Source organism: Lygodium microphyllum, chromosome 16, assembly GCF_053477565.2.
Source record: "Lygodium microphyllum isolate KBCC chromosome 16, Lygodium_microphyllum_v1.1.10, whole genome shotgun sequence".
In the NCBI taxonomy this organism is placed as follows: Eukaryota; Viridiplantae; Streptophyta; class Polypodiopsida; order Schizaeales; family Lygodiaceae; genus Lygodium; species Lygodium microphyllum.
The window spans coordinates 103029559-103101647 of record NC_141150.1 but is presented as its reverse complement, the minus strand read 5'-3'; the positions used below and the strand labels follow the sequence as shown (position 1 = coordinate 103101647).

The 72089-nt window shown below is 41.3% G+C and overlaps 1 protein-coding gene and 1 pseudogene across 3 annotated transcripts; both read right to left on the bottom strand.

Moving 5' to 3' along the window:
- Window positions 1-23366: 23366 nt before the first annotated feature.
- LOC148023178 (uncharacterized) lies at window positions 23367-55397 on the bottom strand (annotated as a pseudogene). Its single transcript, XR_015693618.1, has 2 exons — window positions 54663-55397; window positions 23367-23855 (listed from the first exon to the last, which is right to left on the bottom strand). The product of XR_015693618.1 is annotated as an uncharacterized LOC148023178 (transcript).
- Window positions 55106-58984, bottom strand: LOC148023177 (pentatricopeptide repeat-containing protein At1g11290, chloroplastic-like). 2 transcript variants are annotated; one of them, XM_087696152.1, is made up of 4 exons: window positions 58738-58984; window positions 55739-58416; window positions 55405-55598; window positions 55106-55242 (listed from the first exon to the last, which is right to left on the bottom strand). In XM_087696152.1, the coding sequence occupies exons 1-2, from the start codon at window positions 58800-58802 to the stop codon at window positions 56517-56519; spliced, it is 1965 nt and encodes a 654-aa protein (XP_087552278.1). In that variant the 5' UTR covers window positions 58803-58984; the 3' UTR covers window positions 55106-55242; window positions 55405-55598; window positions 55739-56516. The 2 variants fall into 2 exon arrangements, with proteins under 2 accessions (XP_087552278.1, XP_087552276.1); XM_087696150.1 differs by having other exon boundaries at window positions 55739-58984.
- Between the last annotated feature and the right edge of the window lie 13105 nt (window positions 58985-72089).

Here is a 72089-nt window from a genome sequence, read left to right as displayed (position 1 = left end):
CCCTCCAAAATTGAGGTAAATGTAACAAAAAAAAAAAAAAGATATTGGAATAATGAACCGTGATAGTTCCATGCTTAATGTCTCCCCCTTTCGCCAACTGCTTCTCTAACAACGAGGCTAGGGCACAATCATCATTGTACTATCCATTTTCTGAGCCTTCGAAGCTTGACATTTTCCAACCCATTGAAAGGCTGATAGCCTCAACATATTGTAATGGTTGTACTCAGGCAAGCCAAAAAAAAAAAAGGAGAAAAGAAAAGAAAAGAATGAAAAGAAAAGAAAAGAAAAGAAAAGAAAAGAAAAAGAAATGAATGGAAAAATAAGAAGCACCCACGATCACAGCACAGCACCTAGCGGTCCTCAAATTAGACACGTCTGGTGACCTTAATTGACTGGCTTCGCCCCTAGTCCCCTAGCCCCTTACAATCGCCCACAATTGTTCAGGCCACATCAAGGGCAAGACATACCTGGGGAGCTTGTCTCGCCTCGGGTTAGACCTGTCACCCTGTCCCACTTGCACACTTCTCTCTTGCGCTCTGCCTTAGTACCATTGCAATCAGTGGTGATAAGCACTGCACGATTGGCCATGAAATGTACACCATCCTCATCAAGCAAGTCCAATAGCTTCCAGCTACCGAAAGTGCGGTGTCCCTGTATTCAATTATGCTCCATCGTGTAGTCACAATGCAAGAGATGTCTCATATACCTTCACGTGTACTTATTCTCAATATGGACAACTTTGCTTCATCCACACATTGTTACGAGAAACTAGCCCATGGTCTTCTAACTACGTAATATCTAAGTATGCACGAGCACTCACCTAATATCTGCACCAAAGTATATACGCAGTTTGGGTCCTCAAGTGCAGGACAATACTCTCAGCTTGCTTAGAGTTCGACCTGTCTCCCAGACTAATCAAATATGTCTTGTGCACGATAAGAAGACTAGCACTACCCCTTAGGGAGAGACCACACGAGAGGTTTTCAAATTGCAGGTGTTGAAGACTCCACAGAAAGTGTCGTTCGATCTTCATCAACACCCAACTCTGAATGCTTATCCCTTACTATCCGACAAGCCCGCAAGGGATCATCATGTGCAGAATCCCCAACAAACCAACACTTGTGCTGGCCACCAATGCAATCCCCAACACAAAATAGCCCTACCACCAACTCCAACAACCTTCCACCAGCCACCTTGGCCACCAATAGGCCCCCAGGACCTTCTACCACACCACCACCAACACTCCTCCACGGAAACCACCGGCGTCCTTGTCACCCACGTCTTCGGTGCATGCTACAGCCTGCTACCTACGACGGTGAGTGCCATGGGACTGGCACTCGTCTAGGAGGGGGTAATGTTAACCCTCAAACGAATGAAGGTGGAAAATCCGAAAAAGCTAAATAAGAAGACAAAGACAGAGGCCAAGGCAAAGAGAAATGGAAGACAAAGATGCACAAGGAGAAGAGTCCTAAATAAGGGAGAAAGGCGCACAAGGAAAAGCGCAAGTCAAAACTTTTGTAAAAGAGCGCAAGCACATCATGGTTTAATTTAAGGAGCACCCATGCAATTTGTAAATGTAGATGGGCAGTGGAAAGGAAGCTAGGAAGATAGAAGGACAATGGGAAAAAGGGCCTAGGCTACGGCCGGCCATGTAAAAAGGGGAAAAGGGGACGACTGCCCAAAAGGGATTTAGGGTTTGGTATATAAAGTTGAAAATTGAATGAGAAGCTCATTCTTGTGTGTGGCCAAAAGTAGCTCTCTTCTTCTTCTTCTTCTTCTTCTTCTTCTTGCTTGCTTGAGCTTGTGCTTGAGAGAGGGAGTGTGAGAGTGTGAGGGTGAGGGACCGAGGAGGAGAAGCTCTCCATCTTCTCCTCTCTTCTTCTCTTCTCTTCTCTTGCTTGAAGCTTGCACTTGGATCATGGAGCTACCGGAGTGCGCGGGAGAGGAGGTAACTCGAACGGCACGGAGGTAAGCTCACTACACCCATAGATATGGATGGCGTGTCGGTTATGTGAGAGGTAGCCATTAGTGCTCGGCTTGGAATGCTTGAAACAATAAGCGGTCCGTGGGTCTTGGCGGTTGAGTGAAAGCTCCCACACTTCGACAAGGGCAGGAACTGTGGCACTGTCACAGTGAGGAAAGGGGAGCAGGAAAGAAGAATTGAAGTGCCCCTCAATGCGGCAATTGTAGAGAAGGCCTTGGGGCTCGTACCCAAGAAAGACGGCTGAGAAGGGATGTTTACGCCATGCTGGGGGTAAAGAAAAAAGAGGTGCACACCGTGGATGGAATCAGCTTGGCTGACATCCCGGATCCAGCAGTGAAATTGCAAGCGAAGATGATCCACACACTCTTCTCGCGCCAAAGGTACAATGCATTGATGAACAGGATCAGGGTCTCGTTGTTAGAAAGCATCGCAGCGGGAGTCCCTGAGGAGGTAGACTGGAATGGGTTCGTGCAGAAAACCATTCAAATCTCAGCTGCCCTTCTCACTCCAGCGGAAGCACCAGCAGGAGGAGAATCCCCTGCCTCAACCGCACGCTCCACAAGGAAGAAACCTGCCTCAAAGGCAGCCACAATTAGATATGGTGGTGTTTTGACAGCCATCATAGATGAAGCGATGAAGGATGCTGGAGTCAGGGAAGAGCAAGTTGCACATCAAAGCCCACTGCATCAAAGCCCACCTCACCGCGAGGGAGAAGAATCAAGTGAAAGAATGATAAGTGACAAGGGAGAACAGGAGGTGGCGCCCACACAAGCAAGTAAACCAGAAGAACAAAAGAAAGGGGACAGGAGACAGAAGGAAAGGAAAGAGAAATTAAGCAAAGAAGAATGAGCTGAAATCAAGAGGGCTCAAAGAGAGTCTAGGAGGGCTAAGGGAGAAAGAAGGAGGAAAGAGGAGGAGGAGCTTGCAAAGATAAGAGAAGAGTCAAAGAAGGCAGAAGAGGACAGGAAAAGAAGGGTGGAAGAAGAAGCTGAAGAGCAGAGACTGAAGGAGCTCGCCGAGTTGGCAGAGGCTACACGAAGATCTGTGGAAGAGACCCACAGGGGTGGAGAGCTCGAACCTGTGAGCCCCTGTCATAAAGCCAAAGCTAGTTCAAGAGTGGAAGCAGCTCCAATGTGGCTATAGGCAAGGGCAAGTCCCTACTACATCCACTTCCTTCCTCTTTTGTGTCTGCAATGGCTGAAACCACGATTGCAACCACCACACAACCCACACCTCCCCTCGATACGGCACAGCTAATGAACATGGTACAAATGCTAGTGAGCAAAGTGGTCGAGATCGTGCCAAAAACCAGATTGAAAAGGCCCACTGCCGCCGCAGATGCAGAGTCACGACAAGACCCTAAAAGACAAAGGCTGGAGGCATCAACCACCACACCCCATACTCCCATGCGGGCCGACACTGACTATGACGCATATGTGGCTGAGCTACTGGCACAACTAGACAAGGCAAAAAAAGAGAAGAAAGTGACATTGCTAGAGCTAGAAAAAGAAAAAGAAACGTCAGCTGCCCTTAGGCTAGAAGTCTCAAGGCAGGGAGCCGACCGACAAAGAGAAATAAAGGCCCTGCAGGACCAACTAGTAGCAAAAACAAAGGAAGCCCAGGACAACGAAAGCCACCTTAGACAAAGGCTGGAAGACGAAGAGCAGAACCTGGTGGCAGAGCAAAGGAGTCTAAAGCTACTAGTGCAGCAATACAATGATCTACAGCAAAAGGTCGCTCAAGTGGAAATGTTAAAACAGGAGGTTCAGGAAGGCGAAGCCAGTATACCACAAGAACATACCACGGAGCTCCGGTTGTGGCAGGAGCTAGAAGAACAAAACAGATTAATAAGTGAAATCGAGTTTTTGAAGAGTGAAGGGCTAGGAGTCTCAGCAACAGAAGCAAAATGGCTACAAGATGAAGTGCAAAGATTACAAGATGCGCTGGAGACCTCCCAGGAAGATGTAGAGGCCCTGATGGCCATGGCTTTCAATCAAAAAAGGCTATTTCTCTCGCTGAAATCCAAAGCCAAGAGCAGCTGGTGCAGGAAAAATCAAAAGTACTGGCCGAGGTGCACCAAAGGCTCAGCATTGTAGATCAAGCCAAAGGGATTGCTGAAGAGTAGCTGGCTCAGAAGTTAAGAGAAAGGAACCAGTTATGGTTTTTAACAAATGAGCAGCAACAAGTAGTAACCACCCTGGCGAGCCAACTGGAGGAAGAGAGAAAAAGGATGGAGGAAAGAGCTATGGATTGGGAAAGGAAAAATTTTGACAAGGTGAGGGACTTGACCGAACACTTGGCAGTGGCAGAATGCGAAAGAATGCTTGCAGAAGCCAGGGTTGAAGCTGCCGAAATAACTACTAAAACACAGCGGCATGCCTTCCTCAACACGGTGCTCCATGTCACACAAGCTGAGGGCGATGATCCAGTGAAAAAGGTGAAAAGAAAGTTGGAGCTAACCACCCAAGCTCTAAGATATGGTCTTCAAGAGCGGGAGCTCCCAACGAGTACAGGGATCACTAAGGAGCAACAATTCCACTACTTACACTGTACAGGCCTTTCCACTGCTGAGCTCAAGGAGCTAGGTTTTGAGGAGCATGAATAGCCACCACCACCACCACCGCTAGTCATCCCAGCTGTGGTTGAGCGACATGTCGAAGAGGGTCCGGATTTCGAGCAAGCTGATGAAGAAGAGCAACAAAGAATGCCGAGTCCACCTCAACCAAATATCCCACAGGAAGAACCTGCAGATGCCCATCTACCTAAGCACATAGTTGCAGCAAGGAGAAGAAGACAAGAATTAGCTGAGGAGGCCCAACGCCGAGCACGCACAATTCCAAGACAACTTCTTGAGGAGCCCATGCCACTGAGAAATGATACACATCCTGTAGACTGGCCCCAGGAGTTGGTCATCTGGCGTCAGCGAGAGTTCCATAAGAGGCCGTTTGAGCTTTCATTTGCTTTCCCACGCTCTCTAGACCGGGCCTTGCCTCTAGGAGTCGCGTCAGCGAGAGTTCCATAAGAGGCCGTTTGAGCTTTCATTTGCTTTCCCACGCTCTCTAGACCGGGCCTTGCCTCTAGGAGTCGTAGCCAAGATCAAGGATCTAGCTAATGAACTTGCAAACAGGTGGATAGAAGAGAGGATTATGATAATGACTAGGTGGCGACAAGAGCCACAGGAGTACTGGGAAGATAAGGTCAATCTGGTTCCCAAAACCGTCCAAGGCTACAAGGCACAGCTGAAATGGAGGAGGAGGATTTGGGACACCAATTTTGATGCATGGACCGCCTTTTGTAGTTCACTCCCTGAAGAGCGCAATGATCCTATCTACATGCCCTACCCCCGTAGGCATGGAGTGGACTATGATAGAGACTTGCATGGGGATTATGACTTCCCAAAAATATATAATGTAAATGCTAGGAGCCCTGAGGAATGCTTAGTGTTTAGGTTAGAGGATATACTTCCTTCTATAAACCGTTTTCTTGTAGACTTCTCTTCCTGCCCAAATCCAGCGTTTTTGACCACTTGTAATTACCTCCGACTTATCAAATTCCTACTACTCCAAAAATCCGCAGCAGAGGAAGCCCATCTCCCCCCACTCTTCTTTGATATCAACCTAGGAATAGATAGTAGAGCTATGACTAGGTTAATGATGCGGGCTACACTCCTTCCTTCCTTCTGTCTAGAGCTCTTAGAAAATATGAGTGACACCCGCTTTGCAAGGTGTAATCACCCTTTCTTGTCAACCACTCCTCTGAGAGCTAAAGCTGATATTAAAGAATACCTACAAAGTCGCGCATTCTTATCTCAATGCCTGCGACCGCCCCGTGATTAAATGGGTGTGATATGCCTTGCCAATTGTACTCCCTCTCTCATTCTTATTATTATTATTATTATTTTTAAAAGGCCACAAGGAAACAAAGACAAGGTGACTGGAGAGCAAGACAAGAGCAAAAATAGCAAAGCTGAAAGATGAATCTACTACTAAGCAGGTTAACAAGGAGGACACTTCACATGTGCTTGCAGTCTCCCTTCATTGCTATTGTGCACCACACTCACTGCATCTAGGGTTCTCCCTTGCCCCTCCCCCACTTCACACTTAGGGCACATCAAGGGCAGGACTTTCAACCTGTCACCCTAAGTTTTGCACCGCACCTCTAATGATGCACGAACTGGGTCCTCAAGTGTGGGACATTACCAAGGGCTTGCCCAAGGTTAGACCCATCTCCCAGTTCCACTGGCACGGGCATCATGCACTACACAGTGAGACAGACACACCCCCTAGGAAGTGCACAACTTTTCTTGCAGGTTATGTTCGTGTTTCAAGAACTGGCTGCTTGGCTGAAGAAGATCATCCACTACATCCTCCAATGACAAGAAATTTTTCCATGAGTCAAACATGACTCCATTCCCGCAATTTTAGGAGCTTCGCTGCGAAGGTCTAAATGGCTCAACAGATTTCATGTTGCCAATCATCCGTCTACTGATGGCTGCCATGACTGAACCAAATCAAGCAGAAGGAAACCCCAGTGATGGATCTGCCATTGGCATAGATCTTGGAACCTCATCGTCCAATGATCCATGCCCAACGCCTCAAGATCTACGGATCGCTTATTGATTCCACAAAACTAAAGACCTTCAACTCAAAACTGAAGACCTTCTACTCAAAGACAAGGATCTTCAACCAAAGCCATGGATTTTCAAGGCAAACAGCGTTCGGGGGGTTTCTCCAGAATAAATCCCTCCAATACCATCCTCCTAAGGGATTGCTTATTGCTTCAAGCGTTTCGGATACTCAAAGGACGATCGGCTATCTAAGGGGCGCCACAACAGTGTGAAAGATGCCGAGTATCTTCATTGAGCCTAAAGCACGCCGGAATCTCTCCTGGTCATCGTCATCAAACTCCATCACTTCTCATTCACAAGCATCAGTGTCATCTACCCACCAGTTCCACCTCGCAACAGCATCATCTATCCCACTACCTCCCACCACAGTGCCATGGGATTGGCACTTGGCTAGGAGGGGGGTAATGTTTACCACAGCACAGAGGAGCGGGAAATGGAAAAAAGGAAATAGCAGGCCTATAGCCTTGTGGATAATTGTGCTCAATTATTGCAAAAAGATGTGCTAGAGAACAAGCTTGCCCCACACTTATTTGATCTCTACATGATCATTTTAAAACTACTTAATTCCTAAAGGGTTCTTCCCCTATACATTATGTACCTTGCATGAGCATTGATCTTGTAAAAAATATAGCATTTGTATGTGTGTTGCATTGTAGCTCATTATAAAGGATGTAAATGATATCCTTGAAGACAAGAAAGATGTACCTTGCATGATCATCATTTTGTAAAAAATATAGCATTTGTATGTGTCTTGTGTTGTAACTCATTATAAAGGATGTAAATGATGTCCTTGACGACAAGAAAGATGAACATCATGAGTTGTCTAAAAGCATTGAGATATTGTATTGATTTCATTATGGGAGATTTGTGGTCATTTTTTGGCCCTATAGGAAATTGAAGAGAAAGGATGTGCGATGCAATTTACTAGAAACATTATTGAAACAAAACTTTGCAATCCTAAAAATATTTTTTTCCCTTTTGTGCCTTGGTACTTTTGTTGTATATCATTCATTGACGATCAAATTCAAAGGTATCGCATGCACTTATCACCTTCAATGCCTCGCCATCGTTTAGAAATTGCCCTTCAATGACTCTCTCAAAATCTTCCCTCTGCATTTTCAAGTTTTTGTTTCGAAGGACTCTAAATCACATCCATATTGCAAGCATGGACAACCATAAACAACATCCATACCACCTCCATATTGCAAGCATGGACAACCATAAACAACATCCATACCACCTCCATATTGCAAGCATGGACAACCATAAACAACATCCATACCACCTCCATATTGCAAGCATGGACAACCATAAACAACATCCATACCACCTCCATATTGATCTGGATGATGAATATGAACCTATTCCTAAAAGAAATAAAGTGTCTATCAAGACACCGAGTGCGATTGAAGCAATGAGATCGACGGATAGATAGAGTATTGATCAATGCAATGATGGCAGGTTGTATCCGGTGGATTCTACAACATGAAGCATCTCTCCACTCTCTTTATGTTCCTCATTATTGCTAAGCTTTGTTGGAGATGGTCGTCAAAGGCTTCTAGCTTATACTCAAAAGCTAGAGAACCAATGGTTATGCCAGGAAATAGATATAATGAGGAAACGATTAGAGGAGAGCCAAGAAAAAATAGGGAGTCTCAAAACCCAAGTATGGGCAGTTAGAGAAAAGAAACAACATTTGAGTTGCATGAAAGACAAAGAAGTTTGAAGAATATTGAGACATTAAAGCCTAGAAGTGGAGGTTATGGAGAAGAATAACAACAATACAATAACATTTAGTCACTCACCCTAAAGTGGTTGTATTATTCTATTGTGTTTTTGGAGCATCAAGTCCAAAGTAAGTGCACATTATGTGAATGCATTATGAATCCATGCTCATATGTGTGTCATCATTGTTGTTGTAACTAATAGGGTAATTCTTTATTTGTACAAAGCCAGGAGAAACATAGAGAAAGCATCATAAGCCTACAACAACATCATTTCTTCCAAAGTTGTAGAGAATATGCTAGTGGTTGAGAAGAGACTTGGGAAGGCCAATAAATAATGTGTTAAAAAGTCCCTACAAAGGTCTTACATGGACAAAGGGGACATCCAAAGCACCCTGGAACAAAGTGAAGATTAGTAAACAAAGCTACACTCAACTCTTCAAAGTTATGCAAGAGATATTGAAGAAGAAAAGGGTCGAGGGGTCTTTCTTCCAAAGCCATCTTTAATTCAACAAATAAAGAAAGGTAGGCCTCAAGTGGAAGCACACAAGCAAAAGTAAGAGCAAAGGAAGAGCTATGGAAGATGAAGCAAAAAAGCAAGAGAGAGAAAAACTATAGAAACTCCAACAATCACAATGTGTAACCGGCCTTCTCTTATTTAACAATCACTAAAAGAATAAAAAATAAGGTGATAGTGATGGGCACCTACCACTTGCAGTATACAAGTGTGCAGTCATAGTGTATAAAGTAAATACATGGTGGCATAGGCACAGGTGCCTTTACTCCTAACAACCTGTCACTTAAAGGTGAATGTGTCTCCTGTGAGAAGAGAATAAGAAAAATAAATGACAAAGTATAAATACACATAAAGTACAATACGATGAGGAAATATATCAACTCATTCTATGCCCATCATCTTCTTAAGAAAGGCAAAAGGTTCCATTGAGAGACTTTTAGTGAAGTAGATATATAAGATTCTCATCAATTGAAATCTTGGCAAGCTCAATAGACTTGTTCTCTATCACCTCCCTCATAAAGTGATAGCAGACCTCAATATTCTTTGTCTTCACATGAAAGACTAGATTCATGGCCAACTAAATAGTACTCATAGAATCCAAATGTAGTGCATGAGTAGTAGTAATACCAATGAAGACGAGACAAACTAACCATAGAGTCTCCTTGGTAGCCTTAGTGGCTACAACATACTCTACCTTAGTAGTAGATAAGACTGTGCATTTTCGCATCATGGACATCCAAGAAACAATATCTCTAGGAGAAGTGAAGACATACTAGAGGTGGAATTCTCACTATCTACATGTCCTAGATAGTTGGAGTCATTGTAACCCCACACCTATAGTATCTTGGCCACCATGGCAAATACACACATTTGCAACGCCATTCAGGTATCTCATAATACCATTCACAACGTCCAAATGTCACCAACCAAGTGTAGCCATATAGTGTGCCACAATTCCTACTATAAATGCTATGTTAGGGCAATTGGCTATCATGGCATACATCAAATTTTCCACTACATATACATAAGGGATCTTGACCATCTCGGTCTTCTACTCATTTGACTTGGGACAATCTTCTTGGAAAACTAACCTTCATATGGGAAGGTAAAGGATAACAAATAGTCTTAACATCCTGCATATGGAATCACTCAAGCACCTTTTGTATGTACTCCTATTGTGACAAAAAAAGGAGTCTCTTCGAGTGATCACACATGATGGCATACCAAGAATATGTGAGATTGATGCATATCCTTCAACTCAAAGATTTTCTTGAGCTGAGTCTTCAAAGCATCCAACTCTTTATGAGCTTTTCCAAAATAAGTACCAAGACAATAAGGCTGCCATCACATGTCTTCTTTGTGTATAAACATGGATCCATATCACTCTGCGAGTAGATCCATGTAAATGCATAAAAGCATTGAACTTATGATACCATTTCTTAGGTGCTTGCATAAGGCCATAAAGACTCTTTCTCAACTTGCATATTAGGTGCTCCCTAGACTTTTTCATAAAGCCCTTAGGCTATTGCATGTAGATATTCTCATGCAAGTCTCCATGCAAAAAACCATTTTCACATACATCTGCTAAAGGTCTAGATCTAACTATGCAACCAAGGCTAAAACCAAGCGTAGGCTAGTCACCTTGATTATAGGAGAAAAGGCTTCATCAAAGTCAACACCATACTCCTACTTAAAACCCTTAGTGACCAATCTGGTCTTATATGATGGCTTGGGGAAACCACAGGTACTCTTTAACTTCTATACCCACTTGCATGGCAATGCATGTTTCCCACTGGGAAAAGGAACCAAATCTTGTGTGTGGTTTTTCTATAATGAATGAAACTCAAAGTCCATGGAGAGTGCAAATCGATTAGGTTGATGTCTATTTCTAGTAGACCTTCTTGGGCTATGAGACCTATACATTCTATCCAACATCATGATCATGGGCTACTAGAACATTAGCTCCTATAGGCTATCTAGTTGGTAATAATAAGAGGCTAATCTTGAAAGATTGCCCTGATTACCTCAACTACATGCTCAAGCTGCTTATGCATTTTTTCCACATGGAAAACAATATCATGGCTATGGAAAGCCTTCCGAGTGCGACGCAGATCCCATAGGCAATAGGCCATGTTACTTGCATCCCCATAATCAAGAAAGATGCATTTCGGTAACTTAGAATCTAGCTTATTACGTTCATCCTTAGGTACATGGTAGAAAGCCTGACATCCAAAGACTCTAAGATGCACATATGAGGGAGGTTTTCTAGACCATACCTCCTCTCTAACCTATTAACCAATAGCAGTGCATGAGGATCTATCAAATGTACATCAATAGTAACTACCTCAGCCCAAAAATGTTATGGTAAGCTTGTATGGCTCAATATACTGCACAATCTTTCTTGAATGGTCATGTTTATGTACTTTGCAACACCATTTTGGAGTGGAAAATACCGGGCAATCAAAACTGATGCTTAATACTCCTCCCATCACAAAACTTCTCAAATGCTTTAGAAATATACTCACTCCCATTATTAGACCTTAGGTATTTTAACTTTATCTAGACTAGTTTTCAAGAAGAGCAAGCCAATGCTGAAAGGTAGATAAGACATCTACTCCTCACGGAAAACAACATTATGGATGCAGAAAACCTTCCAAGCATTATCCAATTTGCCAATGTATTGTGAAAGAGCTACATCTTTCTTGTACCCTATTGACTTTAAGCTACCATCACTTTTAAGCAAATATGATGTCCACAATGGATTGTGATATTCCCCATCCTTTTGTGCAGTTGACATGTCATACTTTCCCATGTTGGCTAGGTTGAGCCTTTCAAAATTTTTAACTCTTTATTCTTCAATAGGCCATTGTTGCCACTCATAATTATTGGCCTCCCATTCAATGCTTTCGAAGATCTACTCGCTCATAAAAAAACTTTGCATCTTTGACCACAAAATCAACTAAGAGATGCATATCTATCTCGTCCCCTACGCAGGCCTTACTAAATTGTGCTAAACTATGCCCACCCTGACCACAAAATCAGCCAAGAGATGCAGATTTATCTCATCCCCTACCCACAGTCGCGGGCCTCACTAAACTATGTTAAGGTAGCAAGACTATAATCCTCATAGATGTCTAGTGAAATCATTATATTGGTCAACAACAAATAGTATTGGTCATCTAACATAATGAATGTAGGTAGGCAAATAGGCTTCCTTCCTCACATCCACCGATTGATTGCAAATTCTCTAGGTCATCAAGGGTAGCTAGGGCTCGATCAAAACTTGACAAAGTAGCCTTTGCTCTCTCCTCTACTGCATCAAAAGGTATAAACTTGTCTATCTATTCAATCTCTCTCTAATAGTAATCATAGGCTAAATTATGTCCTCAACATGTAATGCTTGTGAAGTCCCTTTTGAGTCATTCTCATCCCCTAGGAGATGAAAATAGTAAAGAAATGCAAAGGACGATTGTAAAAGACGGCACCCCTTTGAGTGTATTGGCTAGCTCTTTTTGTCCTTGTGTGAATCGCTATGTAATTTATCAAGCATACTAGCTATCTTTCTCTTTGTGACTTTATTAGTTACAAAGTCATAAGTGTGAATATATGCATGTGCCTCTATGTTCACTATGCCACTTGGAGTTATTCTTGGTATTCCTCCATGTAGACAATCAAAAATTTCTACATGAAAGCAAAACATTCTCGATAGGAAGCAATGAAGAAAACATACACAATAACTCTAGAGCATGTGAATGAGCACAAGCATTGTAGAGAAAGAATTAAAAACTTTTTAGATGGGGTTTCCTCCACATCATCCTCAAATTCTAGCTTTTGAACTTCATCCAAGTTCTTGTTTCTGACAGAGAAAATAAGCAAAAAGTGGAAAAAATCTCCAATCCAAACATACCTCCTAAACAAAATTCTCACCCTAACTAGAAACAAGGGTCACTACCAAGTGATATAGAGGCCCTCGACCCATGGGAAGGGTCTCCCTCACTTTTGGTGGTGACCCATGTGGGGTTCACTACACATGAGGGTTATCACCAAACGATACAAGGGCCCTCTGCCTGGGGGAGGGACCTCCCTAGATTGATGGTGACCCATGCGGGGTTCATCACACATAAGGGGAACCACCAAACAAGAGATGGGAGGGTTTCCTACCCATGAGAGGGGCCTCCCTTACTTGATGGTGAACCTTGCATGGTTCATCATACAGGAGGTTTCCCATTAAGCAATATATGGGCCCTCTGCCCATAGGTAGTGCCTCCCTTTCTTAGTGGTCATCCATGTGGGTTTTACTATACATGAGGGTCACCACCAAGTATACTAGGGCCCTCTGCTTGTGGAAGGGGCCTTTCTCACTTGCTTGGTTGTGAACCGTGGATTAGACCACACTAGGGTCACTGCTAAAGTATAAAAGGGCTTGCCACCCATGGAAAGGGCCTATTTGGCTTTGTGGGGCTAGTTCATCAACCCACACTAGGGTCACCAGAGAGCAATATGATGATTCTCCACCTAGTGAAGGTGCTTCTCACTAGGTGGTGACCCATTGTGGATTTACACCACATGAAGGTCACCACTAAGCCTATCCTAAACTATTGTGAGGGCATCCCGTTGTCTCTTTAAAACAAGATCTAAATATATAAAGTTATTATTCAATTTGGTTATAAGTAGCATGAAGTTAGAAATAGCCCACACTTGATGCATTATTGGATGGTACCTTGTGAGAAGAGGGATAGGCTCCTTGATTTTCCATGTCAAGGGAGCAATGGCAAGAGAGAGTAGGGTTTAAGTAGGAGCTAGAAACAAGAGTAGATGCACCAAAGAGCACAAGAGTCGATGTGATCAAAGGAGATCAAGAGAGTAGGAGTATAGTTGGAGAGGGCATCTTGAAGTTCTAAACCCTAAACCCCTTTTGATCGACCCCTAGGGGTGCAAGGTACACATGTACATACAATCAATGTTCCCTCCATGGAGTTCATTAGTGATTATTCCATTTTAGTTACATTGCTAGTCCCAATGTTCCATTTTGCATCATTTGGAATTAATGAAAGGGACAATTTTTTAGGGTACTCTTCTTCTTCTTCTTCTTTTTGGAATACTTAACATGCAATACTTTTTATTTTGCTCCTCTCCATGTGGTCAATCCATATGCTCTCCTGCTCCCGTCACATCACCATATTGATGGGCCATTGTTGCTCTCAATTGCATCCTCAAAGGCTCTTGGCAAACAATCTCCTTATTCCCCTCTCATGCAGGCCTAATATTTGAAGGTTGCAACAACACCCTTTAGGAGGGGTTTTATCCTTCTTTTTCCTCTTTTTACCTATTTTTCTTTTGAAGATAAACTTTAAATTTTTTCATATATCAATGACATGTCTTTTTGGAGATGATACGTGTCCTTTTTCATTGGCATTACATATACTAATATTAGATTTCTAAACAGTGTGAGACTTGGTCTCTCTGCCCCCCGAAAATCTATCATGCTCATCGTTTACTAGTCAAGGGTGACCTTTCTCTCATTTTGACAGAGATTGTAGACTGGCTCCAAGATTCTGGATGGAGATCTATTACATGAAAGCCTTCTCAAGTCTCGCCTACATGTTGATACCTCGGTGGCTCTAGCCACACTCTTGAACCCCCTTGCATTTGGGTCACAACAACCTCTTTTTCTTGCTCATATCTCAAGCCCTATCACCTACAATGATATCATGTCCCTTGCTTGCATGGAAGCCCTATAATTCTATCAGTCATGTAAAACTCAAGCTCCATAATTATCAACCAATAGTAGAAGGGAGAGACTACAAATATTGTGTAGGATTTACCAAGTTAAACCAACCAAATATCGTATGAATTATAACTTCAAATGGAATGATGTGTCTAATCATCTTGCTCTAGCTTCAAGCTAGCCCCCAATCCAACAAGGTGATGCCCAAGTTGTCATTACTAAGTACTTGATCCCCACACCGTAAACTTTTTAATGCAAAACCACTCGGTACTCTATCCCCACATCCTAAATCCGTTAATGCAAAAGCAATCAGTACCTGCACCCTAAATTGGTTAATGTAAAAGCACTCCTTACTCAATCCCCACACCCTAAACCAATTAACGCAAAATCTCTTCCATTAAAACGATCTCTGCATGCATTTTGCCATTTTCTTACTCTCACATTCACCTAGTCCTCATGCCCTCCATTGAGCCCGCCCTAAAAAGGAGCATATCTCTAACCTTGGTGGGACTACAAGCCTACCTCCACAAAAGAAGCGACTGTATGACCAGAGTGCCAATCTGATTGTAACTTAATTGATAATGTCTTCTTTTGTTTCCAAAAAATCCCCAACCATTGCATGTGCCTTGAGAGTTTTCCCTTGGCAATGGTCCTCCCACTAGGGGTTCGCTCTTGTGGAGGGTCTTTCAAGGTCACCACTAAGTGGTTCTAGATATCATTACCAAGGGCTAGCCTCTATTTCTTGGTGATGGCCCTTGTTCAATATTCTTGTCTTTAGGAACCACCACCCAACGATTTGTGGCAACCCATTACTAAGGGGTAGCCTCTATCACTTGGTGGTGAACCTCATTCGGTGTTGTCTTCTTCAAGAATCACCAACATTCAGTTTGTTGCAACCCATTGCCAAGGGGCAACATCCATCACTTGATGATGACCCTCATTCAATGTTCTTATCTTCAAGGGTGGCCATCAAGCAGTTTGTGGCAACCCATTACCACGTGCATCCTCTATCACTTGATGGTGACTCTCATTCAATGTTCTTGTCTTCTTGGGTCACCAAAAAGCAGTCTATAGACTTGGTAGTGACTCTTGTTTAATATTCTTGTACTTCAAGGTCGCCAGCAAGTGGTTCGTTTCCATGGGGCAACCTCTATCACTTTATGGTGACCCTCATTCAATGTTCTTGTTTTGGAGGGTCACCACCAAGCAATTCGTGGCAACCCATTACAATGGGGTCACCTCTATCACTTGGTGGTGACCTTCATTTAGTGTGCTTGTATTGTCTTTGTTGAGGGTCACCAACAAGCCATAAAGACTACCTATTGCCATAGGGCAACCTCTATTGCTTGTTGGTGGTGACCCTCTTGTAGTGTTCTTTTCTTTGAGGATCACCACCAAGTGGTTTGTAGTTCATAAGTGTAATATAGAAGTCTTTGTTACTTGGTGGTGACTAGAGAATTCCACAGCTTGCACCACTTGCAACTCTAGTATGATAGGATTTTAAATCCTGTGATGATCCCACATCGTCGCATGTGGAAATTTTTTGCCATCCCCAAGGGTCCCAAACAGAGCCCCACCAAACCATGTCCGAGTCCCTTTAGCCCCACACCCAACCCCACCAGACTAAGGTGTTCGCCCTAGATTGACCCTGCCTAGCCACAAATCAAGGCCCATTAGCCATAGACTAAGCCCCAACGTAAGCCAACCCGTGTGTCTTCCTTACTTTCTTTCTCCTCTGTCTCTACTTCAGCTCGCGTCCCAAATACCATCAACCACCACTTTTGGCACAAAACAAGCATACTCTTGATAGAGAGCTCGACAACATCCTTAGCAAGTGTATGGCCAACCTATGCCCAAGTTGTTCTAGCCTTGAGAGGATATCGACAAGTGGTAGAGCTCAATGATGCTCCATTACTATTTCCCTCCAAGAGTAAAGTTTCTATTGTGTGTTGTTTGGATGTTTTAATCCTTGATCTCGCTAGATATGTTGCTTTAATTATCTTTTTTAATCCCCCTTATTTTTTATAGTTGTATAATATATTTGTTGCCATTGAACGTGCAAATTGTGTGATATTCTCTTAACTTGCTAATGTCAAGGAGTCTACAAGAGGATGCCACCTTATGTCCCCAAATTTTGCGATTATTTTCTTACATGAGGATTGATGATGTTCAAATTGCTTTCATTTCCTACTATCAACAGCAGTAAGTGCTTGATCAAGAGCATTGCTTATTTGTATTCACTAGCTATCCTAGTTTTGGTGCTAATGCTTAAAAATTATCCTATTGCTTGATAATTGAATAGGGAACATCGGAGCTTTCTTACAAATGCTATTAGCAAGGGCTACCACAGAAGAACCCAACTATAAGTATCTATGTCTCTCCTTTGAGGTTAGTTTGTGAAGTTATTGTCAAGAGAATTAACTTAGCATATGTCTCTAGAGTTGCATGCAATTGTAACTTGCATGGAGAGCCTTACATTTCATCAAGATGACCTTGTAAGTCCCATGACTACATGAATTGTACGAGTCCCACAAGACCCTTATCAAGGCATCACTACCCTTGTGAAGTAGAACCAAGATTCCCATATCTAACTAAGCCCAACATTTCCTTTATTAAGCATGGTGTTGCAAAGGCACTCCTCCAATCTTGATGTTTAAAAATTCAAAATCACCACTCTTTAGTATATTATATAGCTTTCAAACACCATAGGGAGGAAATGAGGTGGTGTAATGGGATGAGAGAGAGAGAGAGAGAGAGAGAGAGAGAGAGAGAGCACGTGCAAAGTAAGTGCAAAAAGAAAGAAGCCCAGGTAAGGGGGATGTGTAAGTGTAAGAAGAGGCCATACGACAATATGACACTGATATTGCAAATACAGAAGAATGGTTTCAATCGAGGGTAGCTTTGGAGAGTAGGTTGCAAGCTATGGATAGTCGGTCACAAGGGTGGAGAGGAGGGAGTAGAAATTAGAAGCTTTGCATCATGATATAGAAGAGGCAACACATCAATCCTCAACTTTGTAGCCAACGACAACCTTACCACCCATGCAATTATCCCTATACTCGAGCTTTTGACCCCTTCCCTCAAGGAAATTATTGACCCTAGGCTTGAAGACATTTACACTATAAATTTCCAATGACTTATTTATCACTTTGTATACAACACATGAGAAAATGGAAATGCAAAAAAATGTTTTTCATTCATATTGCTAAACTTGTTGATTATAATTTTTTGGTAGCATTTCTCACTTGAGTACAAAAGGCCCCTAAACTGTTTCTTTCTTATGTGGAAAATACTTATGTAATAGCATGTACAAATATAGATATGCATGTCAAACTAATGGCTTTCTAATGCAAATATATAGTATTATTTGTTATTTGTTTACATGCAAAACTATTTTCTTTTCTCATCGAGACCTAGCAGACATCAAGAGAGAGTAATTATAATGTGATGCAAATAAATCCTATGACTATATGAATGTAAAGAAAAATTAGTAATGCAAATAATAATGCACATTTTTATCATCAACACAAAAGCTAAACAAATTAGGAAGTTGGATATCTTCATTGTGTAAGTCCATGAATTATGGTAATATGCACATTAACCCTAGGTTCATGTTGACCAAAAGTTCAATGGCAATCATTAGCACACAATAGAATGTAGTTGCAACTTGGAGGTGATTCCATCTTGTACCTTTGTATCCCACCTTGCATCCACAAACTCTAAAATACTATCCACGTCTAAACACTTCCCTAGGAACATGATTCTTGAGGTCTAGATATCAATAACGGAGAAGAAGTCCACAAAAATAGTTATAGGCATAAAAGTAGATATTTTGCTTTATCTACTTGAAATGTTGGGCTTTAGGCATTTACGTACCTTGTGAAACATTTTGCACCTACAACTCTTGCTTATCCTTAAATCTATCAACAACCACCTTGTGCTCTTGAAATTTGGAATCTATATGCTCGACAAGGTTTCCCATTGCTCATTGGAGGGAGGTGGTATGTAAAAATGGTAGTAAAAGAATATGCTCCTCTCAATCAGTTCCACTTTTTGTCCTCCCCTTGTAAAGCTCACCAATGGAAGTGTGGATAATATCTAGAATATCTACCACACATTTTACTAACTGCCACTCCTTGAGACTTGATGGATACAAGTCTGTTAACATCAAATGGTCTTATCACTAACAAGATGAATAAAAAGCATGAATCTGCATTCATACAAAAAATAAACACAAGTACAATGCAATATCATTGGGCTCAAGGTGAAGCTCCTCATGCATGAAAACATGCTACACATGAAATTCTTTGATTATCTTTTTGGAGCCACCAAGCCTAAAATCTATTACTGTGCCCTTCCAACATAATAAAATAGGGTTGGTTGTCAAGGATCTCTCTGACTTTTTTTGCTAGATGATTATCCAACTTCCCTTTGTTATGGTTGAGGGAACCCACCTATCTTACTCATCAAGTGTACTATAAGTGATCATGGACTTAATGGAAGTACAAGGTCTTCTACACCAAGAAAAGGCCTCCATGCAATAAGAAGATGGAGAGTAAAAAATGTGTGATGATTGAAGAGAAAACAATGAGGAACTCTGAGGGGTGTGGAATGGAGGAAAGAGAGGAGAAAATGAATACTGAAAGATTTCAAACAAAAGGGTTCCATCACCTTTTTTTCCCCCAATATAAAAGAAAGGATTGCAATGTGATGGCAAAACATTACTATTAGAAAATGACAATCACTCCAACCCATCTCAATAAAACTAACAATTAATCCACTTTACTACTAAAAAGTGACAATTATTGGAGCCATTTCAATAAAACTAACAATTTTAAAAATACTACATTTATTTTTCAAAAATTCCCAAATGATTTTTTAAAAGCTCCATAATGGAAGCCTTTTCCACATTGGTGGAGTGCACTCTCTCTCTACATACTAAAAGGCCGAAAAATGACCTCAAACTCTCACTATTGATTTTGGTTTGTTGCCATGTTTAAGGGCAATGCCACTATTGTGTCATCCTAGGTTGATTGGATGGTGATTGAGGGAAGTTTGCTTTTATGAGTGAGTTATTGGTGCCCTTTTGCTAGTGCGATGGTATCTTACATGAATGGACTTTAGCTACATGGGCTATGTTGTATTGATCTATCAACTCCAATTATGGTTTGGTGCCTCCACTCAAGAATCTTCCCAAATTCTTTCAGTTTCCCATGTATGTGTCTACTTGATGTACTAAAATGATATTAGAATTTTCCATATATTATGCAAATGTGAGGAGGATTCATAAAGGTTTTCGAAGACTTTTGAAATTAATTCTTTACTAAAGGATATTAAATACCCAAAGAGGCTTCAATGAGTCTTTGCATTTTTCCTAAAGTAAGAAGATGGTGGGAAAAATATGAAGTTAGTGCTCATGCAATTTTGACCTATGATACTACAAAACATGCATTCTTGGAGCAATATAAGAAGGAGAATCCAATTGTGCTTTGGCATAAAATTGAGGAGCTACATCAAAAGGAAAGCTAGTTGGTAGAGAAATTTGCAAGGTTTTTTAATGATTTGTGATGAAGATGGTGTGATAGTTTGGGAGGGAAAACCACCTTCCATGTTAAAGACAAGTCAAGTTGTGGAAAGCTTGAAGTAGAGTTTGCACATAAAGGTAGTATCAAAATATCCCTAGAGTCGCAAAGAAACAATATTAGTGGGCAAGGCAAAGGAGTTCAAATCATTGAAGCTACAAGAGCTATTGTCTTGCAACAAAGATGTAACATCTTTTTAAATTGGAGAGTAATATGTAGCATCTGGGCTAGAACCACATGTTATTTATGCAAAGCAATATTCACCTTTCCAAACCTATGTTTAAGAGAGAAAAAAGGCTAGCTTTGTCTCTTGGTTGTGGCATCTGTAAAGTGAAAAAGGAAAGGGGTGTTGTACCTACTAAAGACTTGACTATGTACCAAAAGAAGAATAGAGAGCCTTTTGTTGAGGTAGAAGCAGATGTGAAGTTACCAATAGCCCATATGTTGATCAACCCCAACTTCTAGTGGCCCCTAAGCTACATGACAATATTAGGGTGTTGCCCATCTAGTAACTTCCGTAGGCACATGGCCACTTTGGCTCAACGTGGGCATTGGCCACTCACTAGACAACTACAAAGTGGTAGTGGCTTCATGGTCATGTGGTAGCATCTTCCAAGGTTTCTCAGCCACTTGGTCAACAAATTACTCAACAATTGTTCCATGTTGCTTAAATCACTTGGGCAATGGTGGCTAAGCCGACTATGGCCAAGAGTGGTGCCTCTAGGACACCTTTGTAACACCTACAACAACAAGACTAGGTGGCTCACCACAACTACAAACATAGCTAGCAACAACAAGCAACCAATGATGGCCACATGTGAGTGAAAAGGTGATGCAAGAAGGAGTCATCAATGACAATTGAAGGTGGAGTCGTTTACTTACCCAACAATGGCAATACAAGGGCCACAAGGTGGCATGGCCAAGGCTCTCATTGTGGAAATGGGGGTTCAAGAGATTATGAACATGGATGATGGAGGTATGGGGGATTATGGAGTATACTCCACACAAAGAATAGAGGATAATAAGGATTTTTTGTTTTCCCTCTTCTATTTTTCCTTTTCTTTGTTACTAAGAATTCTTCTCAGTAAAGCAAATCTTTTGTTTTTAAAATATTTTAGTCTATGATTCCAACTAGTGAGATTCTAATCACATGGATAAATTTCCCCCCTCAAGTGTTCATCTAATTTTAATCACAGCTTTTTTCCCTTCAAGCTAGAAATCAAATTCTATCTAGTCATGTGCTACTATTCCATGATGCCATGAGTGCGAGTGACACCGTGGTCAAATCATCCATGGTCCTAGAAATGGAACCAAATCGTTGTGTCCTATTGCATTTTTCTATCCTCTTGTAATCTTGGCAGAGAATGGAGAGAAACTTGAGTGCAAATGAGGGAGTGAGGGCCTTGGCAAGTGAAATCCCTTCCCTTTTTTCTTCTTCCATCCATCAAATCTTAGAGGTAAAGGAGAGTGTGTGAGATCATGTAAGAGAGAGTGAGACACAATTATAAGCTTCTGTTAATATCCTCATGTATTCTTCTTTCTTCTCCTCTCTATGTGCACTCGAGAAGGTAATAAGATCATGGTAGGCATGAGGAGCATCACATGGATCATGGAGCAAGTGGCAAGCCTCGAGCCACCACAATGAAGATAGGATCTTGTTCGATATGACTCATATATTGGTTGCATCTATTGTTTCTTATATTGAATGGTAGATCATAGATTGATGTTGAGTATAGCACTTGACATGGTCATGTGAGAGATGGGCACACGACAGTACTGAGTCAAAGCTCTTGAAAATAATAAGAGTTCATCCTAAGTCTTGCATGTTGCATGTGTGAAGCACAAAGTTTCTACACACATGAATATATCGTTCCACAACTTCTCGTCACTTATATAATAAGCTTTTGGGTTTTTTCACACTCTTGGGCATCATATCCTTTTCCTAGTTGCGGACGAGTATTGACATTTTAAAGCTGATACATGATTATGTGACGGGCCACAATACATATAGTGGGTGTCACTTATCATTCACTGTCATGGCAAGTTTGGATGCCATGGACACGTGCTTGTTGCAGTTCGGAGAAAAACTGTTCTAGTTTGGCCTAATGGCCTCACAAAATCCAATGCTTTTGATCTTACGAAAGACCAAGGCAATCGTGTTGTTAATAAGTTTCTCAACAACTTTCTTCCTTCCTTGCCAACTCTTTCACCGTACACTGTGTTTCATATGTGCTCCTGTCCTCCTTTATAATCAGATCACCGATCTGTTCTTGCCCCCTCGGACCTCAACATATCACACAACATTAATACACAAACACACACATAAAGAAGAGATTACTCAGTCTCTCTCTTAGCCAAATCAGGTATGGATAAGAGCAGTAGGAGGATCAATACCTCGTCTCAAGAGGGACCACCCAATGTCATGTGCTACTTAAGTATGGATAAGAGCAGCAAGAGGATTAATACCTCACCTAAGGAGGATCTTTGGACCCAGAATTTATTGCACAGAATATTAAGAGGCTTCCCTCTCGTCAATGAATCCAATCCAGACTTGGGGAAATGCAACTGTCATCTGCTGAATATAGGCCTGTTTCTTATCTCTTTGAACTGAGATATTGAGTTGGAATAGCATTTTAGTTAGTCTGCTGTAATTCTCAGAAGGGCCTGCCAGTGTTTTCCTAGGTCCTATTGATTTTCTGGGGATAATATCCAGCATATTTTGAAGTGATAGCTGTTAAATTAGGAAAAAGTACAGTATAGCAGTTGATATAGGTAGTCCAGTGGTTTAGAGTCCTACTGTAACCCTTTGCCATAAGACCATGCCTGGTCTTCGCATTTTGCCCAGGTGTGTGAAGCTTGCCCTATTGTCTATACATTCAAAGAGATATGTAGGCTTAGAACAGATTCATATCACCTTAAGAGGTCCTTATTTCATGTACCTTGTGTTATTCAGAATTAGTTTGAACCTATATGTCTATAAGAAAAGCTTTGGGTTTTCTTATTTCAAAGATTTGTGATATGCTCTCTCACAATTTTTTAATCTGCTACATCCATAGTTTCATGGACTCAATGAACAGTATTTTGCCTTGGAATCTTGGTAAGTGGCAGACCTGATTTCTAAACTACAATTGTTTAGAGCACATTTAGTTGTTGCAGTCAAGTAAGCCAGGCTTTTAGATTCTTTTTGAACATGTTATTAGTAGACTTTACAAAGATGAGGAATGTTCTTAGAGATATCCATCTTTCGAGTGCATAAATATTGAATTGACAGGCCCTCATCCAGGTTTGCAAAAGAGAGAGGACTTCTAATTCAGGTTTGGTTTCAAGCAGATGGCTAGCAGCTTTTTGATCTGGAATTAATGGTGCAATTCTTGATCTGCTTAGAGAAAAAGGAGGAAGAGCTATGACTTGAATTTGACATCGAAGGTATAGGAGTCTGATGAGAAGTTCCCATTCAATCCTTCTCCCAATCTCATATGGCATCTAAGATTGAATTGATTAGGGCAAAACCACAGCTCTCATACCCAGTAAGGGAACCAAAAGTTCTAGTTGTAGATGTTGGATCTATGCCACTACAATAAGCTAAATTAACTGATCACATATTGAAGGTTGATGTACTTCAAGATTAGTATAACATAACCACCCCAGTAACCTGAACTGATGTGTGCAGAGCGGAAAAGTAATTTTAATTGCCTGCAAATCATCAATCAGAGCTTAGTATGTTTACATCTTATTTTGGCTATGTACAGTGTGTGTTGTCTTCTTTAAATCAGACCTGGTGTACACTAAAGAGCACGTAGTTTTATAGGTTTTAATAGCTGAAGGTACAGAAAATTGAAGAGCACTATTCAGTTAACCATGCCAAAACGATGCTAGTTCTGTCCCACGTTTACAGCAGAGGAAGGGTGAAGAGATACATTCTCGAGTCTGAAATTGTGGGGTTATTTGGAAAAACATGATATTGTGTTTGGTGCTATATTTTGGACATGTATGCCAAATGTGGTGTGAGTTTGCTAATGTTGGAGACGTGCTTGATGGGCTTCTTTTATGCAATTCAGTCTCTTGGAATGTACTGATGGCCAACTCCCCCCGCCTGTGTCCTGCTATTCCCCTGCCATCTGTGCCGCCTCTCCCCCGTCTCCCCCCAGCGAGACCCCCCCCTCCCCAATGACCCCTCCGCCTCTACTCGATGCCATGCCGCCTACTCCCCCGCACGCCCCGCCACCCTTGCCTCACCCATGCCGCCTACTCGCCCCTCACCAGTCGAGCAACTGGAAGATATCTGGCCTCCTCGTTGGGCCCATGACACTCTTCGTGATGTAGGGATTGAGGGGTTCCTTGATGAGTGGCAGCCGCAATATGGCTCACGGCATTCTTAGAGAAACCAGCACATTTCACCAAGCTTGTGTACACTAATTACTATTTAATGACTTGTGCCATGCAGGATAGAGAGCCCACCTCCATGAAGGAGGCTTTACAGCATGATCATTGGTGGAAAGCGCTGGAGCAGAAGCTAGAGCCGATCGAGAGGAACGGCACTTAGTGTCTTATGCCTAAGCCTTCTCATAAAAAAGTAATTGAAGTCAAATGGATCTTCAAGACCAAGTACCGTACTAATGGCACGTTGGATAAGCACAAGGCCCGCCTTGTTGCTGCTTTGCATAGCACCCAGACATTGATTTCCATGATACTTTTGCCCCTATAGCTCAGATGCTACTATTCGTGCAATTCTTGCCTTTGCTAGCAATAGGAGTTGGTCAATCTACCAACTAGATATAAAGTTTATCTTCTTGAATGGGGAGTTGAAGAAGGAGATCTATGTTGAGTAGACTCTAGGCTTCAATTCTTCTAATGGTAAGGTGTACAGGTTGAGAAAGGCCCTCTATAGCCTTAAGCAAGCTCCCCGTGCTTCGAATGAGAAGATTGACTTCACTCTCAATCTTGATTATACGCTTCTACACCGCTTCACTTTGACACCGATGGCTCAAACTGCTGAAAAATGCTAAAATAACTTGAGAGATGGTTGGGGGATGAGAGAGAATGTTGTAGAGAGAAATATCAAAGTTTCATCGCGAGAAATACTGAGAAACTACTGTTGCCCTACTCAAACAATCATGGAACCTATAACCAATAGCTTAGGATCACCAGAAAGATTATTGCCCCCTCTTGTATATTATCACATGCACCAAAATACCTTGGGCTACCATCACTTGCTCCTAGAGGGCTCCAAATCGCTATCACTTGCCATAGGACTAATCCCTGGTGGCTAAAATCACATCACTAACCTCTTCTTGCTCTCTAAGAGCCTCCTTCTCTCTCTCAATGACTAAAATACACTCCACTAGCCCCCTAAAAACGTCTTTTCCCACTTACATGGGCAAGTTTTGCTAAGCCCATTTTTTAACATTTTCAAGTTATTAATTTAATTTTTAGAACATTACTTTTAAAAATTAATTTGATAATTATTCTAGTGCTCACAAAATTAATTTCAAAAAACCAATAATTAAATTGGCTGGGCCAATTTGTCTTCCAAGTATTCTTGAGCAATTATTAGTCCTTAGACCAGCATTAATTAATTAATTAATTAATTAATGTCTCTAATGTCACCACTGACATTACTGGCCAATAAATTGGTTTAGGCCAAAACCTGACATCACGTGCCACCTAGTACCTATCAAGTATAACTCATTACAACTTTTATCTTTGACACCCATTGCATCCTCGAGGTCCTTGGCTTGTTACCATGAAATCATTGCCATGTGCATTACATGTGCTAAACAACCTTGCACATTTGATTAATATCTTAATCAAATGTTATTCACAAGATTAGAGCATTTATCCATGTGACAAACCTTTGATTTGAACCCACATCGCCTGGGTGAAAGGCAAGTATTCTAACCGGACTAGACGACAATGGAACCTTGAAACCAACCTTTCTTCTAAGATAGGGTGGTAAATAACATGATTTAACACTATTTACAGCAAGCATAAAATTTATAAAAACCAAAAATGCATACTTTACCACTTTAATCTTAGACATTGGACACCTTATTGGCCCCAAAAATTGGTACCCCTTGTGATAATTATTTATCTTATATTGCAAATGGAATAAGTACAACTGAGATCAATTGATCTCGTCCACTAATCCAAGAGCCTCTTGCTGTCAAAGGTGATCATCAAACCTCCACACCAATTTTATCTCTTGGTTTGCTTCAGAATTGGCCTTCACCTTGCTCTTTGAAAGAAAAATTCAGCCACAAAACAGATATTAATTCGCTGGCCTCTAGAATCTCCTTGAAACTCCTCAATTTCAGCTACTAGAATTCAAGTCCTAGGCCCTCAATTTTGAGCACACATTCCGAGGCAACTGTCAAAACCCTAATTTCTGCTACAAATTAGGGTTTACAACAAAGATTGATTGACATCTCTTCCTCTAACAACTGAGACTGCTAAAAAATGCTGAAATAACTTGAGAGATGGCTGGGGGATGAGAGAGAATGTTGTAGAGAAATAAATTTCATAGTCTCATCACGAGAGATGCAAGAAAATTGCTCATGCCCTACTCAAACAACCATTGAAGCCGTCACCTACAACTTACGACCACCAAAGGTTGTTGCCCCCTCCTGTATGATGTCACCTGCCCCAAAAAGACCTTGGCTGTTGTCACCTGCTCCTAGAGGGTTTCAAATTGCGTTCACTTACTGCAGGATTAATCCTTGGTGACTCCAAATCACATCATCAGCCTCTCCTTACTCTCTAAGAGCCTCCTCCTCTCTCACAATAACTAAAACCCCTAAAAATGTTTTTTCCATTTGCATGGGCAAGTTTTTCCAAGTGGCAACCTTCTAATCTCATTTTTCAACATTTTCATTTTTAGAACATTAGTTCTCAAAACTAATTTGATAATCATTCTAGTACTTACAAAATTAATTTTACCAGCCAATAATTAAATTGGCTAGACCAATTTGTCTTCCAAGTATCTTTCAACAATTATCAGTCCTTAGACCAACATTAATTAATTAACTAATGTCTAGTCTCTAATGCCACCACTGACATTAGTGGCCAACAAATTCGTCTAGGCCAAAATCTGACACCAAGTGCCACCTAGTACCTGTCAAGCATAACTTATTACAACTTTTGTTTTTAATACCCACTGACATCCTCGGGGTCCTTGGCTTATTACCATGAACTAATTGCCATGTGTATCTCTTAAACTAAACAACCTTGCACATTTGATTAATATCTTAATCAAATGTTATTGGCAAGATTAGAGCATCTCAAAATTTCACTTCCCCCCGCATAGCAGCCAAAAACATCAAAAATGTTTAGAAACGAAAAGTCGGAAACGTGTTTCGTAAGTTTCTTTCAAGAGGACGTAAAATAAGAAACACAAGTTTTTTTATATATGAATTTTTAATAGATTTGATTGAGAAAAGAGATTCTAAACCTCTATGGAACTCTCTCTTAAACAAAGAATGGCTAATTGAGCTTGAGTGATAATAGGATCAATTGATATCCATGATCCATTATTGACTTGTCACTTACGTCAAAGTTAGTCTTTGGACAAGCTATACTATAGTTTAAAACTCAAACATTATGATTCATACATATCATACAAAGAAAATTGAAATTAACATGTAAATAGCCTATCTATAAAATGGACTAAGTCAAGTTGCAACATCATGATTCTCATTTTAAAACAAACTGACAAAATGTCAAAATCAAGAATGAATCGTAGTATATCATAGATAACTCATAAATGAGACTAAAGTCGTATAATATTCAAATCTCAAGACAAGAATAGATACTAGATTGACAAAGTCCAATAACTAAACAAAATCACAAAAAATCAGTCTCTCATTCAAAATCTTGAGTCCTCATAAGTTATTACAGATCATCATCATCATCATGTTTAACATTGCCCAATAGTTTTTGTCAAAAAAACCATGTTTTGGGTTCCAACTCACCAAAAAAATAAAAAAATTTGAAAGCGCCTATGTTTTTTACTCTTAGAAACGTTTCATACTTTAAGAAACGTTTTGTAAGTTTCAAATTCAAAGAAACGTGTTTCTTAGCTGCTATGTCTCCGCGACAGACCTTATACTTGAATACGTGTCGCATGGGTAAAAGCCATGTATCCTAACCAGACAAGAAGAAAATGGAACCTTGAAACCAACCTTCCTTCTCTGATAGGGTAGTAAATGACCTAATTTAACACTCATTACAGCAATCATAAAATTCACCAAAACTAAAAACGCACACTTTATCACTTTAATCTTGGACATTGGACGCCCTATTGGCCCAAATATTGGCGTCCCTTGAGGTATTTCTTTATCTATTGGCTAGCTAGCCACTTGAATTTCCCTGAAATTCCTCAATTTCAACTCCTAGAATTCAAATCCTAGGTCCTCAATTTTGAGCACGCATCCCGAGGCGGCTATCAAAACCCTGCTTTCTACTGTAAGTTAGGGTTTATAGTAGAGATTGACTGAAATCTCTTCCTTTGATACCTCAAACTATTGAAAAATGCTAAAATAACTTGAGAGATGGCTAGGGGATGAGAAAGAATGCTATAGAGAGAGAAATTTCAAAGTTTCATTGCGAGAAATGCAGGAAATTTGTTGTTGCCCTACTCAAACAGCCATGGAAGCTGTCTCACCTACAACTTAGGACCACCAAAAAGACAGTTGTCAAATGCATTTTATCGGTTACAATGCAGAAAGCAAAAGGTACCGCTTGTACCAACCCTCCACAAACAAGATTTTTGTTAGTAGAGATGTGGTATTCAATGAACATGGTCAGCCCTCTATGGACTGCAAAAATCAGCCCAATGTGGGGCCTATGGACATGTTTGACACTTAGTTGTCATTGTTTTAGCAAAGTGCATCTAATTTTGGTCAATTTCAGCAACCTATTGAGGGTTTACAACAACAAAATTAGCAGTAAACACAAGCTAAACAACAGCCTGATTTTCAACCCATTGATTAAGGCATTGTTGATGATGAAGTGGCCGATGAGAGGGCTGCTATTTGGGAAGCTAAAACAGTCCCTAGACGGCTATTAGATACATTACGAGACAGCAAACAATTCATTCCACTTTCCAATAGAGCTAGAGCAGCCACTCGCCATGCACAAGGTGACTTGGTTGCGCAAGCACTTGTAGCTACTGCATGCAATGAGAAACCCGTCTCTTTACATGATGCTTCACAGGATGAACATTGGATGGCAGCTCTGAAATCAGAAATGGACTCTATTCATAAAAATGGCACATGGGAGTTGTGTGACTTGCCTGTTGGCAAGCATGCTATAGACACAAAGTGGGTTTACTAATTAAAACATAGATCTAATGGTAGCATTGATTGCTACAAGGCACATGCCAAAGGGTATGCCCAATAACATGGGATTGACTATGATGAGATATTTGCACCCACTTCACGTATGACCACTATTCGCAGTGCCATTGCTTTGGCTGCTCATTTTGATTGGCAATGAAATGTGTGTACCGTGTGTGTAAACTATTCATCTATTGATTTTCACATGGATTTTCTATATACTACTAAATCATGCTCACTATGTGTTTTGTTGTGGCCCATGGGGCTTGAAGAACTCTCTAGAAACGCTTTTTTTTTTTAATGAAAGTTTTAGTGATTACATGTTTTGGGGCTATTTAAAAGAGCTAATCAGTTTGAAATGCATTTTTAGCTCAACATCCCCTCTTAGGCCCAAAATTGAAACCAAAAAATGACTGTAAGAAAAGCTCTAGCCATTTTTACTCCAAGGCATCAAATCCCAGAGCAGTTGAGCCATTGAACAAAGGGTGCATCTCGATTGCCCATTGACCTACCAAGACTACAAAGGTGGTGATTATCTTACCAAGAAAGCCCGAGTGATCACCCCAAAGAGACCAAGGCATCGTACAAAGGGTGCTCATCAACTACCTAATGGCTTACCAAGACCTACAAAGGCAAATGGAACCACATTGAACTTTTTCATCTTTCTTTTTTTGATGGTTTTGAATAAGATTTTCATTCGGTTAAATAACTATGCCCTAAGGGAAGAATGAAAGAGATAGTTAGATCCACCACATCAAAAAACAAATAAGCTATCCTGACCACTCATGGGTGTCGATGAAGATAAAGGGGTGAAGAAGTATGGAGATATGGTGGTAAGGTGGTAAAAGAACTGCCAATGGAAGTAGCTAAAGAACTATTCAGGGGTGCTCTACACAATGAGATGCATAGAGGTATGCTACATGATGAGAATGCGCATGCAATATATGCCACTTGGACAGTCCCCCTCGTGGGAAAATTGCTTACTTGCCCAAGCGCCATTTTACAAAGATGATGATGATCAAGCAATGCAAAGAGGAGGTGCAACAAGGAAGGAAGGCCAATGTCAAAGACAAATGCCTAAGCCTATAAAATACCAAAAAAGGGTAGAAATCCCCTCTCAACCATAGATATTGATGCCGAAGGAGAAAGAGGAACCTAATGTCGATCTTTGTGCAGTATTGAGAACCATGAAGAAGGATGTGGATGAAGCAGCCCAATTGGTGTAGATAGAAAGAAGCTATTGCTATGATGGCATTAACACATCGCAAGATCCATCTTGGGAGGGTACGCCTCCATGTTGGTAGAAAAGCAAGTCTCCAAAGAAGATGAAACCACCAAGAAACAGTGAACTTTCCATATTTCCAACCTCGGAAGGACCAGTGCAAATTTGCATGTTAATCCTAGACTTCAATACAAAATCCTGCAAAAGATATTAGAATCTGCAAAACAGAGCTTTATAGTGAGATGCTTCAAAGCAAAAACAAAACAAAAAAGTAAAGCTAAATGAAAAAATATATGTGAAAATGATTGAGTATGTGAATGCAATGTAATATAAATGAAGAAGATCTTAAAGCCTAAGTAGCCTAAGGACAAAGTAGCCTATAGACCCAACTCATTAGTCTAAGTAACTAAGAGTGATAAGTACAATGTGACTAGTATAGCGTACCCTAGGGGTGCTGGCCTAGCGGTGTGGCCACCATCGCACACGGCCGTTAGCAGGTCTACCAATGAAACTCGTGTTGAGGCATGGAAATGGTCTTAGGTGGGAATGCAAGGGGAGACCCCACAATGGATGCAAAGAGTACAAATGGAGTGGTATTAGCAAACCAATCGCCCAAACCTTTAAGAGTACTATCAAGCGAGAATGGTATGCTATATGTCTAATGACATGTGTACCAAAAGGAGTGGATAGGGCAACAACAGGAGACATAGCTCCACTTAATTGTCCACGGGGGATAGATGTACTTGCGGTTTTCTATACTTTCTTAGCTGGGAGACCTTGGGCCTTAGTACAACACTCCTCATCTACATGGCCCAATCTCTAGCAATGTGTGCAAAACCTATTCTTTTCAAGAAGCTGTTGCCAGATGGATTTAGCTTCTTTGGTGTCTTTAGTTCTATCTAAGGAAGGGGTGTCACCCTTGGTTTGAGTTGCCTTCACATCTTGAGAGTTCTTGCCACCTCCAATGTTCCCCTTCGTAGAAGTGGTTATCAAACCCCTCTCTAAATAAGAATATGGGGAGAACTTGTGGACTTGATGATGCAGCCTCACATAACGCAAGAACTAACACCCAAACTTATAGAAGATCAACAATTGAGGCAAAAAAATGATATACTACATAAAGTAAAAGCATTTAGAATGCAACTTATTTAAGAAAAATGTAACCCAATCATCATTTGCTTTCGAGTAGCCAATAGCGACGAACTCGGCAGGTAATTGCCTATATTTGATCAACTCGACTTTAAGATCATCCCCTTCCTTAATAGCAAACCCTTGCAACTCCTAATCAAGATGAACATGTCAAGTTTGATCTCTCACCGCATAGTGGTCAAGGAGATAACTCCAATGATCAAATGCTAGAGGGAAGTATTGTAACTAGGAATGGAACTCAAGAAGCACGCCCTCCATTAACTTGACATTTGTTATAGCATTGTGAGCTCTCCACACCATTGACGAATGTTGTCAGGATGGGCCAATTGAGAGTCCAACATAGGCTCTAGACCAACTACTAGGTCCCAAAAACCCTGAGATTCAAGCACTTGTTGCACTAGATTGGACCAAGTGATAAAATTCGATCCATTAAAACAAGACTTATCCGTGAAGGCATTATTGGCCATAGCAACAAGAGTAGCAGTGCTAAATGAGTAATAGAATGGGTAGGGTAGGTAGGAAGGAGGAGTGGAGTACTTAAGAATTAACCCTAGAGTGCCCGCCATGCATGCAAGATGTGTGCATAGCGGATCTAAAAGTGGGTATAGGCTGACTGGACATGGACATGGTCGCCACATGTGTAGCCCAAGGAGGAGGGATAGAGATACAATAGGCAAAGAATGGAAATCCTTGCATGGGAGTGACCCATGGAGTATGTGACAACACACCATAAGCAAAAAAATGGATATCCCTACATCTAAGAGGCTGAAAGATGGAGTGGTGAGTATCCAAGGGGAGTGAGGGGGATATCCATCACAGCTGTTCCAAGATAGATAGACATGCTCTCACTTGCAGGTGTGTGAGGAATAGCGTTAAAGGGTAGCATTCCCGCTAACAAGGTACCAGAATGCAAAGTGGCATACACTAGTGGATAGTTGACATAAAGTTTAGAAAAAGAGAAGGTACTAGGAACTAAAACAAATGACCCAAATCCTAGTGTGGTGGGTGCAAATGTGGAGTATAATCCTAAGTTATTGAAAGCATAATAAAGAAACTTTATGTCTTGACCATAAGATGGAGGGATGGGAGGAGTTTGTGAATAATTACTACCAACTCCATGCTCAAATGAAACAAGAGTGTCAAATATATCTACAAAAGTACATCTACTTTGAGAGCCTCCTCGATTTATAATTACATACTCAAACTTGTTATTATTCTGATCCTGCACATCAAAAGAAAACACAAGGGTTTTGATTCAAAAGACTCAAAAGGGCTAACACCAGGCGTAGCTGTGATGAAGAAGATGGATCGCCACACCAACTGATCCGGATATATTAGGAGCAAGGTTTTCAAGAGCTTAAGAGCGATAGATGTGACCATATCTAATGCACAAGTATTCTTGCAACTCCTTGCTTGTCATGAAACATAAAGCGTCATCTTCCTCATCAAGTCCATAATGCGTGATTAGGACCTCCCATGATGAAGCTTGATAAGACATAGTAGGATCCCAAGAAGAAAAAGTTTGGGACATTGTGAATTGGTTATATGTTGCCCATGTATCTCGCACAAAGCCAAGCCTCCACAATAGCCACACAATGCTCTTCACAAGAGCACCACTCTAATACCATGTGAAGATATGCTAGGGTTTGCACTAAGAAAACACAAATTGTATGAACGTGACTAAAATACTAACTTGGACAATAACACAAAAATGGAAAATGCAAAACACAAAAACACAAACAAAGAAGAAAGAGAACTCTAAAGTGAATGAATCAATGCTATAAATAATAGAAAGAATGTAGAACTTAGAAGATGCTCAAATGCAAAGCAATGGGAGTACTCTGAAAGTGGCATCCATTGGAGATGGATTTGGAGTGCTATAACCACCAGTCAAAGCTGAAATAATACTGAGAATAGCTAGGAGAGGATGTGCTGATGCAAGGCAGCCTGCACAGGCAGTAAACGAAGGCAACAAGTGAGGAAAACTGAGGACAGCTGCTGACATGGCAGTCTTGCAGCAAAACACAGCCTGTCTTGGGGTCACCAAGTGACTGGCACCAACAGAAAACAGATCGCCAAGTAGGCATATAGTTGATGGAGACTGGACAACTGATGTAGACAGGCTGAAGGCTCAAAACTAGGTGCTAACAGCAGGAGAGAGAGTGTAGACTGATGTGACATGCAAAACAAGGATGAGACTGAATGGTGGGCAGCCTATCTATTTATGGATGAATGGATCCTCCAAAATTAGGGTTTCGGTAATTTCATGTTTTGGGGCTATTTAAAAGAAGTAATTAGTTTGTAATGCCTTTTTAGCTCAACACCATCTTTATAGTTACATAGGAGGCTTCCATCTTTATATAATGGCCACAAGGAGGCTTTTGCAACTCAAAGAGGGGTGACAAGAAGCACAAGAAGATGAAAGACCAATGCTATCAATGTGGTAAAAAGGGATATCTTTGCAGTAACTATCAAGACCTAGAGGCATTGCAAAAGAAGAAAAATAAGAAGTAGGATATGGACTCTTCCAACGAGTCGTCGTCCTCCTTTGACTCTGACTCTGACTCCAACCCCAACCTCTGGCAAAGGCAAAGACCACAGTGCAGAAGGGATCATCTTCTGCAAGGAAGGGAAAGGTCAACCCAACCTTCTCTAGCGCCTTCTAGTGTTTGGTGTTGCAAGTCATCCTTCACAACTCTCCAGTGCCAAAGAGGAAGCATGAAAAGGTGGTGGAGGTGGGGCAATTGGGCCTCATCTATAATTTTATACAAGTGTAAAGACCCAAAGAAAGGCTTCCCTTACTCCTCAACTAAATTCTGACAAGTTTTAAATCTAAAAGGTAGGATTGACATCCAAGTTCATGATGAACTATTTCTTGATAGAGAGTGGGATTTACTCTTGATCCGAGCTCACACAAGGGGACACTTTTGCAATCTTGTCAAAGGCAAGGAATCCATGGTCACATATACTATTACAAAGGCATTGTTGATAGACACACAGAGCCGCTACGATTCCTTTCTATTTTAGGAGTTGGTATGATTGATAATCAATCAACATCAAGTTCTCTCCAAGGCACCCTAGTGATGGCTTGTGCACCAACTACTTGGGTATCCATGGTCCGATTTGAGTGCCATTGTTGTATATACTACAATGCATCATTATCATTGTATATTGTATTGTACCAAATCACCCATGATCTAAAAGAGGGTGTTAGCAGATATTGTTAGGTCATGGGTAAGTCTATACATGTCCCAATGGGTTGGGCACATTTCTTCCAAATATGATGTGGTTGTTTGTATTTTTGGCACCACTTTATGGTTACTTGATCACTTGTTGGCTGCTCGACTTTTTTCAACCTGTGCATGTTTTGCTAGCTCACATGTGTCAAAAGTGGATGCAGTGATAGAAGTGTGTGGAAAACTGTTGTAATAGATTGATATACACAACAGACAAGAAAAATCGAAAGAGAAACATTACAAAAGAAAAGAACACTACACAAGGAACTCAGAAGCAAAGAGATACTCGGGAAATGGAATCCATATACCAAGATATGAGACAGTACAAAACCAATGTGAGTCACCGATTGTAAAGGCACTAGCACCTACTCCTCTCCCTCCACTAGAACCAGTCAGGTCGTGAATGATCAATGAATGTGGAGGACAAGCCTAAATAAATAGGCAAAATAATGCCATTAATCATGTCAGGTCGGCCAACAATAAATGCTAAAATGACCATCATAAAATGCCAAGAAAAATGTCTAAATAATCAAGATAATACCCTAGTGCCCTACCACACTAACATGCACAGACTCAACCATGAACTAACATATCTGCTAACACCCTTTCTCAAATCATGGGTGATCCAATACAATACAATATACAATGATAAGGTCCCATCATAATACATACGACAAGGACCACTAGAGTAGAATCATGGATACCCAAGTAGTGGGTGCACAAAGCCACCACCAAGGTGCCTTGGAGAGAACCTAATATCGATGTCAATTATACCAGCTCCTGAAAATAGAGAAGAATCATAGCAGCTCTCAATATATGTCAACAATGTCTCGTAGTAGCATATAAGACCATCCTGTCAAAGATGCCTCTGAACATATGTGACCATGGATTCCTTACCTTTGGCCGGACCGCCAAAGTGTCCCCTCAAGTGAGCTCAAACTAGGAGCCAATCCTGCTCTCTATCAAATGACCAACTCATCATGAACCTGGATGTCAATCCCAACTCCAGGATTTGGACTTGCCAAACTTCGGTCAGTGCGTCAAGGAAACCCCTCTCTTGAACCTATGTACATGTATACCTGTATAGATGAGATTCACCTACCCCATCTCACCACCCTCTCACACTCCCTCTAGGACTAGAGAATTGTAAGGGATGACCCCAGCACCTGTACTAGCAGCCTGGAAGGGAGGCCCCTGCAGCCATCATCAAGGCCACATGGCTGGAGCCTAAACCTGGACCTAGAAAAGAGAAAGACTTGCTGAGAGAGGCATCAACCATTGTCACCATTCGTACTTGCTCCTGTCATAAAGCTGCTAATGCCCTGTAGTCCTTCTGGAGGTTACCCTTCTTGCCACAATAGTAACACTGAGACTTCTTCTGCTATACGGCACCCCTCTTTGAAACTGGAACATATGAAGCACCAAGAGAAAGCATCCTCACAAAAACCTAAAGTGAAACACAACAAGTCTCCAACATAACATTTGTAGATGAAGAAATAATGTTGGCATGCAGACCATCAAGAGGAGATGTTGAAGGAGCAATGATGAGGGAGATACAGAGAAGATGAAGAAAGGCCAGCACATAGAGAAAAAATCAACAGTAACAAAGTGTAGTGATGAGAACTCGACGACCGGATGCACATGAACCCTCTCTAAAGCTAAGCAATGTACAACAAAGTGAGAAGACGGACAAAAAATAACCAAAACCAGCCTGAAAATACTATCGCCCAGCCCTGCACAAGAGCAAACAGCCAAAACGCAGGTGCTGATCAGTAAAACACAAGCAGCAAACACCAAAACGTAGATTGGGAAGGGTCAGTATAACAAGTCCCCAGCCCTGAAACAGGCCCAAAAAGCTGAAAACAAAAATGGCAGTCTACAACATGCTGAGGAAACAAGCCAAAAATGATTAGAAGATGGTCACTCAAGCTGGAAATCAATCGCAGCAGTCAGAAACAGGTCCAATCAGCAGCAAAAAAGCCAAAACTCAGACTGAAACGATATAAAACAGCAGCAGGAATAACGATCCTGCAATTTGATGCCATGTCAAAAGTGGATGCAGTGATGGAAGTGTGTGGAAAACTACTGTAATAGACTGTTGTACACTAGAGACAAGGAAAAGAGAGAGAGAAACACTGCAAAGGAAAAGAACACTGCACAAGGAACTCAAAAGCAAAGAGATACTCAAGAAATGGAATCCATGTACTAAGATGAGACAGTACAGAACCAATGTGAGTCACCAGTTGTGAAGGCACTGGCACTTGCTCCTCTCCCTCCACCAGAACCAGTCGGATCATGAATGTGTTGGGAATAAAGGCTCACCATGCCTTTTACGGTGTTCAAGTGTGCATGCACCCTTACCCATGTACTTTATATATATTATCAAAACCTATTAACCTAAAGTGGTACACTTTGTTATTGTACCCATAAATTGAGTGTCGTGCTCTCACTCTCTTTTTCACTCTCTACTCCCCTCTTACTTCCTCTCTCATTGTGCATATCTCAACTGCACTCTGTCTCGATCCTCGCACTCTCTCGACATCAAACAAGTATCGGAGCGAGCAAGAGGCAGCTTGACAATTGGTTAGCTGCTACAAGCACCACAGGCTAGCGGACAACTACGGGGTTGTTGACCAGCCAACACATGAGCTTTTCCCAGATTTGGAGATTTTGATATAGGACAAGACAATCTAACTTAGAAATTGCAAATTTGTTCTACATTTGCCCGGGAAATTTAGGGCTTTTCCCATTTCAGTGAAAAATTTTCAATTTCACTGACATTTATGCACACCAAGCCCGAGAAAATTGGTGCTTTTGCAGAAATTCATCAATTTGTGCAAGAATTGCCTGGTATATGCACTTGGATACGTGTATTAATGCAATTTGGGTGGATTTGCCTTTGAAAATTTGGGGCTTTTGACCAAAATCATCAAATTTTTACCTGAAAATGCATTTGGAGCAGAAATTGCAGCAAAATTTTGGGGATTTCACATGTAATTGGTGCATTGGACCATAAATGTGGTTGTAATTACTTGTGAAGTGCAGTAACAGACATTCTCTAATTCTGAAAATCAATTTGCAGATCTGAAATTTCTGCCATTTCTTGTTTTTCACTGTTGGTTGGTACTTGCAATGTACTTGGTCATTTGTGTGACATTTGGGCTTACATTTGTTAACTTTTGAGTCCATTTAGTGCTGCAAATCATGGCTGGAAACAATCACAACAGCAACCTTTTGCATATCAAAAAGCTTGAGGGTGCGTACAATTTTGCAATATGGCAAAAACAGTGCCACAATGTCTTGGTGCAGAAGAAACACGCGAAGCCATCAAAGCGAAGGGAATAAGACAAGCAAGTATGGAACAAGAAGAGTGGGATGATTTGGATGAGCTTGCACGCTCTACCATAGAGCTCTCAGTGTCGAACAACTTGCTCTCTAACATTCAAAAGCTGAATTCAGCATAGGCAATGTGGCAAAGACTTGAAGAATTGTATGCTCAGAAAAGTGCGGCGAGCAAGGTCTATTGGCTAAAAAAGTTGATGGACCTTCGCATGAAGGAAGGTACAGCAATGTTTGTACATTTGAACGAGTTCAACTTAATTTTTAGTCAGCTGATTGCTTTGGATTTCCACATTCATGATGAGTTCAAGGCTACTTTCGTGCTATGCACTTTGCCCGAAAGTTGGATACTTTCAAGAAAGCTTTGAGTAACTCAAATGCTCAATTGTTATATTCTGATGTGGAGAGTTCTTTGTTGATGGAAGAACTCAACAGGCAAAATAATTTGGCAAACAAGTCTTCTAATGCATTGCACACTAGGGGAAAATTTCAACAAAAGGGCAGTTCTGAAAATAGAGCACGCAGCAAGTCTCATGGAAAAAATGTGGAGTGTCATCATTGTGGCAAGAAAGGGCACTACAAACGGGACTGTTTTCAATTGAAGAAAGAGAAAGGCAAAAGCAAAAACACTAAAGAAAACAAGGCTGAGAAAAAAGACAGCCAGTCTACAAAGAAAAGTAGTGTGTAGAGGTGGTAAATGTAGTCGCTCATGAGAATGACAGTGACGGTGATGTACTTCTTGCTTCTTCTTTGAGTGCACATGCATTGATTGCAAATTACGAGGATGGCATGCACGCTTGGATACTTAAATCAAGTGCATCTTTTCATGTTACACCACATCATGAGTGGTTTTCTGACTACACTGGTGGTGCACGTGGTGTTTTCCACTTGGTGTCAGGAGTGGTGCAGCAATGGAAGTATAAACATGTGCTGAAATAAACTACTTAACACAAGACAAAAAGAAAGGGAAAGAAAGAACACAATGCAGATGAGAGCTCAGATGTATGCTCAGGAAATGGAATCCATATACCAAGACATGAGATAGTACAAAAGCAATGCGAGTCCCCGGTTGTGGGGCACTGGCATCTACTCCCTCTCTCCAAGAACTGTCAGGTGATGAATGAATGTGGAGGAGGAAGCCTGAGAATATATAGGCCAAATAAATGCCATAAAATATGACTGGTTCTATCTTTGGTGCCCAACATGCTATACCACATGCACAAACTCAACCATGAACTGGCTAATCTGCTAACACCCTCTCTCAGATCATAGGTGATCTGATACAATACAATATACAATGATAATGTTGCATCATAGTACATACAACAATGTCCATCAAAGTAGAACCATGGAGACCCAATTAGTAGATACGCAAGCCACCACCAAGGTGCCTCGGAGAGAACCTAATGTCGATGTTGATCGTACCAACTCCTAAAAATAGAGAAGAATCATAGCAGCTCTCATGGCCGTCAACCATGCCTCTGATGTAGCACACGTAGCCATCCTGTCACCAATGCCGCAGTGCATAAATGACCATGAATTTCCCTCCTTTGGCCCAACTGCCAAAGTGTCCCCTCATGTGAGCTCTAGACAAAAGCCACCCACTCTGTCAAATAACCAGCCCATCATGAACCTGAATGTCAATCCTAGCTCCAGGATTGGAATCTGCAAGACTTCGGTCGATGCGTCAAGGACATCCTCTCCGGATCCTGTGCATCTATATAGAAATATAGATGAGGCATGGATGCCCCATCATACCACCCTCTCACACTCCCTCTCTGGCACTGGAGAGTCCTCAGGGATGACCTCATCACCACCACTTGAAAGCAGTTGAGGAAGGGGCCACCAAGCCCTTCCCACGATCCAAAGAAGAGGATCCTTTCTGCGCCTTGGGCTTCACTATGGCCGGAGGATCCAAGTCGGAATCTAAGGCAAATGATGACTCATTGGAAGAGTCTGTATCCCACTTCTGCTCCTTTTTCTTCCTGAAAGCCACTTACTCTTTGCAGTCCTTCCATAAATGACCTTTCTTGCCACAGTGGTAACACTGCACCTTCGACTTCTTCATTCTCAAACCCCTCTCTGAAGCTGCAAGAGCCTCACCTGAATCTCCATAATATGATGAAAGCCGCCCTTGTAGTCGCAAAGTCGCCTCATGCTCAAGCAACATCGAGGACATATGAAGAAAACTGATAGGAGTCGTAGATGTCTGCGCCCGTAAAGTATGCACCACTCCATCAAACTCCGGAGAAAGATTGTAGAGTACCGTACCAACAAGATGTGCCTCTAATAGGACACACTGCATAGACCGAAGCTGGTCTTGGATCTAGGTAACTCGAAGTAGGAATAACTGGATCATATCTTTGGATTCAAACTTCAGTTGTTGGAGCTGGCCATAGGGAGTAACAGCCCTCATGGTGGAAGAAGCCTCGTACATCAGCTGCAACTTTGACCATACATCTAAAGTTGTCCTGTAGGAAGTGATCGCCAGCAGGACTTCTTTGGAAATACACCGAAGCAAGGCTGAGTAAGCATGGGCATCATCCGAATCCCATGTAAGCACTACTTCCTCATGGTTGTCTTCGTCAAAATCAGCTGGAACAAGAGAAGGCCGATGAGAACATGCAATAGCTCCGCAAACCATGTACCATAACCGCTTCTGGATGAACCAAGCCTTCATCACCGCACTCCATGTGTGATAATCAGGTCCATGGAGCTTGTCATCAATGGATCTGCATGGAGGAGCCATCTATAGAGAATTTAGAAGAGAAATGGAGAAAAGAAGGGATTTGGAGAGGGAACAAAGTCAAAACACAAGCACAGACTTCAAAAAGCAAGATATCACATACAGTATAACCCAAAAGCTGACCAAAATAAGACAAAAACTTCTACAAAAAGTCAAAAAATCAATTAGGAGGAGATGCTGAGGCACCAAAACGCAAGTTGAAGTGCACACACAGGCTGTACGGATGCTAACATCAGCAAAAAATGGATGTAAAACAGGTTGCCTGGTTGGAGCAGCAGTCGCCTAATTCAGCAGTGAAAACAGTCATGAAATCAGCAAAAAAACATAGCAAGAGCACCGATCCTGAAATCTGATACCATGTCAGAAGTGGTGCAGCAATGGAGTATAAACATGTGCTGAAATAAACTGTTGAACACAAGACAAAAAGAAAGGGAAAGAAAGAACACAATACAAATGAGAACTCAGATGTATGCTTGGGAAATGGAATACATACACCAAGACATGAGATAGTACAAAAGCAATGGGAGTCACTGACTGTGGAGCATTGGCATCTACTCCCTCTCTCCAAGAACTATCAAGTGATGAATGAATGTGGAGGAGGGAGCCTGAGAATATATAGGCCAAATAAATGCCATAAAATATGACTGGTCGGCCAGCCAACTGGTTGCAAATAATGTCAAATCACAATAAATGCTAGCAAATAAAATGCCTAAAATATCTCTGGTACCTAGCATGTTGTACCACATGCACAAACTCAACCATGAACTGACTAATCTGCTAACACTTGGGGGATAACTGTGCATGTAAATTTGTGAAATTGGAATTTCAACATAGCTCTATGTTTGTTTTGCATAATGTGAGGCATGTACCTCAACTCAAGAAGAGCTTGATCAGCACAAGGATGACGAAGGCTATCACACAACCTTTGGGGATAGCAAATGGAAAATTTGTAAGGGCTCTCGCATTGTTGCCAAGGGCTCCAAAAGTGATACTTTGTATCCTTTGCATGTATCTAGAGTGCATAACCATATAGTCACCCCATAACCGAGCAACAAGTGTTTCTTTGTGGCATAGCCGATTGGGACACGAGTTAATCTAGAATGAAAGTGCTTTTCATTTGGATTGTTTGCCATCTTTGAGGTATGCTGATTTTGAACAGTGTGATCATCATATTTATGGTAAGCATGCTCCAACATCACATAAAAAATCTCTTTCTCTAAAGTCTTCACCCTTAGAGTTAGTACATTCAAATGTATGTCAAATGCCAGGGTTATCTCTAGGGTAAAAGAAGTATTTCATTACTTTTCTTAATGATGCCACGCGCAAAGTATGGGCTTATCCAATCCATCGTAAAGACAAGGCCTTGGATAAATTTAAAAAATTCTTGGCACTTGCTGAAAATAAGACCAGCAAGACATTAAAGTGTCTTTGCTCTAACAATGGTGGGGAATATGTGTCCAAAGCCATTCAAGACTTTTATGACAGTAAAGGGATTAAAAGGAAGCTCACCACCCCTCACAATCCACCCCAAAATGGTGTTGCAAAGAGCGTATGAACAAGACCATTCAAGACAAGGTCCATACCATGCAGTCACATGTTGCTTTACCTCACGGATTTTGGACAAAGACTGTTATGACAGCCATACACTTGATTAATCGGTCACCAAAAATGTCTTTTAGGGGGGTGTTGAGAGTTGTCTCCTGCCACATCAGCAGTGCCACATGGCTGCAGTCAGCTGCATTAAATACAGCCGACCTAGTTATTTCGAGTATTTTTTAGGCATTCTTTTCAGCCTTTACAAGGTTGAGTTTCTAGCAGACTTCTACACTTGTATTTGACAGATTTCAGTCTGTTGGTGACGGAGACAACACTCGGGGCTGACGGAGATCGAGGTCCTCAAGGCGGAGATATACACAAATATTCTCTCTGCACCCGTATATAATTCTGCAGCTTTATACATCATTCTTTACTACAGATTTTCTGTGTTTCACTTGTCAAAAGATGACGTACCAACGAGACAGTAGGGTTTGCGAAGATGAACACAAAGTGAACTCGGCAAACGTGGAGAAGAGAAGAGAAGAGAGACGAAACTCTGATGAATGAAATGATGAAGATTTGAATCATGGAGTGAATGTGATACAAGGGAACAAGGGTGCCGTAGAAGACAACCATGAACCACGAACCGCAATGTCCTCCTGAAGGGGTATGAGGGTAGTGGAGAGGCTGGAGAGGAGGTGACGGACTGAATGAATTAGCCGTAAGGAATGAATGAGAAAGTGGCCTATGAATAGGCACAGTCAATCTTGGATGGTGCCCCTTTTTGAGGCTACAAACCCTAAATGCAAAACGTAAAAACGCAAAAACAGAAACTGCGGGTAAAGGGTGAAGGGTTTCTCAACACGCCCTCTCACGCCCAAAAAGGGGAACAAGAGAAGAGTGAGGTGGAGATGCAATGCTACATGCTGAAGAATGCTCATGCAACAGGTGCCACTTGGACAATGTCCCTCGTGGGGAAATTGTTCGCTTGCCCAAACACCCTAGTACAAATATGATGAAAACATGCAATGCAGAGAAGAAATGTCGGACTTTGTGTGGTGCCGAGAACCATAAGAATATGCCCATACTCGATTGTGGGAGTTGGCTCCATGCTAACCAAGTGACCAAGGCATTCCACCGGAAAGAGAACCTGCAGTAAAGAACAGTAGACAGAGTGAACTGGAAAACCCATAACCCAACCTTAGGAGAGAAGCTACTAGCTCCGTGCATCCATGCTGGAAGGAATACGAAGGCCTCGTCACCAAGTCGCGGCTGAAACTCCGAGGTCCCAATCTAGGTGGTACGTGAAGATCCTGGGTATCAGTAGAAGAGATGATTGGTCGAAGACGGCCACCCCAAGAAAGTAGAGAATGGGTGAAGAACTTCATGTGGAGTAGGTTCCCCGTCTGAGGTGGGAGGTGGAAAGGCCCCTGCTGAAGTCAAAGAAGAAGTAGATGCCCCCTCTGAGAACAAAGAAATAACATCCCCCTCTGAATCCCCCGCTGAAGTAGATAGGGAATCCAAAAACTCATGGATCATGGACTCTGAAATGTCTGATGACGGAGGAAGTGCCGCCGGTCGTGTTGAAGAAGGTATTTGGGGTGTCAAAGAGCGCCCAGAGGTGGCCTCTCGAACCTGAGTAGTCGAGGGTGGGGAAGGGTGGGGCTTAGAATGAGTAAGAGGTGGGCAATAGTCGGTGTCTCTTAGTGGAGTAGGTTGGGCAGCCGAAGAAGAGGAGGGAGTCGAGCAGCCACTGTCTCTCGAAGGAGTAGACTGATGAGGAGATGATATCAAACAATCAATGTCTCTCAATGGAGCAAATTGCAAATCCATAGGTCATGGAAGCCACTGTACCTGAAAATAAGTGGAAGAAGATTGCCGTTGGCATTGCGACGATCTCCAGGAGGTCGTAGTGCCTATCGATCATCCATGTGCTCGAAAGGACTTAGTGCGTATCGGATACATCTTATTGCCTTGAGCATAGTACTCTGATAGCCAATGCAGAACGATCTCTGTGGCCCAGAAAGAAGAGGTGGCACAAGGAGTGCCTGGTAGAAGACGCATATACTCCGCAGGGGGTGGAGAGCAAAGGTCGAAGTCGGCAAGCATCGGTGGTATGTTCGGTGATGTCACAGTAGGAGCACCCAGTAATCTGGTCATCTGTTGGTAAAGAAGCCATGGATACCAGGATACCAGTGTGCCTTACTGAAGAATAAAAAGGTCAGCCACCATGAACCACGAACCGCAATGTCCGCCTCAAGGGGTGTGAGGGCAGTGTGAAGCACGAACCGCAATGTCTGCCTCAAGGGGTGGGAGGGCAGTGAAAGGGCTGAAAGTGAGCTGCCAGTGGAAGGAGGATGCGACCAGCAGTAAGAGATTGCAACCAATAGAAAAACGCAGGTGAGGAGGGAGAAATACTAAAAACACAAGCAGCGTAGCCTGCAGAAGAGAGAGAGACTAAAAACGTATGCAGGACAGCTTGCAAGAGAGAAATACTAAAAAAGCAGCCAGGACATCCTACAAGAGAGAGAAAGACTAAAAACGTAGGCAGCAGGACTGTAATGACGTGGCAGACTGTACGACAGCAGGTCTACACAGGAACAGCAGTCGCCTGACTGAAATCAGCTCCAAACTGCGTGAAGAGGGTTGGAAATCAGGCGCCAACTGATGGAGGCAGCATTGGACAGCTTCGGCTGAGATGTCCTCCGCAAACGGGGTGTGGGCAGCAAGCTGAAACACTTGAAATCTACAAAAACGAGATTGTTTTCTGAATGGAGAGTGATCAACAACAGTCGTTCTGCTATAAACAGCTGCAAATTGCGGGTGGAAGGCTGGAAATCAGGCACCAACTGATGGAGACAGCAATGGACAGCTTCGGCTGAGATGTCCTCCGTGAATGGGGTGTGGGCAGCAAGCTGAAAACACCTGAAACGTGCAAATGATGAAGTTTTGAATCATGGAGTGAATGTGATGCAAGGGAACAAGGGTGCCGTAGCACAAGGAAGATGATGAAGACAGCCACGAACCACGAACCGCAATGTCCTCCTAAAGGGGTGTGAGGGTAGTGGAGAGGCTGGAGAGAAGAGGTGACGGACTGAATGAATCAGCCGTAAGGAATGAATGAGAGAGTGGCCTATAAATAAGCACAGTCAGTCTAGGATGGCGCCCCTTTTTGAGGCTGCAAACCCTAAACGCAAAACACAAAAACGCAAAAATGCAAACTGCGGGTGAAGGGTGAAGGGTTTCTCAACATCACTCTCTCTCTCTCTCTCTCTCTCTCTCTCTCTCTCTCTCTCTCTCTCTCTATTCACTCTGTCACGGTCATTCATTTCCGCATTGCTTCACTCTGACATGGTATCAAAGCATTGAAGGACTGACCTAGGGTGGACTTATCTAAGGAGGACTTTTCAGCGCAACACAAGGCTGTGTTTTTAGAGTTCAAGTGCAAGCAAGTGGGCTGCACATCAGAACAAGGCTGAAGCGAGCATGGACGTGCAAGAAAAGAGAAGATTTGCTGAAGCTGCTATTGTTTTTCTATTGTTAGAGAAGAAAGAAGGCTGTGTTTTTGGCCTTCAAGTGCAGATTTTAACTTTTCATCACCTCCAACGAGACTGAAGAAGGTTCGGGCCGCAAAGACGAGCCCTAACAGGCTGCGTTTTCACAGTCAAAGGGGGTTTTCTTTTGCGTTTGTGCAAGCATTGCACGTGAAGATGTCTACAGAGACTGACGTGGAGTTCCAAGCAATCATGGACCAGAAGGTGTCTGTCTTACCGGCTCTTCCATCAGATCAAAAGCTCAATGGTGACAATTACCGCATCTCGCATGTGATGATGTTGGCCATATTGGAGTCTTATGATTTGACGAAGCTTGTGATGGAAGAGATCAATCGGCCCTCAATGAGAGATGAGTCCAAACTCTCTTCAAGTGCTCGTGCGGAGTTGATCAAGGCCCAGTCTCATTGGAACAAGCTGAATGCCAAGATCCGTTCTTTTCTTTTTTTGTCTTGTACAACACCCGTGATAGCCTATATAGAGCACTTGACGATGGCTCAGGAGATATGGCTGGAGCTTGACCAGATGTACAACCGGATGACCCTTATGAAGAGGGTTTCTTTGGAGGTGCAGATGCGGACCCTGTCCGTGAATGAGTCTTCTTCACTTTAGGAACACATCAACAAGCTTTGGCAGCTTCAGATGTAGGTTCAAAATGCGGGAAGCCCATTTTCTCCGAAGACATGGCGATCACTTTATTGTCCCAGTTGCCACCACGATTCGGTACCTTTTATTCCGCTCTTATCGCTTCAAGGCGCGAGTCGACTCTTCGATGGGAAGAGTTGGTTCCTATGGTCTTGGACCAAGAGGAACAATTGAAGGGACAGAATGCTTCCAAATCGGAGGCATTGATTGATCAAGCCTCTTGAAGAAGGGGAAGGACCAAGAGAAGGAGGAGGACAACAAATCTAAGAAGGACAAAGAGAAAGAATCGACATGCCATGTTTGTGGTAAGACCGGCCATTGGAAGAAGGATTGCCTCGACAAGGACAAGAAGGACACCAAGAAGAAGGACACAAAAGATTCTAGAGCGGTGGCTGCACACTCGTCAGCTGCTTTTCTACACTTAGCAGTCATTGAGGACTTTACACTGAAGACTTCTAATGCTGCAATGACAGCTCCACAGGCTTGAGAATGGCATCTACAAATTGAAGTTTTCTTATGCTCTTACCTCTCTTCTTCTTATCTCTCAGACACAGTCCGAGCTATGGCATGCTCGGTTTGGCCACCTAAACTATGAGTATCTTCGAAAGGCGTCACAAGGCTCGCTTGTTCGAGGTTTGCCAGACATAGTGGTGAGCCAGCAACCATGTGTCTCCTGCATTCATGGAAAGCAGCATAGGAATGCAATTCCCCACAAAGCTTCGAGGCGGTCTACTTCACCTATGGAGCTTGTATCTACGGATCTTTGTGGCCCGATGAGGAATGAGTCCTTGAAGGGGAGCTTGTACTTCATGTTGATCGTAGATTACTATAGCAGGATGACATGGGCCTACTTCTTGACGCTGAAGTCGGAGGCTTTCTCCCACTTCAAGGATTGGCTTCTCTTCGAGGAGAACCGATCGGACCGGAGATTAAAGACCCTGCGATCAGACAAGGGTGGTGAATTTGTTTCTAATGAGTTTGCTCATTTTTGTGCAGATAGAGGCATTCACCAGGAGTTTACTAATACCAACACTCCTCAAGAGAATGATATTTTGGAGCGGAAGAACCAAAGTGTGATCGAGATGGCACGCACCATGATGGAGCACCGACAAACACCTCAGTTTCTATGGGCCGAGGCCATGGCTACAACAATCCACATCCTAAATCAATCCCCCACTTCGGCCATTGACAAGATGACACCTTTTGAGGCTTACTCTGGGACTAAGCGTGATGTCTCTTATTTCCAGATCTTTGGATGTGACGTCTATGTGCACATCCTGAAGACGCAGCGTGACAAATTTGAGACGACTTCCCAACGACAAGTCTTTGTTGGCTATAGCTCCCAATCCCAAGGTTATCGCTTGTATGATCCCGTAAAGCAGGTTATCGCTTGTATAATCCCGTAAAGCAGGATGTCTACACGTGCCGAGATGTGCGGTTTGTGGAAGTTCCAACCACAGAGAGGGATAAGGAGCACCCCTTACTTGGAGATCCAGGGGAGAGTTGGGCTCCCGAGACAGTTTCTTTGGAGCTAGAGCCTCTCGATGGAGATTCTTCTTCAGATTCCGAGTCTTCTATTCCACCAGCTACCCCAATCGAGATCCTGCCGATGGATGTACCAGAGTCTTCAGTAGATAGGGAGCGCCGAGGAGAGCTCTTGGCCTCCTCCTCGTTGGGCCCATGACACACTCCGTGATTCAAGGATTGAGGGGGTCCCTAAGGAGTGGGGACTACAGGATGGACCATGGAGGTCACGGAGGCACCAGGCACATTCTACGAAGCTTGTTTGCTCTAACTATTGTTTGATGTCCCGTGTTATGCAAGATAGAGAGCCTACGTCAATGAAGGAGGCTTTACAGTCTGATCATTGGCGGAAGGTGATGGAAGCCAAATTGGAGGCTATTGAGCGGAATGGCACTGGGTTCCTTGTGCCTCCTCCCTCTCATAAGAAGGTGATTGGTGTCAAATGGGTCTTCAAGACCACATACCATAATGATGGCTCGATGGACAAGCACAAGGCTCGCCTTGTGGCTAAAGATTTTGCACAGTGCCCAGGTATTGACTTCCATGATACTTTTGCTCCTACAACTCGCATGGCGAATATTCGTGTTGTTCTTGCCTTGGCTGGTCATAGGAGATGGCCTGTTTTTCGATTGGATGTGAAGTCGGCCTTCTTGAATGGTGATTTGAAAGAGAAGATCTATGTAGAGCAGCCTCATGGCTTTGGTTCCTCAGATGGGAAGGTTTACAAGTTAAAGAAGGCCTTGTATGGCCTGATGCAAGCTCCACGTGCTTGAAACGAGAAGATTGATTTGTTTCTCTAGGCCAAATTGGAATATCGACACTCTAGGGCCGATCCGCAGCTTTATGTGCACACTTTCGAGGGAAGTCGTGTGTTGTTTGTTTTGTATGTTGATGACTTGATTGTTGTAGGTGATCATACCCAAAAGGTCGACAAGACGAAGGCAACCCTACATCAAAAGTTCGAGATGACGGATTTAGGATTTCTTCATTTCTTTTTGGACCATGAGATTTATCAATCTCAGAGGGGGATTTTCATCTCTCGGCACAGATATGTACACGACCTCTTGGTGTCTTTTGAGATGGAGGATTGTCAGTCCATTTCTACTCCTATGGATCCGAATTGAAAGGCCACTTCACACGCAAATTCTCCTTTGGTGGATGCTACTTGCTACCATCAACTAATCGAATCATTGATTTGGCTTCTCAACCCACGGATTGATCTATGTTTTGTTGTAGGTCTCTTGGCTGGGTTCATGAGTGCACCTCAATAGGTGCATTGGGAGGCTGCTCAGAGGATACTTCCGTTTCTGAGGGGGACCTCCGATCTCGGGATTTTCTATCTAGCGAGTACAGGTGCTTCTAATCTTGTTCTTGTAGGTTGGAGTGATTCAGATTGGGCTGGCAATGTGGATCAAAGGCACTCTACTACAAGTTATTGGTTTACCTTGGGTGTTGGTGCTATCTCTTGGAGTGGCAAAAAGCAATCCACGGTAGCCCTATCTTCGACTGAGGCAGAGTAGCGGGCTGCGTCTTCTACCACATGTGAGACTATGTGGCTTCGATGGTGGTTGGAGGAGCTTGGCTACCCCCAAACTCGTCCTACTATCTTGCAGTGCAACAATGAGAGTTGCATTGCCTTTGCACGGAATCCCGTATTCCATGCCTAGACGAAGCACATAGAGATCCAATATCACTTCATCAGGGAGAAGCTTCTAGATGCGACCATTGATGTGGAGTACTATAAGACTGAAGACAATCTTGCAGATTTGTTTACAAAGGCACTTCCCCAGGCTTTACTTCATCGACATTCCAGTTCCCTTAGTCTGTTGCCTTGTCCAGGATCTGAGAGGAGGTGTTGAAAGTCATCTCCTATCACGTCAGCAGTGCCATGTGGCTGCAGTCAGACTATCCAGTCGGCTACATTTAACCGACCTAGTTATTTCGAGTATTTTTCAAGCATTTTTTTCAGCCTTTATAAGGCTGAGTTTCCAGCAGACTTCTACACTTGTATTTGACAAATTTCAGCCTGCTGGTGACAGAGACAGCACTCCAGGCTGACGAAGATCGAGGTCCTCAAGGCGGAGACATACACTGATATTCTCTCTCATCCATGTATAATTTTGCATCCTTATACAACATTCTTCACTGCTGATTTTCTGTGTTTCACTATCTCTTTCTCTCTCTCTCTTCTCTCTATGTTCACTCTTTGTCACAGTCATACTTCCACATTGCTTCACTCAGACAAGAGGAGGCGGGTCCCTCAAGAAGTGCAGTCAAGCAAGCCACCTTCTTATGCTCACTTGAGAGTGTTTGGTTGCAAGGCATTTGTGCACATTCGCAAGGAAGAATGCAACAAACTTAAGCCAAAATCTTGTAAATGTATTTTCCTAGGATATAATGATGAGGGTGAAATGGGATATAGGTTATGGGATCCCGAAAAAAAAGAAAATTGTACGTAGAAATGATGTTATCTTTCGGGAAGATCGCATGCACAAACAACCCGAAAAGACTAAGGAAGTTAAAAGGGTTGTATTCTGAGAAGATGTACCGATAGGACAGTAAAGAATGCCCACTAAACAGCAAAAGATACCTACTGTAAATGCCCTGAAAATGTAGGAAATAATGCTGAAAATGATCAGCAAGATATTGCCCATGATGTACCACAAATTCAGTAAGAACAAATGCCTTTGAAACAACCAAAACCAGCTGTAGAGCATGCTGAACCTGTAGAACAACGAGTTGTTAATGCAGATTTTGCAGACTTAACAGCCAGCAAATCTTGATCATTGGGTCCATAGGTCAACCAGAGTGCAAAGACAGCCAGATAGGTTTGTTCCTGGTGTCTATTATGTGGCTGATTATATCATGTTGACAAATTGTGGTGAGCTGTCACGCTTTAAGGAAGCAATGGACAGAAAAGACTGAAAGAAATGGCATAAGGCCAGGCTCTCAGAGATGGAATCTCTCATGAAAACTGGCACTTGGGATTTGGTGCATTTGCCTAAAGGACAAAAAGTGCTACCATGCAAATGGATTTACGAAATGAAAGTTGCTCCTGGTTCTTTGCCAAGGTACAAGACACAACTAGTTGCTAAAGGGTACAAGCAAGAACATGGAATTGATTTTGATGCAATTTTTTCTCCTACAGTCAAAATGACTACTTTGCAAACCATTTTGGGCTTGGTTGCATCTGAAGATATGGAGCTCATACAGATGGATGTAAAGCTTTCTTACATGGTGATCTACATGAGAATATCTATATGCAATAGCCTGAGGGTTTTGTTGCACAAGGGAAAGAGCACATGATCTATAAACCCAACAAGAGTTTGTATGGGTTGAAACAGGCACCACGAGAATGGTATCATAAATTTGATACATTTATGCAATCTCAAGGATTCCATAGATCTCAAGTTGGTCACTGCTTATATACCAAGAAGGCAGCAAATGGTAGCCTTATTCTCTTGGTTCTATATGTGGATGACATGTTGATTGCAAGCAGGGATTTTCATGCCTTGAACTCCTTGAAACAAGCCTACACAGTAGTTTTGATATGAAGGATATTGGTGACACCAATCATATTCTTGGGATAGCAATCATATTCTTGACATGTGTATACTCAGGGATAGATCGCAAGGTCTTCTCTGTCTATCACAGCAAGATTATGTTACTAAGGTTTTGTAGCATTTCAATATGGAGGGGGGGAAAGCAATTGGTGTACCATTGCCTCCATATGTGAAACTTGATGACAGTCCTACATCTAATGATGGAAAGGCTAAGATCGCCAAGATTCCTTATGCTTTAGTTGTTGATAGCTTGATGTATGCTATGGTTGCTACACATCCTGACATTGCATTTCCGGTGGGAGTAGTTAGCAAGTACATGGAATATCCTAGTAAAAAGCATTGGAAAGCAATGAAGGGTATCATGAGATACCTTAAGGGCACAAAGGATTTGTGTATCTGCTTTGGGAAGCAAAAGTCATCTATTGTTGACTTCACGAATGCAGACTATACTAGTCATCCTGACTGCAAGAAGTCTACTTCAGAATATGTGTTCACATTCACAGGGGGAGCAATCTCTTAAATATCCATGCTACAAAAGTGTGTTGCATTGTCCACTACAAAGGCAGAGTATGTGGTTGCCATTGAGGCGGCATGCAAGGAGGCTTTATGGCTTTTATATCTGGTGAGAGAGCCTGGCATTACAGAGGTTCCTATCCTCCACTATGAGTGTTATCATACTAGCACAAAATCGTGTCTTTTATGCAAAGACAAAGCACATGCAAGTGAAGTATCATTTTATCAGGGATGTAATTGACACCAAGAGCATTGAGCTTGTCAAGGTACATTCAGGTGATAACCGTGCAAACCTCACGAAGAGTCTTCCAGCAGAGCAATTTGCCCATTGCCGCCAGATGATGGGGGTTGGATAGTATATGAGTATTTCAACTTTGTACATATATACAGTTAGCTAATTCTTTCCTCTACCTTCAGGCACATTGCCTTTAGGTGGGAGGTTGTTGGAAATAAAGGCTCACCACGCCTTTTACAATGTTCGGGTGTGTATGCACCCTTACCCATGTACTTTATATATACTATCAAAACCTAAAGTGATACACTTTGTTATTGTACCCATACATTGAGTGTCGTGCTCTCACTCTCTACTCTGCTCTTACTCTCTCTCTCACTATACATATCTCAACTGCACTCTATCTCGATCCTCGAGCACTCTCGACATCAGAATGAACAATGAATGTGGAGGAGAAGCTTGAATAAATAGCCAAAAAAAGCCATGCTAAAATGACCATCATAAAATGCCAAGAAAAATGCCTAAATAATCAAGACAATATCCTAATGCCCTACCTCACTAACATGCACAAACTCAACCATGAACTGGCATATCTACTAACGTGTTCATTATCTTGGCCTATTTATTGGCCACTACTCCCTCCTCCTCAATCACTTGTGCATACTCCTTTACTTGCAAGTTTTGTCAAAGAGAGGAAGCTAGTGCCAATGCTCACACAGCTGGCAACTCACTATTGTTTCTATACTATCTCTTGACTTGGTTCATAAATTCCATTTCCCAGGTATTCCTCTTCTGAGTTCTTTTGTAGCATTATTCTTTCTTCATGGTGTTTCTCTTCTCTCGTGTTTGTCCAATATATTACAGCAGATTCTCACACTTCCATCATTGCATCCACTTCTAACAGATCATGCACACTGAGGTGGCAACACAGTGGGGTGTAACTACATGTCACTTTGAAGATGAGAAACATAAAGAAATCCTTTGTTCTTGCATTTGGTGGCAATTTTATGCATCATCAAAGTTTGAGGTCTTAATTTTGGGTCAATTCAAGCCTGCTAGCAAGATACATGAAGGGCTACTGTTTTTATGGATGTTACAATCACATCCCACTTTGCTCCCATCACAAATGTGCACGTGAGGTAGTGAGAGACATGTCAATGCTCTTATGTTTTGTGATGTAGACTATGCGGATTTGTTTCCTACTATACACAAAAATACTCTCTCTAGTACCCACGGTCATAAGGAGCCCATGATTGGAGTCTTGCTGCATTTACTTGAATCAAGCAAGGTACTTGATGAGCATAGGTTACCTTTAGGTCGGTGGATATTGACATGATAGTTTTTGCACCATTTCTACAAGGGGCATCTTAGGACATGTTGATGCTCGAGGATGAGGAGTCCGCTTCTATAATGAGCAAAGGAAAATGCTAAATATTGGCTAATAAGTTGGGCAAAATGAGTTTTGACATGTTTTGCAGCACAAGTCCTCTTGAACAGCTAAAAACTTACTGTTCTTGGGCTTGTCTGTAGCAGCCATTAAGCAATTTTGAAGGACAGTGATACTGAACAGGAAGATAGAACACATCCCAAACATGGCCAGTGACCACAATAGGGAATGCATTAGCCTGCAGCATTGTTTACAACATGTTGGATTCGGTAGAGTAAGCACAGCCAGTGCTGCAATATAAAATCCATTATGCAAAGGCAGATCCAGTCTTATGCCCTGTGACTAGAGGCTAGAAACACCTAAGCTAAATGCAGCTACAAACATCTACTCCAATTGTAATACCCAGTTAAGGCTAGTTTTCAGCCAACAAGGAAATGGACTTTCAAGCATTACACAGCTGAAATATTTGAAGTATATAAAGGAAATAGTATAAAGCTAGGAGGTAAAGAACTAAGAGAAACCTACATTGTAGAGAACAACACATACAAAAACATTCACTGGAATTCTGAAGAAGTTCAAACTTGTACTCCTCAACTCCTCAGGAATGTATTGTGACCACAATTTCATAATCAACAGCCAAATAATCCCAACACAAGCTTCAAAGACATAGAAACCAAAAAGTTGCCAATGTCCAGAAGCTATCATACAACCACCTTTGTGTCCTGAAGATGTCAATAAAAGTTGCTATAAGGAGCCTCAAGTTGAGCAGCAGTTGTCACAGAGAACCAGAGAACCAACTATGTTATTGTAACAGGAATGCAAACCAAGGTGTGAACTTACATTGACAATGATCGGAGAAAACAGAATGGCAGCAGACACCAGGAATACTATTTGCATATAGACCTCCGCCCTAAGAGATAACCTGCCGTGAACCGGGCTGCGAGAGAACTAACAATCATGCAAGAAAGCACGAATGTAGCACAGTTGAAACCATGCGGAATATCTTCATCATGGGGACTCAGGCTTGGAGTCCAAAGAAATACAAATGTGTATATTGATCCCTCAAAAAGTGACTGCATTGCTCCAAGCAAAAAAATATGTTCATCTGTGACAGCCAAACACCACCACATACAGTAAATCAAATCCACCATTTGGAGAAACATTAGAAGTTTATCCACCTGCTGCACCTAATTCATATAATACAAGGAAGCTGTTGCCTCATCTGCAAAGTAAGAGCTCAGGAAACAGATTTAAGGTGAGCTAATACCTGAACCAATGGCAGAAGTAGCAACTTTAAATTGAGAAGAAAACTTCTGCCCTCAGATAAGTCATCAGGATTTTCAGACCATCACGCATCTGCCAGAAAATTGGCCACCGTCCAACTTAAATAGCAATTAATCCATTCCCCAAAAACACTGCCTTTGAGGACGTCAAGGAGAGACACTGTGCTTAAAATCCTCCCTGTAAACAGAAGGAAGAAACAAACCATTCAAGTCAACAAAGCTTAAGAGCAATAGGAAGACCATATAATCCAATTTCAACAGGCATACACAATAGGTCAAGTAATGACTACAAAAAGTGTCATAGGAAAGGTGTGATACCTTGCAATGTTCTGCAACCAGCCATGACTCAAAAGCAGAAAAGAGCAGAGGCATTGCAATCCCACCTAAGATTCTGCCTATCATTAAGACCCCGTATTGAGGAGAGTGCTTCATGAAGCAGCTCAAAATGTAAGCAACGCAGCTTGTGATGCTGGCCCTCTCCCATTCACTAAAAGACAACATACAAAGAAATAGGGGAACTAGCACCTCAGTTCAATGCACATCTGTAACATGTAGCAGCAACATTTACTCTGCTCATCACTGTTTGTCTGCAAGGGAGCCCACAAATGTCACAAACACCATGGATGACCCAAAACCAGCAATAGAGAGCCTTCCAATATCACCCTTTGTGAAACCATACTGGGTGTAGAGAAAATATACATAGGGACCTTGCAGCCAATCAACAGCTGGGACAAACACAATAATAAATTAAGTTAAGCAGGATTCGAACAGTTCACAACTGTCCCTTATCAAGGCAATAACTTGAAGCATAGCCTTGTCATGCATAGCCCGTGTGGAAACAAACACATGACTAGTTCCTCATCATAAACAAGAGATACTCAGAAAAGATCTCCAACAAATCCCTTTGCAAGAACATAGCTGAGCTGAGAACCAACAACTTTGGCGGTTGTTTACATGTGTCATCAGAAAAGGGAATGTAATGCCTCCTAGTTCTGACACCCCTGGCAAATAAGGCTAGGGTTCTGACAATAATAAAATGGAGAAGCCTGAAGGAAGCATTTTGCCAGTATTAGCCCTTATTGATATTTTACCAGTATCACTCAGTGTGCCACGCCCCAACTGATACATAAATGTTTGATAAAGATACATAAGCTACTGAATGTTGCGGAGAAAGTTCCAGAACATGTTGGGCAGCAAGCTCTCCTTTTCCTACATCTTTACAGGCACCGAGTAAAGTGCACCAGTCCTCACCAGATGGTTGGAAAGGCATTTGATGTACAATGCTCTCTGCAATGTCTAGCATTCCAGTCCGTGCAAAAAGATCTATCAGGCAAGAAAAGTGGTTAGCAAGTGGCATAATCTCATAATGTTGGTACATGAGAGCAAAATAGTGACAGGCTTCATCCAGCAAGCCTGCACGGCTGCATCCTGAGATTATGCTCAAGAAGCTGATATCATCTGGCACAGACCCTCCTTCCCTCATTTCAGAGAGGACTCCCACAGCCTTGTGCCCATCTCCATGCAGTGCATATGCTGCAATCATCGCACTCCATGCTATGACACATCGTTCAGACATTGTTTTGAAAACCATCTGAGCATCTTCTGGACTCCCACACCTCCCATACATGTTCACAAGTGTGCTCTTCACAACACCATCCGACTCATGGCCACACTCACAGGCAAAGGCATGGATGACTTTACCCCCATGCAGAGCTGCTGTTGTTGCACATGCAGACAATGCGCTTGCAAAAGTGAACTCATTAGGTGCCGTGCCTGCTTTTTGCATCTGCCAAAAATGTTCAAGAGCCTCCTGGCCCAACCCATGGGAGTCAAAAAGAGATATTATGGCATTCCATGACACAATGTTCCGATCTTGTATTTTATCAAACATTTGACATGCCTCTTCCAAGCTTCCACACTTGCAGTACATACAAAGAAGAGCATTCCCTACAACCATGTTCGTATCGAGCCTACTGTCAGCAGCACTGGCATGAATTAACTTGCCCACTTTCAACACTGCCGAACTTGTGCAAGCAGAAAGGGCATTGATGTAGCTGACCTCATTGGGCTTCACATCTTGCAACTGCATCTGTTGGAAACAATCAAGCACCTTTTCACAATATCCCTGTTGTGCGTATGCTAAGATAATAGAGTTCCATGATACTACATTCTGTTCAAGCAGGCTTTTAAAAGTATAGTTCACTTCATTCAGACAGCCACACTTACCATACATATTAATAAGTGTGTTTCCCACTGTAGAATCTGAGGCAAATCCAGACTCTACAATATCAGCATGGATCATCATGCCACCAAGCAGACAACATGGGCTAGCACAAGCATTAACGACTACCAGAAAAGTGACTTTGCTGGGGTTCAGACCTTCTAGGAGCAATCTTCTGTATATTTGAAGGGCTTCTCTACCATAACCATGCTCCACATACACTGTAATCAACCCATTCCAAGCAATCAAATCTTTGATGTGTACCTCATCAAAAACCACCCTGGCCAGATCTAGCCTCCCACACTTACCATACATGTTAACAAGAGCAGTTGCCACTGCTATATTCTGATCAAAACCCATGTCCATGACACAGGAATGTATGAACATGCCCTCCTCCAGTGCAGCTACACTGTTACAAGCACCAAGAACTGCCAAGAAAGTAACTTTGTTGGCTTTAATCCCTTCCAACTTCATGCGCCGAAAAAGCCTGACAGCCTCTTTGGTGTCTCTACCATTAATACAGGCCCCAATCATGGAGTTCCAGGAGACCACATTCTTCTCTGATATATTCTCAAAAACAGCACTTGCACTCGTGACACTGCCGCATTTACCATACATGTTGAGAAGGACATGTGCAAGTACCCTAATGTGTTCAAGGCCTCTTCTCCTGATCGCTTCATGGAGTCTCTTGAGCTCAAAAAGATCCTTGCATTTGCCGCATGATTGCAAGAGAGGGATGTACGACTGTACAGGCTCATTGGGTGAATTTTGCAGCCTGCGGGGGCACTTGTTTGTTATCCTCATGCAAAGGGAAGAAAATATGGCCTCTTTTGTTTGAGGCATAAGAAGTTTTCGACATTTTCCAATGTGGGAAAAGGACCTCTTTTCCTTGGTCTTGCCAGTGGTGTTCAACATCATGAGCTTCTCCTCGAGAGGCACCGCATATCTAGCTAGGTGCAATTGGGAGCTAGGTATGCAGTTGGGGAAGGGGGCTGAGGGCCCCGACCCCCTTAAGGAGAAGCTCATGATGTTGCCACAATTCACAATGTGGGAAGTATATGGAAATCTGTCCAAAGCATCTTGTGAGGAAACTCGCCTGACGGGGGTTTTGGCCGCAGTGTTGCGGGATGATGAAGCCACACGACATACTTGACTGATCATTTCTCTCTCTCCTCCTCCTCCTCGTCGTCGTCATCGCCATCAGTCGTTCTGCAGGAGCTCCGAATGCAAAGAACGGCGACTAATTTCATCGATGCGATCGTGCATGCTAGCTTCTATCTGTCCCCCCGGCCCCCCTTAAAAAACACACACACACACACACACACTCTCTCTCTCTCTCTCTCTCTCTCTCTCTCTCTCTCTCTCAATAGAGACCTCTCTTTTAGGTTGGGTTGATACACTATAATCAACCCATTCCAAGCAATCAAATCCCAAAAGTATCCTTGCCGTTAGTATAAAGTTCACATAACATAGTCAAAAGAGACTCCTTTCAATGTTCCACCGCCCTTATATTCACATGGTGGTAGAAGATTAGAGATTTTTCATTTGATAGAAGTGTGCAATTTGTGAAGAATTGAAAAGCTAAGATTAAGCCACATGATAGATTTCAAATTGCAAACATGGCTGAAAAGCAACATTACTCGTAATATTGATCTAGAAAGAGAGGGTACATCAACTGTCAAAGAACATAGTGAAAAAATACATGAAGTAATACTTTTTCTTTTAGGTGGAAGATGATAATGTCTTACTTTCTAAAATGTTGTCACCAACGACTTAGTGTAATTTTTTCATTGCATATTCTCTATACATTGATATTGCAATGTTGTGGCACTGATCAGTCCCAGAACCAAAGTCATTTGGTATAGCTCCACCACCACCACCTTCATCACCTCTTTATGCTCACTCCATTGCATCTTCTACTTGGACTGGATGAATTGCTTGTATCTCAACCATTGAGTTTGCTACTATTCTTTGATCCTCTTCCATTGAGCTACCAAGTTGCAAGCTTGCCTCAACTTCACGTATCCATTCCATGTCAAAAGAGTTACCATGGCATATGCAAATATTATGTAACACAAGACAAGCAGCTACGAGATATTGCATGTGATGTAGATCCATGTCACATCTCTTCAACAATATGCAAAACCTTGCCTTTAACATACTAAATGCTTGCTCGACTAGCATTCTTGTATTGGATTGTATAAAATTCCAATGATATTTCATATGTGATAATCTTTCTTTGCATCCTTTAAATAGCACTAGCATATATGATCAAGCTAGCTAAGCACAATCTCCTACCAAACAATAGTTACCCAACTCACCCCTTGTACATATTTGGCCTAGCTCGCTTCTAGTGAAGTTTAAGGAGTTATGGATTGACCCACCACCCCATCCAACTGTGTAGTTCCATAAAGATCAATTTGCTGCAATTATTGATTGCAACAATTTTGAGTGGAACCCTTTACAATTAAAGTAATCCTCATGGTTCTCCTTTGAGGCAATGACAAGAATATGTGAGCCATCAACTTCTCCTACAACATAAGGGATACCTCTCAAGGCCTCAAATTCCCTAGCTAACTTCTCAAACTAAGCTTAAGATGGCCACTTAATATATGTATCCCTTAAGCCCAATGTGAGGATGGCCTGTACCCATGCAAATCTGCTAGGACCTCTAATGATGTGCCAGATGCCAATCTATGAAGAGTGCTAAGTAAGAACCTAGTAAGTAATATTCAAGGAAATGTTGTGGATGAGGATAAGCCCAAGCCTTTCTATGCTCATGGCCCTTAATACGATTAATTATATTCCTCGTATTTATTGAATGGCCCATATACTGAATTAGATACAACCATGTTTGTAAGATGGCATTGTCAATGTGCATGTGGCTTGGTGTAAGAAGCTCCGTGATTGCTAAGGAGCACAAACATGCACAAAATAAGGCCATTCTTTTGGACATTGCCATTATAACTTGCATACACACATCTATGTTAGTGAAATGAATTATTCCCTTGTGCTAGCTTTGCAATATTGTGAAATGTATAATAAGTAAACAAATCATTTTCACAATGTTGTTTGATTGTACAAAATGTTTTTGCTAGCACAAGTTAGTAGTAGCATTTACTATTGATAACACACATTAAAAGCATAAACTACTGTTGGTAGCGCACTTTAATAAAGATTCAAGAATTACAAGAAATTTTAACTCATTTAGCTTGATTAAGATATCCAGCGATGGTGGCTTAGAATTGTGCAAGGATATCCAAGTGGCTGCTCTCTAAGGCCTCTTGTTGAAGTGAGTTCTCCTTTTGATGATCAAGAAGTGCTCAACAAATTTGGCCATGTTGGCCAAAGAGTCTTCACATTTAGCAAGCTAAAGATGAAGACTATTGAACTTTGATTTGGTCGGCTTGGGAATCTTCCTCAATAGTTGTCTCCCCCCCCCCCCGCAATACCCACAATATGGTTAGATGTAGTAGATGTGAAATGTGACACACAATTAATAGATGCCTTGTTATGGTAGTACTCATCCACCATGTCATACCACTTGCAAGTGCAATGTCTATCATTACCAAATATCGAATTATGAGCCTTATCAATCCTATATTATCCTAATACTATAGGCCACTTTTTTCAACATGATTTGACATCTTTGTCAAAGTCATGATAAGTAGAGGACAATTTGTCTACTACTTTGGCCCAAAGATTTACCCCTTGTTTTTTAGGGTTTTCAAATTCCTCATTCATGCCACCATTGATGTGAATAAGTTGATCCACCTAAAAATCATTCCACTTGCCTTTTCCCTTGTTGTCATTATCGTCACCACAGAGGTCCACCACACCTTTATTCTTTGTAGTACATTGTTTCTTTGATGAAGCACTTTTTGACACCTCATTGTCGAAGTCTAGGGCCTTCTTCTTTGAAGGTTTGGCATGGGATTTGGAGGGTTAAGAAGCCATAGGGGTTGGGATTAGGACCATCCTCCATGCTTTGAGGAGTGGGTGGAGGTGTGCGGGAAGAAGGGCTCGATGGTTTTTGAGCCAATTTTGTGGGGGGAGGGGGGGTTGTTCTAAAGAAGAAGGAGAAGGTAGGTGATAGGGATGTTAACATGGTAGTGAAGCCATGGGGGGTATGGAGAAAGGAGAGGTTGAGAAGAGATAGTAAGCGGATTGAGAGAACATTGTTTGGGAAATAACATTCTCTTCCTCGTTAACTTAGGAATCAAATTAGTGTTTATCCATGTTACTTGTAAATTAAAAAGAAAAGATTAGCAAAGAGATAGAGAAAAATGAAACATCAAGTAGAAAATAGGCATTTGAAAGAGATAAGAAAAAAGGATAGGATACCTTTGCGTCACACATTGCACCTGTAAGAATACCTATACAAAAGGAGAAGATAATATGAGAAAAGCACTTAGAAAAAATTGATCATGCTTTGAGAATGTCATTGGCATGATAGTAAGGTTACCTTCAAGCAAGTGGATGCATGGATTCACCCTACAAATTCCTCAAGGTGAACTTCAAGGCAAAATGTGCTTCTTTTATAGTGCTTATCGAGGGCTTTATTTGTGAACGTTTGGAAGGGAAAAAGTTCAAAATAAATATAGAAAAAGGACATTAAAAGCTACACGTTAGAAAACATTTGCCTTGATTTTAAATGTTTAAGATATAAAATGTTGATTTATGTTAAACGTCTATTAAAACGTTGATTTATATTGGATAATGAGTTGTCGGCTTCATTGTTAGCAAATATGTTGGGCCGAGGGGGGGGGGGGGAGGGGGGAAGAAAACACCAAGCTTGTTGCTGTGACATGAACATGGATGAGCTTCCTATTGTCGTGTAGTCTGAACATCGTTCACCACATGCCCATCCTTGGTTGGGGGTGGAAAGTTTGCACGGTGACTTTTGCCCCCATCTAAACCCAACCTTAGACAAAATTTCACTTTAACTCCCATAATTTGAAATATGACATTGCGAGCCTCTAACAAGGGAGGCATCACATACCTAGCTAGGTGTGGTGAAGGCAAGGGACTACCAAACCCTACTTTAATTCCCACAATACAAATTATGGTACAACAATGATTATGAGAGAAGAAGAAATGGTAAGGAGAGAAAGAAGATAAAGAAAGGGGGAAAAACCCCCAAAACAAAATGCATAACATTGAGTATTGATAAAGTTAAGCCCAAAAAGATAAAGTGAAAGTATTGATAAAATTAAGTAATTATGATATTTTAAAATATTGTTTCAAAGTTGTATCACACATTACTTACCATTGCTATCCTAGTCAAAGATTGCTCGCACGAAGCCACATGGTCCATCCACTTCATGTCGTGGAAAAAAGACAACACATTCTAGCATTACTTAGATTTCTTGTGAGCATATATGTACACCCAAACACATAGGGGGCTATGCAATTTTAGGCAACATGGATATCTTGAATGGCAATACTTGAATTTAGGCCTCACGGTGACATACGCTTAAGTTTGATTAGCCATATGGCAAAAATTCTTCCCATTGTTGACTCCATCCCCCAAAAAAACAACTTCATCCAAAGTCAAAATTTTTGCTTCTTCGGTAGTTGTTTATTGGGATGTATAGTAGGAAGCTTGTCCTATTTGAACAAGATGGCCATACTTGGCCTAGCATCTACTATTGACACACTAGAGCTATGAAGCACTACTTTGCATTTATTTCATTCATGCAAAGGAACTTTCATGTGCCTGGCAATAATTTTGGACTCTTTGCTCTTTGGCAACCCTTCCCTTCCCTAGCCTTGGAACACCCTTGGCAAGTTGAAAAATAATGCTCCACTTATTTAAGAGCGAGCATCTATAAATCAAATTTGTTATTTGCTTATCAAAGTTCATGCATGGTTAATGGATAAAGGCAACTTTTTATTGGGCTGTTTGCAGGTGGACCTTGGTGGAAACCTACACTAATGGTTAGTTGGCTCAATACAACCCCTTTGAAATGCAAAGTCTCCATTTGGAGAATGTTAGTGGATCGTCTCCAACTTTGTGTTGCCCTCTCAAGACACACCATTTCAAACGACTCCTCATTTTTTTGTACTACAAGTAAGGAGACCTCTCATCATAGGTTTTTGGCTTGCTCAGTCTCACTAAGTGCATATGGTTTCTCCTATCTTGAGCTTAGCATTCAATTGCTAGAAGCTCTATGCATCTAGAGGATTGGGTTTTCTAGATCAAAATATTTGTAATGTTATCATTTTTTATTCACGTCTTAACGTGCATTGCCTTAAGGATCCTTTACGAGGTCTCCTTAAGTGGTTAGCAATTGAGCACCATTAAGTATGTGGGTTTTTTTACTAATGATATTTGACTTCCAAACATACTGCCATCTCTTCACTTACTTTGTGTGATAATGTGTGCTCAAGTGCCGTTTGTTCTAACTAATACGATTAGCCATTACGAAACAAAAAGAAGTACATGTCTTCATTTTAACAAGCCCCTTACAAGAAGATTTTCATGGTTTACCATGTGGGAAAAGGGGCTCTCTTCATTTGTTAGGATTGCCCTTTAGGGCATATGCTAATACAGTAGTGCGGCAATCATAAGAGAAATGAAGATAAGGTACCAAAGGGTGGCGCCATTGTAAGGGAGAAGGATCAAGAAGGAAGAGAAGCAACAAGTTGTAAAACTCCATAAAGTGAGCCTTCAAGAAAGTGTTAATGAAAACCCCAAGGGAAAACAAGACCAGACAATCCTAGAAGGTCCCTTAGGAGGAAACAAGTAAGAGAGATTCCAAAGAGGGTGGAGTGTGGGAGAAGTGGTTAGGACCGCTAACAAAAGAGGATAAATTCAAATACTCCACTATTGGATACAAAAACATGGGAGGAGATGGAGTTGTAAATGAGGTAGCAATTGCTAATAGCCACCACCCTCTTCACTATTGGGTATAAAAACATGGGAGGAGATGGAGCTATAAATGAGGTAGTAATCATTAATAGCCACCAATCTCTTCATGCAAGTGTATTCTCTTGGGCCCCTCTTTATTGCCTAAATTATTTTCTCCTCTCTATATCACCATGTCACTCCCTCTTTTTCTCTCTATATCTCTACCCCCTGTCTCTTACTCTCTCGACCTCCACATCTTCATCACACACCCACTTTCACTTCTTTCACACACACACACACACACACACGCACACACACACACACACACACACACACACACACACACACACACACACACACACACACACACACACACACACACACACACACACACACACACACACACACACACACACACACACACACACACACACACACACACACACACACACTCACTCACTCACTCACTCACTCACTCACTCACTCACTCACTCACTCACTCACTCACTCACTCACTCACTCACTCTCTCTCTCTCTCTCTCTCTCTCTCTCTCTCTCTCTCTCTCTCTCTCTCTCTCTCTCTCTCTCTCTCTCTCTCTCTCTCTCTCTCTCTCTCTCTCTCTCTCTCTCTCTCTCTCTCTCTCTCTCTCTCTCTCTCTCTCTCTCTCTCTCTCTCTCTACACACACACACCCTGATTGGAGATGTTTGAGAACAAATGTAAAGCATGCACTTTTATATACATGACCTCTTAAACACAACCAAAATCACTACATTTTATTATTTTTGGCAATCTCTCTCTTAAACACAACTCTCAATTAATTTTGGTGTTTTACCTCTAGAATAATATATTATGAATACTTTTTAAGACTTTATCTCTGGAGTGTTGTATCCTTGCAAGTATTCGGAGTTGTGTTATGGAAAATCTTAAGTGTCTTAATCCTATACTCTAAATATTGATCTATTAAAGCATTCAAAATAATTTACTAAATTAACATTTTATGCGCACATATAAATCGAAAACACATGTAGTTTTATGGCTTTTAAAATTGTAAGATGTCTTGTTGGGGCAACTCATTTTATTTATATGTTTTTTAAACCCTTATTCCAATCAATTCAACATTGACAAATATAATATCCCATCAACATGGTTGTAGACAATATTTGAAGAGCTTCTCTTATATTTGTTGATGTCCATTTTATGTCTGATGATAAATACTTTAGATCCTAATCCAAATGGATAGCCATAGTAAAGTGACATTGCCTCCCTTTGCATCTAAAAATAACAATAGTAAGAAGGATTGTGAGCAATCCATTGCCTCCCTTTGCACCCCTAGTCTAATCATGAATAGGTTACCCCTACATTATGATTCAAAATCGAAATGAAAAAGGTGAAAAGACTAACCTAAAGCTACCCCCTTTGTGGCAATAGAACTAATCAAGCAATCATCAAAGCAAGTTGACTACAACTCGTGGTGTTGGAAAGAGAGAAAAAGATAGATTATGCAACCCACTCAAAATTGGTCACAACGTATAAAGAAAGGCTAGATACCCATGAAAGTGGATGCCCTAATCTCAAGAGGCCCTTATGGCACTAAATCAAGTCGAGACTAAAAAGCAAGTTGAATGCAAGTTTAGAGCTCCTAAGAATAGGAGAAGAATAGCTAGTGATCTCCAATAATAAGTAGTTATAAGTTGTAAAATAATGAGAAAGCCTCAATGGTTGGATACTCGAGGAGACGACCATTGGAATCTCGTCTATAGGCTTCTCTCTTGTTCTGAGACATTGTCCTACTCATACTCTTAATCATCATATCACCATTCTTATCATCTTCCATCCCACTCAAGCAAGAAGAAGAGACTATAAACCTAAGACATGAACTCTCTTTAGACTCACCATCTATTTCCTTCCCCTTGATCTGCAACCCTTTTGTCAATTGGAAACCATCTCAAATTTTCAGCCCTTCATACTTGTTGTTGACTAATTCAACAATGCTTCATCAAGACCACTATCATCTTCAATCAATTTGAGAGTTAAGTGGAGAGTAAAAAGAAGGCTCTTTGAGTGAGGGAGAACTTGTCTAACAAGGTTGCTTCATCTTTGTAAGGAGCATACACCATCACATCAAACCTACTCATTGGGGGGGAGGGGGGGTAGTTACTCACAAGTGCAATGAAGCTCGGATGCATGTGGAAGATGTTAGGATTGGACCAATTAAACGTGTAGTAACCATTAAGAGTTTCAACAATACTACTAGGTAAGGAAAAATAAAATTACAAAGCTATATATAATCAAGTTCAAATAATATAAAACCCAAAGCAAGAGGGTTAGATCAATGATAAGTTTGAGAATATCTATAACTAACTCCAAGATTTGAAGTTGCATAGAATGGAAAAGCCACAACAAAGACATGGAGGAAGACCCTAGGGACATCATGCTTTTAATCAAAAGCAACAAGAAAAAAATAGGAGATGTTATAACTATTAAAAAATAGGATATTAGCCTTATCCATCATGAAGGGGTGGAGAAATGTATCCATGAAAATGAATTTCAACAAATGGGATGATTATGTGGTGGAGATTAAATAAGAAGCCAATCCCAGTGGGGTAAGACAAAAGGCAAAGGGAAGAATGTAAACAACAAATTTGCATTTAAGAAATGGACAAGGAAACTATGAACTAAAGACTGATCTCTTAAGTAAGAAAGTGGATTTGACAATATTAAGGAGGGGGACAGTATAGTACATTGCATAGAGGATCTTCCTAATATATATCCCATGGTTGAAGTGTGGCATGAAAAGATAAGTATTGGAGAACCTTACATTGATGATAGTGCCCAAGTATGTATTATTACTCAATCATATATCTATTGGTTAGACTTAGACATGATAGCTCTATTCGAATTCAAGATTAGACTTGCCAATTCTTCCAAGATAAAGTGACCAGGAGTAATTTAAAACTTGGAGATAAAAGTTTTGTTATTCCAATAATGATAAATTATAATGTAATGCCTTGAGAATTAGGTGTTTTTCCTCTTATGTTAGGGGGACCTTGGTTGAGAGAAATTTATGCATTTCAAAATTATGGTAGGAGAATTATTACCCTCTATGACAATAAACACTCAAGGAAGAGATTTAACATGGCAACTAGTAATTCAATAGAGGATGGTGAAGAAGAAGATGAAACAAAGAAGGATGGCACTACCTTTGAAGATGAAGAAGATGATGAAAGTTTGGGATTAAAGATTGCATTCAAGTATTATGTCTTTGCTACCTTTTTCATGAACATTGTGCTTTCGCATTCTTGACTAGCATTGGAGCCATCTCTCAAGGTTGAGTTTTAGGCATGCCTATGGCACTTGGTCAACATTGGATCCATCTCTTGAGATCGAGTATAGGGATGGCTAAGTCTTTCTCCTTCATCTATTCGATCTATTTGCATGCTAGATTGCTTTTCTAAGGCTTGGCCACACATATGCATCCTATATAATATTTTGAAAAGCGATCTTAAATGTGAAATGCCCTCTACAAGCCCTTTTATGGTTCTCCTTAAGAAGTTTATACATTTCCTCACTCCAAATAACTCTTCTTAGAACCATGTTTGCATCTTTCACGAATGAAATATCATTGATTGCCATATAACTTCCTCCTTTCTTGATGAAATTGTACTTTTCGGATATATTTATCCCCTTTGGAACAATGCCTACTACCAATAACTCTTCTTCTAATGCCAATAACTCTCATTCTAAATGTATAGGAAGATCAGCCTTGGCCACAAACACAACAAAAATTACCTATTGAGTGCTTCATTTGCAATTACATTATTACTTCAAACCTATTTAAGGGCTTTCTTATCTTATTACATCTTTGCTTCAAATATGGTTTCTTCACCTTCCACACTCCCAAAACCATCTTTACCACAATCAAGGCATCATCTTAAATTAAGTGGGATTCTTGTAACTCCACCACCCACTTGATTGATCTCCTTGAAAGCTTAGAAATTTTTATTAGTTATTAGTTGGCATAAATGTGAATAATTTGTTAAGTGCACAAAGGGTTTAGCAAGAGATAAGCTTTAAATCTTCTACATGCAAATACCACCCTTGCCATGCTTTTTTCAACTTTAGGAAAACCCCTCTCCACTTTGGCCTTCGCTCTATGGATGCTAAAGTGGCATCATTTATTGAGAATTCTTTCCTTTTTCTCAAAAGGACTATTCCAATTATGTTTGATGCCATTGATGGATTTGTATAAAATACATTTTCTCAACTTGGGAGTTGTAAACTATAAAAGTCTCTACTATTCTATACATTCTTTGATCTCCACCCAAAGGATCCAATCTAGTTGTATATTATAAAGGGAACAAAAGTTGTGAAGCCAAAGGTACAAATGTAGACAAATACTTCACCCTCTAGATGAAAGTCATTAACTACTTATACTCTTTGAAGGGGAAAGTAAAACTGAAGCTTTTGCTTTATTTGGATTAGCATCAATCCGTTTTTCCAAAACCATGTGCCTTAGGAGATTGGCCTTTGCATGTGCTAGCTTAATACATTGGTGTTTAGATTTTCTTATAAGAAGGTGGGTAGACATGTGTTAGTGAGAGAGTTGTTAATAATACCTTGTCACACTGACATAGGTATAAAAGGTGTGAGACATGTAATTTTGACATCTTTTATCATAATAGAACTACTGTCTCTCATCTCACCTACTTGCACTCAACTTTCATGGCTACTCTCTCTTCTTTTCTATCTTCATGGTCTTGCTCTCTCCTTGTCATTTATTCTATCTCCTCATTTCTCTCTCTTACTCTTCTTTTTCTCACCTCTCAGCTCTCTCCTTGACAAATGGTATTAGAGCATTGGTCTTTGATCCATTTGGTACAATCTTTTCTTGGATTTCTTCCACACACTTGTTACTTCCTAGTTACTCAAGGACAACGTGTCAATTTTGAAAATGGAAAAGTGCAGTGAGACCAAGGAGACCAAGGACAGCTAGTCAAAGCTAACTGGAGTACTTGAAGGTAAAGTTGGAGGCATCTTGGACAAAATGGGAGGCCATGCATCCATAATACAACATTTTGGAGGTGAAATGGTTAAATATGGGGAGAATAGAGTTAGTTTTGGTTAGAAGTCCAATTATTTTTCAAAGTAGGCTTTCTATTTTCTCTCTCTTTCAAGAATTTGGCTAAAGCTTTCGTGGTGGCTACCAAGAAATCCAAGTTTTTGCTCTTCTATGATCTCTTTTCACTCTTTGACCGTGGGGCAAGGGTTCTAGACCTCTTGAGTAACATATAGAGCACCATAGTAAATAGCCTTTGACTGAGAATTGGCCCTAAGACCAGGCCTACAATTTGTGGTGCAAAATGCGCTGCCTAGCCTGATCTCAATGGTGTTCTTCAACCATTGTCCCTTTGGCTCTAGCTTCTCTAGGCTTCAAACAATCAATAGCAACCTCTTGCAAGTAATCTTCAACCTTCATCTTCATTCTTTTTCTCGGGGATTTATGAAAATCCTAAAATGCAATAGGGCATCCATAGCCATAGACTTGGAAGCTTCAACTTCTTTAATATTTGGCTCTTTCCAGCCTTCAAGGCTTCTCTACTGTCATTTCGGAGCAAGATTGGCTTCAAGATTGAAGACATTTCAAAGATTTCAGCACATTGAGCCTCTTGAAGCTCATAATGGAGTTATATTTTAGGGCTTTTGTTTAAGGAGCTTGAATCTTCGACATTCAAGTGTTCAAGCAAGCTTAGGGCATTGATTCTTCGCGAATTTAATCTTCTTCAAGCATGTATGGATTGAATGTTATGTATTTTTAGAACTTCATGATAGATTATGGAAAATTCTTTAACCATTGGATTGAAGTTTGATTTCAAGTGAATAAATCATCTCCCTCAAGCTCGATCAAGGTCTTTTACCTACTTAATCTTTGAAATCTCCCAATATCCACTTGTTTTAAAGCTTGTCCACTTATTAATGGGAGATTATTGATCAATTAATTATCTGAATTGATCAATAGTTCACATGTTAGTATTCTTCTCATTGATCAGAGTCCTTTTCATTGATATTCAACATTCATTTCGGTCCTATTTCATCATGGATATCATTTACATTGTTTTAATGCATAACCCTAATTTGTTTGTATGATTCTCTTTACCCAATAAAGAAATATTGTAAAGGGTAAGTAGTTGCAATCAATGAGTCACCGAATTGCATAGGTAACACCCTCAACCACTTGAAGCTCATAATGGAGTTATATTTTAGGGCTTTTGTTCAAGGAGCTTGAATCTTCGACATTCAAGTGTTCAAGCAAGCTTGGGGCATTGAATTTAATCTTCTTCAAGCATATATGGATTGAATGTTATGTATTTTTAGAGCTTCATGATGGATTATGAAATTTTCTTCAACCATTGGATTGAAGCTTGATTTCAAGTAAATCAATCATCTCCTTCAAGCTTGATCAAGGTATTTTACCTACTTAATCTTTGAAATCTTTCAATATCCACTTGTTTTAAAGCTTGTCCACTTATTAACGGGAGATTATTGATCAATAGATCACAGGTTAGTATTCTTCTCATTGATCAGAGCCCTTTTCGTTGATATTCAACATTCATTTTAATCCTATTTCATCATGGATATCATTTACCTTGTTTTAATGTATAACCCTAATTTGTTTGTATTGTTCTCTTTGCCTAAGAAAGAAATATTGTAAAGGGTAAGGACTTGCAATCAATGTGTCATTGAATTGCATAGGTAAGTCCCTCAGCCAACCCATTATTTCTTTATTCCAATCTTTCATTGATCAATCATGCATATCATTGAAGGTTGAAAGAAAATTTCCATTATGCATCTCATCCCTGTTTGCTTAATTAGAATGCTCCTGCCATGTTGATATTCCTATCGAAGAAAAAGATGGATGTTGAAGGAGAGAGTGGGACAATAAAGAGGTGACCCTCCCCCATTATTAAATATCTTGAAGGAGTGCAACCAATCTACTCGGGGGAGGCTTTGCCCATGGTAATTTGGAGCAAAAATGACTAGAAACAAGGGTAAGAACAAACCTAATGATGATGTTCAATAAAAATTTTAAGAGAGCATGTGATGCAATACCTGAGGCATGTAATAAAGATAAATATTCTTAAGAATATGGTACTCTTAATGCTACTCATTGTAACCATGAGATTAGGTATTCCATCAAACACATGGAATTAGTTTCTACAATGGATCAAGTGGTTAAACAGTCGGCTCAATCCAATATGCAAACTAAGAAAGTCATGGAGCACATGGTTCAATCTACAAAGGATTCCTTGGAGAAGTTTGGTTCTTCCACTAGAGATTCTTTGGATAAATATAGTACTCAAATCTCTATGCTTATGGCAGCACAAATGGCATACAAAGAGAATAGAGATGAATAGTCCTTTCAACTATCAAATAATAATCCTCAGCTAGGTATTATTGGGAAGAAGGGGATACCACATAACATTTATGAGATTGGGGAGACTTCTTTTAGAGCTAATGAGCCTATTTTGAGCATTCATCTGTCAAATCCTCCTCAAACCACTAAAAGTTAGCCACCTATTCCTCCAAGGAGGTTTC

Bases quoted from the DNA above. Each gene is read 5' to 3' on its own strand.
- LOC148023177 (XM_087696150.1), bottom strand. From the start codon at position 58,802: ATGATCAGTCAAGTATGTCGTGTGGCTTCATCATCCCGCAACACTGCG.